This window comes from Mustela erminea, chromosome 2, assembly GCF_009829155.1.
Source record: "Mustela erminea isolate mMusErm1 chromosome 2, mMusErm1.Pri, whole genome shotgun sequence".
In the NCBI taxonomy this organism is placed as follows: domain Eukaryota; kingdom Metazoa; phylum Chordata; class Mammalia; order Carnivora; family Mustelidae; genus Mustela; species Mustela erminea.
In genome coordinates, this window is record NC_045615.1 from 13,464,656 (window position 1) to 13,536,744 (window position 72,089).

At 43.6% G+C, this 72,089-nt stretch overlaps 1 protein-coding gene across 1 annotated transcript; it reads right to left on the reverse strand.

The window, feature by feature from the left end:
• Positions 1-2,495: 2,495 nt before the first annotated feature.
• C2H8orf74 (chromosome 2 C8orf74 homolog) lies at positions 2,496-38,248 on the reverse strand. The gene is made up of 4 exons (XM_032330785.1): positions 38,163-38,248; positions 36,503-36,695; positions 5,279-5,682; positions 2,496-2,868 (listed from the first exon to the last, which is right to left on the reverse strand). Exons 1-4 carry the CDS (start codon positions 38,208-38,210, stop codon positions 2,629-2,631), a joined length of 885 nt encoding a protein of 294 aa, XP_032186676.1. The 5' UTR covers positions 38,211-38,248; the 3' UTR covers positions 2,496-2,628.
• Between the last annotated feature and the right edge of the window lie 33,841 nt (positions 38,249-72,089).

Sequence of the window (72,089 nt, forward strand, 5' to 3'; positions counted from 1 at the left end):
TGCTCTGATCTCAACCCAGTTTTAGGGTAGTTTCTCCGTTTGGGGTTTCCATGTCTATGTGGTGTCAGTGTCCAGGCCTTACGTGAGCATAGGGGCACAGGTGGAGACTTTGCTCTCCCACAGTTGACTTGGGGTCCTCTGAGAGTTGCAGCAAAAGCTTGCTCAGTGCTCCTTCTCAGGGGGGTGGGGAGATCCCCCAAGCAGAGCACCCATTCTCTCATCTTACCTTGATGTAGAAGGCCCAATTTTAACTCTCAGTGTATATGTGGTCTGAGGCTTCCACTCCTGTCCCCATGCAGGCCTTAAATCCACTTGCTGATGTGCCTTCTCACCTTGTTTCTGGTCTTTTGTGACTTCCCTGTCCCAGTCTCCTTCCCAAATGCAACTCAGCTACCCCTGAAATGGATATTTAACAAGCACTGAAACCAGAACTTCTGTATATTTGAGTAGGAGCTGGAGGAGGCAGAATGCTTAGGGTGTCCCTTTCCCTCCCAGACAAACCCCCAGGCCTCCTCTGGTTGTTCTTGAGGAGATGACACCAAATGATTGTGGAAGTCTGATGGGTTTGGGGGTATTTGTTTCCCTTGCTAATTGGGGAGAAACATATTTTCTTTTTGAGAGAGAGAGAACACATGAGGAGGAGGGAGAAGTAGAAGGAGAAGGAGAGAGAGAATATTAAGCAGGGTCTATGCCCAACATGGAGCCCAATGTAGGGTTTGATCTCACAATCTTGAAATCATGACCTGAGCTTAAATCAAGAGTCAGATGCTTAACTGACTGAGCCACCGTGATGCCCCCAGGAGAAATTCTTGAGGGTAGAAACTTCTAGCACAGGGCTGAGCCCAGTGGAGGATTCCATTGGGAAGGCAGGGTAGGAGAGATTCCTTTTACCTTAGCAAGAGGGAGGAGTGTTTTATATCTGAGGAGTTTGGTAAGATTCTTCATATCTGTTTGGACAGAGAAAGGAAGTTCCAGGGTTTTCTTAACATTTTCACTCATTCATTCTTTTTTTCTTCATTCCCCAAATATTTTTAACATCTACACCTAGTGTGGGGATGAAATGCTAGTCTTGACTCCAACCATTCCAGGTTAAGGAGAAGAGCTACTCCTGAATGGGAGGGAGGGCCCTGCAGGCTGACCGTGTGGACACAGGGCTGCAAGAGACACTTTCTTCTCCCTCACAGCCACTACAGGGAGCACCCATACCCTTGCTGGAGGAGTAATAGGAGGATACTGGTCAGGCTATATTTCCATCCATGGGGATGGTGACTGGGGGTCCCTTGGCAGGAGACTTCCTGGGAAAGGTCCAGGTCCAGTGGGGATGATAGCACCAACAGACCACTGTCCATACCTTAGGGTCCAAGTGGCCTGAGACGGAAAGGTTTCAAAGCCTCAGGGGTTCTGTGAGTCTATCTGGGCACCAGACACAGGGACAGGACAAGGCTGGGCTCTGAGTATGGATGAGATGGTTGAGCCACCATCCATGTGGGGAAAGGCAAGGTAAGAAGGAGCTATAAACCCTTTTAAACTTGACTGACAACCACTACTTCCAGTGTCTCCTGGACATGAGAACAGAGCTTTCAGCCCAGTTTCTTGCCAAGAAAGTGAAAGAGACAGTGAGTGGCAATATCTTTTCTGCCCTGATCCTGGAGGCCACAGTCTCTTGTCAGTTACATGGCTGTAATAAGCCAACTACTACAGGATTTGTTTCCCTATCACCATGAGACATGATGCTGTAGGGGGAAAAGTGCAGAAATAAGAGTCCAGACACCTGAACTTTAGTCCTAATTCTTTCACTCCCTCTTGTGTGACCTTGAGGTGGTACTTGATCCCATTGACTCTTGAACCCCTTGAAAAATGGGAATAGCTAACCTTGCTTCATCATCTCCAGGTTAGAGTGGGAGAAAGACCTGACACCAGCTGGCAACACCCCCACCTAACAGAGAGGGAGAGCTGGGCCCTAGAGATAGAAGGGATGTGGGCAAGGTCACACAGCAGACCAGAAGCAGAGCTGGGTTCAAAGGCAGGTCTCTGGCTTCAGGCAGTACCGAGTCCCCTGCCTCAGTCTAAGTGATGTAGGTTCTCACAAAACAAAGAGTTTTGCATATGTTCTAGGCAGCTCTAGGTCTTCTAGCAGAGAGACTGGCATGTGCATAACAGGCTGTGGGCTGTCAGTCCTGTTGTACAAACTGCAGAATGGAAACAGAATCTTAGGTCCTGTTCCCACTCTAGCCAGAGAACCACTGTGTTAGCTGGAATTCCTTCCTGGTGTCTGGTGTCACCCTCACTCTTATCCACTTAAACCTACTGGTGGTGGTTCTATCTTTAGCATCTAAACTCAGCCTTAGTTAACAAGTGATGTTTGCCTGCCCATGCAACACAAATTCTGTGCTCAGCAGAGTAAGACAGCTTTCTTCCACCACGCAGGAAAAATCCATTTGGGTTGGATTTTCATGGGATAGAAGATAGAGGAAGACAGAAGAGGAAATATGAGGACTGTTGTTTTATTTCTTTTAATTGCTAGAATCCTTTGATCTACTGGGTGCTGAGCACATCACATAATACTTCCAAAATTGTCAACGGCTTTTCCTCAGTCAGTGTCTTCAGTCAATGGACACCAATGGCTTTCTACTTCTTCTTTGCCTTTGCTTTCTTTCCTTTGTTTGCTTTGTTGAACTTAAGAGATTCATCTTGCCCTTGCTGGCCAGTGATTGCAAGTGGGGAAGGAATAGGAGCATTGAGGTTCAAAGTCTTCTTCTGAAGTTTCAGATCCAAAATGTCAAAAGTTATTTGTATCTCATACTGCAGCAGCTCCTTCAGGCATTCGATCTGGATGTGAATGGCCTCACTGATGAGATTTTCTAACTCCTGGAAGAAACGGAACATGGCTGGTGATCAGGGCCCTAGGAAAGGCTGAGGCTGTCTGCAGATATAGTCCTTCCACTGGATCCAATGCTGAACACATCAGCTCCTTTTTCTGTATTCTAGAACTTTCCGTTTCCCCCACGAGCTCTCTTGGCCACCATTCTCCACCCTACTCTGTGCTCTGAGAGTCTGACTTACAAAGGCTGTCTCAACTGGCTACCTTACCCCTCTGGCTTTAGGCTGAATTCAGCCAATGGGAGGTGCTGGCAGGAGATCTGAGGCTGGAAAGAGAATGAAGTCTCTCGCCTCCCTCCCAGTCTGCTGTGGGCTGGCCCTGGCTCTGATCCTCTCCTTACACTACACCTCCTGTCCCATAGCCCTCTCCCATAGCTCTCTTTTTGGACTTTCTTTCCTTCTCACTTCAGGACTACTGTAGCAATAACCCTATTTGAGTGGGTCTTTTATTACTAATATTGTTCTGGGTCTATAGGCCAGTCCCATATTCCCATACCTTCTGATCAATGCGTGTTCCATTTGGATGTTATCCCCCTTCCCTGCCCTCCTGCCCTCATCTCATTTTTACATCTTTAAGTTCTAGTAACAGGCTTTATCCGAAGGGACAGGGCAAGTTACTCAGACAGTGGGCCTGTCCCTCAACCAGCCAGTCATGGGAAGAATAGAAACTCAGCCACCATCTGCCATGTTAAACAGAAGACACTATCTGTCATCTCAATCAGGACTATGGCATCATGGAATCCTGGAGACATGGACCATGTAACTGTGTTTCTCCAAATTCCCCGTTTGAACAACCAAACCGTAGAGGAGAATTTGTGCTTATCTGGAGGGGACATTCTTGGAGGATCTGATTGCCTAGAAGATATCTCTTTGTGATCTCATATTTTAACTTAAAAATTCATGCAAAACCTGACATTTTCCCTGTACTATCTCCTGACTGTTTTTATATAAAAATGATATTCTTCCCCTAAGTCCTTGGGAAGGATCATTCTCCAAGAGGATGTATCATGTTTATCTTGTGGTGTTCATCATCTCCAGCTCAGGCACAAGACTAAAGACACACAGTGAAGGGGATTCTAGTCCATGAGCTCTACCAGGCAGGGCCAACAGCAAAGTAATGAGGGCTGGCAAGGGAAGCTGGGAGGGGCAGAGAAGGACAACTGTGTGAACAAGAAGAAGCAAGAGTGGGAGGGAAGGCAGCCCCTCACATTTCTGGCCTTGTCCACACATTCTAGAGTAAGGTCCCCCAGAGCGGGTAGAAACAAGCTGTTGCTTAGATTCTGCGGTGTTCTTGTTTGCTGGATATCTTAATGCTCTAAGATTGCATGGCAGCCTGATGTGTTATTTCTCTGAAGACTTAACTTAACCTTAGAAGAGTATCATCTATTCTGTTGTGCTAATTTCTCTTTAAAGATTTTCCCCATGTTTTATATATATTTAAGGGAATATTTCATAGGGCCAGTCACTCTTTGGCTGATGATTTAGAGACCTTTTGAAATATATAGGCTCTGGGACCCTCTACCTCCATTTCAGCCCCAATCTCCCCAACACATGTACCCAATTGTGTACACACATATGAGGACAATTGTCTCTGTATTTACAGATGATGTGACCTCTTTGATCTCAAAAAAAAAAAACAGATGATGTGACAGTGATGATATAAGTGCCTATGTCTAGATTAAAAAATGAATTTGGACTCTTCCAGGCCCTTAAGAAGTTGGTGGCTCTGGGGCCATCCTAGTTACCATTAGTAAAGAGCCGGTCATTGAGCCTCTGGCTCCTGGAACCTCCCTCAGTGGTCTTAAGAGTGGTCAACGAAGGAGCCCAATTTCTTAGATCCATGCCAGACTCTTCTAGGTTCTCTCTGACCCCCTAGCCCCACACCTTTGCCTATCTCAGCATATCACCCACTTGGGCTATCCCCACTGGCCCTTCCTGTATCATCTTCCCCCACTACAAGGCCTCAAAGGATGAAGGGCACTGAGAGAATCTGTGGTGATTCAGAGCCTAGGGTCTTCTTTAGTGGAATCTGTCACTGATGAATGTTGCAGTGGAAAGAACTTGGACTTTGGGGTCAGCCAAGCCTTAGCCTAAATGTAAACTCTACCCCTTGCTAGCTTGGTGACCCTGGGTGAGTCAATTAAATTCCCTGAGTTCCTCTACTCTCATTACTAAAATGGGTACATGAATGACATCTCACAGAGATGTTTCATGAAACATGCACACAAAACCTGTGGCCCATGTTCAGTTTCTGTCTGTCCCCTTCTGCCCCATCCCATGTGTGCAGACAATGGGGTCCTCTCTGTGAGTCTGACTCCAGCTGCCATGTTTTCTTGGTAGGAATGGGCATTTGTATGTGACAGGTGAACATCTTTCCACCTCACAGGCACAGCCTTACCTCTCTCTTCAGAACCCGACTGGGCTGCTCAGGCACCTCTGAGAATGTTCTCTGTAGCTTGTGCTCTTGCTCCAGGTGCAATGCCTCCTTTAGGAGCAACATATTCGTACGTTTCTGCACCTCAGCCATATTGAGTTCTGCCATCTGCTGCTCAAGCTGCCAGATGTCCCTGTCCATGCCCTCAGCCAGAGGGAGGGGATGGGGTGGCGCACACACTTCCAGGTGTGTGACGGTCAGGTTGACCTCCTGGTCCTGGCCCAGGACATACTGGTAGAGTTTGTAGTGGCGGATAAAAGTGTTGTGGAAGTAGTCACAGAGGGCCAGCAGGTGGGTGGTGTTGAACTGCCCCTGGTAATCTCTGAGCTTGTTCCCCAGAATTGTCACAGCCTCAGTGATGGAGCAACCTGCAAGCACAGAGAGGCCAGGCATTTAGTGTGAACAGAGGTAGAGCTGCACTGATAGCTGATCAATATAGGTTCTGAATCCAGACTCTATGACCGCAGAGCCCACATCCTACCAGCTATTCTATATTACCATTTATTAGCTCTTAAAAACTATGGAGTGTATCACATTTTTCCTTTTGTCTTGACTTCTAGGAAGGTCAGTGCCTATTTTATGTAGTAATTTATATTTATCTCATTTTACATGGTTATCTCACTCTTTACCTATATTTTGACTTGTAACTCTCATTTTAAAGGTTAACTTCAGCTGTGCTTTATAATGTTTCCACTTCAAATCCCTCAGAAAGGAGATGAGAGTGTAAAAAAGAGATTCTGGTAAGAGTGGAGCATGAGATGATGAGAGACAGATGTCCAGGCAATTATTATGCTGTAGATGTGTGTCACAGAGTTAGGCAAATATTGTTTCTACCATGCAAAATTCTGCTCTGGAGTTATGCCATGGCCAATGCTTTTCCTGAGCAAACCTCTTCTCCCATCTCCTCCCATTCACTCCTTTTTCTCACAACCATCAAAACCTTGGTGTAGTGTTGTGGTTAAGGAGGTAGGACTCTTTGCAGCATATGATTGGATCTTAACACAGAGGGTGGTTCAGTAAATGGTCATTGCTAAATGATATGTATGCCCTGGTGAACAGACATCAGGCAGAGAAAGAGGCAAGACAAGGGAGAGAAAAAGAGTATGCCCTGGTGTAAGCATACCTGGGTCCTCACACAGATGCCTTCCCTGAAGTGCACTGTAAACTCAGTCAAGTGTCTCTTGTTCCCTGATTCAGTGTCTATGTAAGACATATGGACATGTCTATGGGAGCTTGGGCCAGCTGACCACCAAGTCACATGCTTTTGGGGATTCCACAGTTTTATCCACTGAAGACAGAGACCAAGCGATGGATGCAGGGAGCCTGGCTTTACTCCTGGAGTGGAGCTCTAACATGTGTAGATCCCTTTCCTTGTCTTTCTTGTGTGAGCTCCCCATGGGGCTCCGGATGAGTCTCTTACCTTTCCAGCCAGAGGTCTCCATGTTCTTTTAGGAGGGGCAGTTTCAGTCTTGCCCATGTGGTTTTTGTAAAGTCCTCCTCACCCCACCCCCACTATATGTTCATTTTGGCTCCTCACTCTTGGCTCTGTAGGAGAATATTTACCTTAAATCTACCCAGAATACTGAGATAGTAAGGCATCACTGTTTTAGAAAAATGGTAGTAGATAAAGCACTACTCCACTTTGAGCCTCGTTAGAATGTATTGGGAAGTGTTACTTGGATGTGGACTTTAGTCTCCTGCAGAAGGGATGAAGAGGGACCTCTCCACTGTGCAGAATTGAAGGTTGTTGGGCTGTGTTTTCCCTGTCTTTCAAGGCAAATAAGCAGGTTCAGAGGCCCAAGAGAGTGCTTCTGTTTCAAAGTGGTGTAGAGGGAAGGTTTGGAGGCCCGAGACATCTCTGTCACTTTCTAGCTATAACACTTGGGCCTTCATTCCCACAGATATAAAATGGGATAATTATATTTAGTTGATAGGATTGTTATGAGAATCAAATGGGATAATATGTCCAAGTGCCTTGCACAAAGCCTGCTACATGGTAGTTATTAATAAATGCTGTAGGAAAAGAAGAGTTTGTTTCTGCCCTCTGGGAAAAGTCTCTTCTAACCGCATCTATTTTTCCTTCCTTCTATCTCTCCATCTATTCAACCACCCACCCATCCATTCATCAATCTGTCCATCCATCCATCCACCCATCCATCCATCTGTCATCCATTCATCCATCCACTTGTCCGTCCATCCATCCATCCGTCATCCATTCATCCATCCACTTGTCCATCCATCCATCCATCCATCCACTCATCCACCCACCCACGTACATATCCATCCAAGATTAATTTGTCAACTGTTACTGAGTGCTTATTAATACTAAGCACTATGCTGGGTCTGGCAGTACTATGACAAGACACATTCCTTGCCTTCAAAGTGCTCACAGGAGAGATACATAAGTAAATGTTACATGTATAAAGAGAAACAGAATCAGGTAAAGAGGAATGTTCAGCTGAGGACAGGGAGTCCCTCCTGAGAAGATAATGCATGAGGTACACCTCAGAGACTTAGTGAGACTGAGCCAGTAAAGATAGTAAAGAGAGAGGCACTTCATGGATACAGCTGAGTGAGAGCATTGGGGCAAGAAGTTGCATGGCATGGGTGGAGAATAAGACTGGGTTTGTTATTGTTGGCACTTAGAGATGGATGGCAAGCATTGAGTGGAGAAGTAGGTGGGAAACAGATGGGAGGGCCTTGGAGGCTACATTCAGATTTCAGAGATTTGCACTGTAGACAGTGCAGGGTCAGCACAGTGTTGTAGGCAGGTTGTACACATGGCTATGGTTACCTTGAATTAGATCGCATTGATGGTTATGTGGTGCTGGTGCATGGTGTGGCCCAGTCCAGATGAGAATTACTGTGGCCTGAGAATGCTAGGTTAGCAGGTATGGGCAGGAGAAGATTTGAGTGGCAGGATTGATGGTCATATGTGGAGTGTGGTAGCAACCTGCACCACTGCCACGTGTTCACTCTGGGACAGTTGGAGGGTGGCAGGGCCACCAATAGAATATGTTGTAGGTGAGACATTTACCTCTGACATGACCTCTGCCCTCAGAGAGCTTCTAGTTTGTAGAAAAGGTGACAATTACACAAATGCTTAGCCCCTAGCACAGGGCTTTGTGCACAATAGGAGTCGATGAGTATCTAGTGAGTAAATGGACAAATTCTGATGCTAAGTGCAGTGACAGAACTGTTCATTTAACCACCCAGCAAGTATTAGGGGCCTTCCATGTGTCAAGAGCTCATCTGGCTTCCAGAGAGACAATGAAGGGCTAAGGAGGAAACACAGAGTATAATCCTGCTCAGAGCTACACAGGCTGGGTGCGCACAGAATAAGAAGAAGTGACTTTGTCAGGGAAGGTGGGGAGCAATTCTCTGAGTAGGTGATGAAAGAGATGAGATGACCAGTGTCAGAGGAGTTATTTGGCAAAGAGAGGTAGGAAAGAGTGAAGCAAGCAGGGGTAACATCGTGTACAAAGGCCCTGTGGTTGAAGAAAGCATGGTCTATTTGAGGAACTAGAAGGCTGGGGATGAGGGGTTGGCAGGCTAAAAGACAGCTGGTAAAAGATGAGGTTGGATTCTAGATGAGGTTGGGAGATGGGCAGTGGCCTGGAGGTTCTGGCCTCCTAAGCCCCTATGGGAGGAATTTGGTCTTCAGTCCTTAATAGTGGTATTGTTAAAACAATGCCCCTTCCACAACATGGTCAGATCATGATCCTCCTCCTTCTCCTTCTCCCTCAGCTCCTGCCTGGCACACTGACTTTTCCCTATTTTTCCACCATACCCTGTATACTCTTGTGCCAGGCCTTGGCCTAGGATGCCCTTTCTGGCTGTGGACGTACTCCTCACTCTCAGGATGCCAGCTTCCCACAGACCCCTCCTGGGCCACTCCACCCCCACCCCATTTTCCCAATAAACTAGTTATTTACTGTATGAAGCAAAAGTGAAAGAGCTGAGATGCCCTTCAACAGACAAATGGATAAAGAAAATGTGGTCCATATATACAGTGGAATATTATGCAGCCCTCAGAAAGGATGAATACCCAGCTTTTGCATCTATTTGGATGGGACTTGGAGGAGATAATACTGAATGAAATAAGTCAAGCAGAGAAAGTAAATTGTCATATGGTTTCACTTACTTGTGAAACATAAGGAATAACATGGAGGACATTAGGAGAAGGAAGGGAAAAATGAAGGGGGGAGATTAGAGGGGAAGATGAACCATGAGAGACTGTAGACTCTGAGAAACAAACTGAGGGTTTTAGAGGGGAGAGAGGTGGGGGGATGTGTTGGCCCGGTGATGTTAAGGAGGGAACGTATTGCATGGAGCACTGGATGTTATGCGTAAACAATGAGTCTTGGAATACTACGTCAAAATCTAATGAAGTGTTGGAGAGGATGTGGAGAAAGGGGAACCCTCTTACACTGTTGGTGTGAATATAAGTTGGTGTAGCCACTTTGGAAAACAGTGTGGAGATTCCTCAAAAAATTAAATATAGAGCTACCCTATGACCCTGCAATTGCACTACTGGGTATTTACCCCAAAGATATAGATGTAGTGAAAAGAAGAGTCCAATGTTCATAAGCAATGGCCACAGTCACCAAACTGTGGAAAGAGCCAAGATGTCCTTCAATAGACAAATGGATAAAAAAGATATGGTCCATATATGCAATGAAATATTATGCCTCCATCAGAAAAGATGAATACCCGATTTTGTATCAACATGGATGGGACTGAAGGAGATAATGCTGAGTGAAATAATTCAAGCAGAAAGAGTCAATTATCATATGGTTTCACTCGTGGAGTATAAGGAATAACTTGAAGGATGTTAGGCGAAGGAAAGGAAAAGTGAAATGGGGGAAGTTGGAGGGGGAGATGAAGCCAGAGACTGTGGACTCTAAGAAACAAACTGAGGATTTTAGAGGAGAGGAGGGTATGTGAACAGGTGAACCTGGTGGTGGATATTAAGGAGGGCACATACTGCATGGAGCACTGGGTGTTGTGCATAAACAATGAATCTTGGAACACTGAAAAAATAAAATTACATAAAAAAAAGAATGATGGGGAGGAGTCAAGATGGCAGAGAAGAAGCAGGCTGAGACTACATCAGGTAGCAGGAGATGAGCTAGATAGCTTATCTAAATATTTCAAACACCTACAAATCCAACGGGAGATCAAAGAGAAGAAGAACAGCAATTCTAGAAATAGAAAATCAACCACTTTCTGAAAGGTAGGACTGGCGGAGAAGTGAATCCAAAGCGATGGGAAGATAGACTGTGGGGGGCGAGGGGCCGGCTCCTGGAAAGCAGGAGCAACGGAGCACAAAATCAGGACTTTTAAAAGTCTGTTCCGCTGAGGGACATCGCTCCAGAGGCTAAACCGGGGTGAAGCCCACGCGGGGTCAGTGTGGCCTCAGGTCCTGCAGGGTCACAGAAGGATCGGGGTGTCTGAGTGTTGCAGAGCTTACAGGTACTAGAACGGGGAAGCCGGCTACAGAGACAGAAGCGAGGAGTGAGCTCTCAGCTCAGGGTTACCTTGAACCGGTCGCAGGCTCGGTGAGCTCGGAGCGCAGCTGGAGCTCAGGCAGACGGGTGTTATTGGGTGCTATTCTCTGAGGGTGCACTGAGGAGTGGGGCCCCGGGCTCTCGGCTCCTCCGGGCTGGCCAGAGACTGGGAGGCCACCATTTTCATTCCCGTCCGAACTCTACGGAAAGCGCTCAGGGAACAAAAGCTCCTGAAAGCAAACCTAAGCTGATTACTCAGCCTGGCCCCTGGTAAGGGTGGTACAATTCCACCTGGGGCAAAGACACTTGAGAATCACTACACCAGGCCCCTCCCCCAGAAGATCAACAAGAAATCCAGCCAAGACCAAGTTCACCTACCAAGGAGGGCAGTTTCAATACCAAGGAGAGCAGCAGAATTCCAGAGGAGGAGCAAGCAAAGCACGGAACTCATGGCTTTCTCCCCATGATTCTTTAGTCTTGCAGTTAATTTTTTTTTTCAATTTTTTTCTTCTTCTGCTAATTTTTTTTTAACTTTTACCCTTTTCTTTTTTAACTAGTTTATCTAATATATATATATGTATATATAGATATGTATATATATCTATATATACATATGTATTTTTTCTTTTTTATATTTTTTCTTTATTTGTTTTCTTTTTTTAATTGTTGTTATTGTTTTTTTTTCTGAACCTCTTTTTATCCCTTTTCTCCCCCCCCCCCACGATTTGGGATCTCTTCTGATTTGGTTAAAGTGTATTTTCCTGGGGTCTTTGCCACCCTTTTACTATTTTACTTGCTCCTTCATATACTCTTATCTGGACAAAATGACAAGGCAGAAAAATTCACCACAAAAAAAAGAACAAGAGGCAGTACTGAAGGCTAGGGACCTAATCAATACAGACATTGGTAATATGTCAGATCTAGAGTTCAGAATGACAATTCTCAAGGTTCTAGCTGGGCTTGAAAAAGGCGTGGAAGATATTAGAGAAATCCTCTTGGGAAATATAAAAGCCCGTTCTGGAGAAATAAAAGAACTAAAATCTAACCAAGTTGAAATTTAAAAAAGCTATTAATGAGGTGCAATAAAAAATGGAGGCTCTTACTGCTAGGATAAATGAGGCAGAAGAAAGAATTAGCGATATAGAAGACCAAATGATAGAGAATAAAGAAGCTGAGCAAAAGAGGGACAAACAGCTACTGGACCACGAGGGGAGAATTCGAGAGATAAGTGACACCATAAGACGAAACAACATTAGAATAATTGGGATTCCAGAAGAAGAAAAAAGAGAGAGGGGAGCAGAAGGTATATTGGAGAGAATTATTGGAAAGAATTTCCCTAATATGGCAAAGGGAACAAACATCAAAATCCAGGAGGTGCAGAGAACCCCCGTCAAAGTCAACAAGAATAGGTCCACACCCCATCACCTAATAATAAAATTTACAAGTCTCAGTGACAAAGAGAAAATCCTGAAAGCAGCCCCAGGAAAAAAAGTCTGTAACATACAATGGTAAAAATATTAGTTTGGCAGCAGACTTATCCACAGAGACCTGGCAGGCCAGAAAGAGCTGGCATGATATATTCAGAGCACTAAATGAGAAAAACATACAGCCAATTATACTATATCCAGCTAGGCTATCACTGAAAATAGAAGGAGAGATAAAAATCTCCCAGGACAAACAAAAACTGAAAGAATTTGTAAACATCAAACCAGATCTACAGGAAATATTGAAAAGAGTCCTCTAAGCAAAGAGAGACCCTAAAAGTAGTAGATCAGAAAGGAACAGAGACAATATACAGTAACAGTCCCCTTACAGGCAATACAGTGGTACTAAATTCATGTCTCTCAATAGTTACCCTAAATGTTAATGGGCTAAATGCTCCAATCAAAAGACACAGGGTATCAGAATAGATTAAAAAAACAAAACCCATCTATATGTTGCCTACAAGAAACTCATTTTAGACCCGAAGACAGCTCCAGATTTAAAGTGAAGGGGTGGAAAACAATGTACCATGCTAATGGACATCAGAAGAAAGCAGGGGTGGCAATTCTTATATCAGATCAATTAGATTTTAAGCCAAAGACTATAATAAGAGGTGAGGAAGGACACTATATCATAGTGTCAAAGGATCTGTCCAACAAGAAGATCTAACAATTTTAAATATCTATGCCCCTAACGTGGGAGCAGCCAACTACATAAACCAATTAATAACAAAATCAAAGAAACACATCAACAATAACACAATAATTGTGGGGACTTTAACACTCCCCTCACTGAAATGGACATATCATCCAAGCAAAAGATCAGCAAGGAAATAAAGGCCTTAAATGATACACTGGACCAGATGGACATCACAGATATATTCAGAACATTTCATCCCAAACCAACAGAATACACATTCTTCTCTAATGCACATGGAACATTCTCCAGAATAGATCACATCCTGGGTCCTAAATCAGGTCTCAACTGGTATCAAAAGATTGGGATCATTCCCTGCATATTTTCAGACCACAATTCTCTGAAGCTAGAACTCAATCACAAGAGGAAATTTGGAAAGAACCCAAATACATGGAGACTAAACAGAATCCTTTTAAAGAATGAATGGGTCAACCAGGAAATTAAAGAAGAATTGAAAAAATTCATGGAAACAAATGATAATGAAAACACAACGGTTCAAAATTTGTGGGACACAGTAAAGGCAGTCTCGAGAGGAAAATAGGTAGCGGTACAAGCCTTTCTCAAGAAACAAGAAAGGTCTCAAGTACACAACCTAACCCTACACCTAAAGGAGCTGGAGAAAGAACAAGAAAAAAACTCTAAACGCAGCAGGAGAAGAGAAATCATAAAGATCAGAGCAGAAATCAATGAAATAGAAACCAAAAAAACAATAGAGAAAATCAACAAAACCAGGAGCTGGTTCTTTGAAATAATTAATAAGACTGATAAACCCCTGGACAGACTTATCAAAAAGAAAAGAGAAAGGACCCAAATAAATAAAATCATGAATGAAAGAGGAGAGATCACAACTTACACCAAAGAAATACAAACAATTATAAGAACATACTATGAGCAACTCTACGCCAACAAATTTGACAATCTGGAAGAAATGGATGCATTCCTAGAGACATATAAACTACCATAAATGAACCAGGAAGAAATAGAAAACCTGAACAGACCCATAACCAGCAAGGAGATTGAAACAGTCATCAAAATCTCCAAACAAACAAAAGCCCAGGGCCAGACGGCTTCCCAGGGGAATTCTACCAAACATTTAAAGAAGAACTAATTCCTATTCTCCTGAAACTGTTCCAAAAAATAGAAATGGAAGGAAAACTTCCAAACTCATTTTATGAGGCCAACATCTCCTTGATCCCAAAACCAGACAAGGATCCCATCAAAAAAGAGAACTGCAGACCAATATCCTTGATGAACACAGATGCGAAAATACTCAACAAAATACTAGCCAATAGGATTTCACAGTACATTAAAAGGATTATTCACCACGACCAAGTGGGATTTATTCCAGGGCTGCAAGGTTGGTTCAACATCTGCAAATCAATCAATGTGATACAACATGTTAATAAAAGAAAGAACAAGAAACATATGATACTCTCAATAGATGCTGAAAAAGCATTTGACAAAGTACAGCATCTCTTCCTGATCAAAACTCTTCAAAGTGCAGGGATAGAGGGCACATACCTCAATATTATCAAAGCCATCTATGAAAAACCCACTGCAAATATCATTCTCAATGGAGAAAAACTGAAAGCTTTTTTGCTAAGGTCAGGAACAAGGCAGGGATGTCCATTATCACCACTGCTATTCAACATAGTATTAGAAGTCCTAGCCTCAGCAATCAGACAACAAAAGGAAATTAAAGGCATCCAAATTGGCAAAGAAGAAGTCAAACTCTATCACTCTTCGCAGATGATATGATACTATATGTGGAAAACCCAAAGACTCCACTCCAAAACTGCTAGAACTTGTACAGGAATTCAGTAAAGTGTCAGGATATAAAATCAGTGCACAGAAATCAATTGCATTTCTCTATTCCAACAAGACAGAAGAAAGAGAAATTAAGGAGTCAATCCCATTTACAATTGCACCCAAAACTATAAGATACCTAGGAATAAACCTAACCAAAAAGGCAAAGAATCTATACTCAGAAAACTATAAAGTACTCATGAAAGAAATTGAGGAAGACACAAAGAAATGGAAAAATGTTCCATGCTCCTGGATTGGAAGAACAAATATTGTGAAAATGTCTATGCTACCTAAAGCAATATACACATTTAATGCAATTCCTATCAAAATACCATCCATTTTTTTCAAAGAAATGGAACATATAATCCTAAAATTTATATGGAACCAGAAAAGACCTCGAATAGCCAAAGGAATTTGCGAAAGGAAGCCAAAATTGGTGGCATCACAATTCCGGACTTCAAGCTCTATTACAAAGCTGTCATCATCAAGTCAGCATGGTATTGGCACAAAAACAGACACATAGATGAATGGAACAGAATAGAGAGCCCAGAAATAGACCCTCAACTCTATGGTCAACTAATCTTCAACAAAGCAGGAAAGAATATCCAATGGAAAAAAGAAAGCCTCTTCAATAAATGGTGTTGGGAAAATTGGACAGCCACATGCAAAAAATGAAATTGGACCATTTCCTTACACCACACACGAAAATAGACTCAAAGTGGATGAAGGACCTCAATGTGAGAAAGGAATCCATCAAAATTCTTGAAGAGAACACAGGCAGCAACCTCTTCAACCTCAGCTGCAGCAACGTCTTCCTAGGAACATCGCCAAAGGCAAGGGAAGCAAGATCAAAAGCTTTTGCACAGCAAAGGAAACAGTTAACAAAACCAAAAGACAACTGACAGAATGGGAGAAGATATTTGCAAACGACATATCAGATAGAGGGCTAGTGTCCAAAATCTATAAAGAACTTAGCAAACTCAACACCCAAAGAACAAATAATCCAATCAAGAAATGGGCAGAAGACATGAACAGACATTTCTGCAAAGAAGACATTCAGATGGCCAACAGACACATGAAAAAGTGCTCCACATCACTCGGCATTAGGGAAATACAAATCAAAACCACAATGAGATATCACCTCACACCAGTCAGAATGGCTAAAATTAACAAGTCAGAAAATGACAGATGCTGGCGAGGATGTGGAGAAAGGGGAACCCTCCTGTACTATTGGTGGGAATGCAAGCTGGTGCAACCACTCTGGAAAACAGCATGGAGGTTCCTCAAAATGTTGAAAATAGAACTACCCTATGACCCAGCAATTGCACTACTGGGTATTTACCCTAAAGATACAAACGTAGTGATCCAAAGGGGCACCCGAATGTTTATAGCAGCAATGTCTACTATAGCCAAACTATGGAAAGAACCTAGATGTCCATCAACAGTTGAATGGATAAAGAAGATGTGGTGTATATACACAATGGAATACTATGCAGCCATCAAAAGAAATGAAATCTTGCCATTTGTGACTACGTGGATGGATCTAGAGGGTATCATGCTTAGCTAAATAAGTCAATCAGAGAAAGACAACTATCATATGATCTCCCTGATATGAGGAAGTGGAGTGCAACATGGGGCGTTAAGGGGGTAGGAGAAGAATAAATGAAACAAGATGGGATTGGGAGGGAGACAAACCATAAGTGACTCTTAATCTCACAAAACAAACTGAGGGTTGCTGGGAGGTTGGGAAAGGGGAGTGGGGTTATGGACATTGGGGAGGGTATGTGCTGTGGTGAGTCCTGTGAAGTGTGTAAACCTGGTGATTCACAGACCTGTACCCCTGGGGATAAAAACGTATTATATGTTTATAAGATATATAAAAAAAAAGAATGATGTACTGTATGGTGACTAACAGAACATAATAAAAAATAAAAAATAAAATACCCCCCAAAGTTTTAAGTTTATTGAAAATAACTAAAACAATTAATTTTGTAAATTTTTTGTCAAAGAAATGACACTTTTGCATGACATTTTAAGATTTGAAGCATTGTTATTATGCATATACATAAATTGCTTCTTTGAACATGTAATTTGATAATCACAATTTACATAAATAAATAAATTACATTAAGATTACTTAGAAGGTACAGTTGTAATGTTAGTTTAGATTTTGACAGCTTTTTATTTTTTATTTAAAAATTTTTTATTGTTATGTTAGTCACCATAAAATACTTCATTAGTTTTTGATTCAGTGTTTCAAGTTCTATTGGTTATAAATTTTTTAAAAGATCTATTTATTTATTTATTATTAGAGAGAGAGAGCATGAGTGGGGAGATAGGGAGGGGCAGATGGCAAGGGAAAGAGAAAATCCCCAAGCAGACTCTGCTGAATATGGAGCCAGAAATGGGGCTCAAACCCAACCATGAGATCATGACCTGAGTCAAAATCAAGAGTCAGACACTTAACCAACTGACCCATCTAGGTGCTCCCACCTATTGATACCTTTTAAATTTTGAATTTAGGACGCCTGGGTGGCTCAGTGGGTTAAAGCCTCTGCCTTCAGCTCAGTTCATGATCCCAGTGTCCTGGGATCGAGCCCCGCATCGGCCTCTCTGCTCAGCGGGGAGCCTGCTTCCTCCTCTCTCTCTGCCTGCCTCTCCACCTACTTGTGATCTCTGTCTGTCAAATAAATAAATAAAATATTAAAAAATAAATTTTGAATTTAATTTAAAAATTTTAGTCACCTTTAAAAAATTTTTTTTTTAATTTTTAAATTAAAATTCAATTAGCCAAGATTTAGTACACCCCATTAGTTTTTGATATATATAATGTTCAGTGACTCATTAGTTTAACTCTAAATTAAATAGAAAAAATATGGTTTATATATATATAAAGCAGATGTACCTACAATATGTAATCAGAATATTTATGATGTTAAAATTTCAAAGGGGTGGATCATTAAGGAAAAATGTCTAAAATGCCTCCTCGGTATGATCCAGCGACTCCACTTTAGAATATATATCCAAGGAAATGAAATCAGGGACTTGAAGAGCTATTTGTACTCCCTTGTTCATGGCAGCATTATTCACATTAGCCAAGACACTAAGTGTCTGTCGATGGGTGAATGGTTAAAGACATTGTGAGATAGATATAGACTATAGAGAGAGAATTCTATGTCTATCATACATATATCTCTATGTAGAATATATATAAAGAATATCTATTTATATACATAGAATATTACTCAATTGTAAAAAAGAAGGAAATCCTGCCATTCCCAGCAACACTGAGGGACCTGGAGGACCTTATGCTAATTGAAATAAGCAAGATGCAGAAAGACAAATGATGCCTCATCCCACTTACATGTGAAATCTAAAAAAGTGAAACTCAGAGAAGCAGAGAGTAGAATGATGGTTTCCAAGGACTGAGGGGAGGGGAAAATGGGGGAGATGTTGGTCATAAAGTTCTAGTTATGCAGGATGAATAAGTTCTGGAGATCTTCTGTATGGGATAGTGCCAAGAGCTAGCAATATTGTTTGCATATTTGAAATTAGCCAAGAGAGTAGATCTTAAATATTCTCACTGCAAATAAAGTGGTAACTGTGTGAAATAACTAATTAGCCTGATTGTGGTAATCATTTAAATATTTGTAAATATTTTTGTCAATTATACCTCAATAAGGCTTGGGTTATTTCCCACGGAAAATATTCAGAAAATAAATAAAATAGCTTCTAGGGAAATGGATAATGCTTTAGTGTGCTGCAGTGTGCAAGGCCCTTTTTCTCCATTTTCTGTTTTGATTCTCAGAGCCTCTCCCCTGTGTCACAGAGCCCCAGCAGGCCCTGGAACAATGGCCCATGTGTTCCTTGGCCCATCTCTTGTGCTGAGAACTATCTGTCCAGGCAGATGACCCTGGGGACCCCTTCATTCCTGAACTTGTGTCCCAGGTCCACAGTGGGGAGGGGGACGCGGGACCAGTTGGAGCCCTGTGTTCCATAATCACTTGGAGCTTTCCAAAAATACAGACACCGCCTCCCCCGCCAAACCCCAGACACACACACACACACACACACACACACACACACACACACACACATCTCAAAAAAGGAAGTGCTGACTCAAGAGGGCTAGCTTGGGAATGGCTGTTCCTCAGTTATGAGCTAGATTGGGCCCAAAAAACTCAGACATTGACATGCAGGGAGTCATGAAATTCTCACCTGGTAAAGGATAAAGCCAAAGCCCCCAGATGCCCCATTCTGCTAAGCGACCTTTACACACAGCACCTGTCTTCAGAACCTCAGTCCCCTCACCTATCACATGGCCACTAGGTCCCTTCCTGCATAGATATAAGCTTTGTGCTGCTCGGATCCGGTGGGCCTGTCATTCTATTCTTTTTTTTTTTTTTTTTTTTGGTTTTGGAGAGGGCATGGAATATCATACAGAATATACAAGACTCCATTTTTAAAAAAACTTTTATTTATTTGACAGAGATCACAAGTAGGCAGGGAGGCAAACAGAGAGAGAGAGAGAGAGAGGAGGAAGTAGGCTCCCTGCTGAGCAGAGAGAACCTGATGTGGGGCTCCATCTCAGGACGCTGAGACCATGACCTGAGCCGAAGGCAGAGGCTTTAACCCACTGAGCCACCCCGGTGTCCCATCCATTTTTTTAAATAGTACTCATGTACATTACATAATGACATGACAAGAGTTGAAGACTCCTCTAAAAGAAACATGCAAAGTAAGTACCCCGGTGGAGGTAAAACCAGGACCTGCAGTATGGCAAGGAGGAAGGGGAAACATGAGGAGATGGAGTGGGCGCTTGCATGAAGAAGGCATCCTGATGCAGGATCCTGAGGGCCAGGAGTCATGGAGGGCTTCCAACAAAAAGGATACTGGGAGCCCAGAGTGGAAGAATGGGGAGGTTGGCAGGAGATGGTGGGGAAGAGCACTCCTGGAGAAGGGACCACAGGGATAAAGGCTGGATGCAAGTAGGGTACAGCGTGGGCATGTGCATGATCCACATGGCTCAGAGTTTCTGGGAGGAAAAGCTGGAGTCTGGGGGACTTGCCTGAGGGAACAGAAGGGCTTTGTGTCTTCAGTTTGCAAAGGCCAAGCTTGTGTATGTCACATGAAAAAGCTGGACTTCAAAACAGAAGCTGGGCTCCTCAACCAGAATTTGTGGACCCCAAGGATGGGCCACGAGGCTAACTAGCACTTCTAAAATTGCATCCAGAATTTCACATGCATTTTTCCCCCCTGGGGAGTGTGTGCAAAGAAAGAACCATCACATTTCGGAAAGGAAATGAACTGTGGCTGAGAGCTGCAGAGCCACTCAGAGGTCTGAAGAGGGGAAGGGAGAGGTCAGCTGGGCATTTCAAAAGCATGGTGGTGATGTGCAGAGGATGGCAGGCATGATCAGTAAAGGAATCTCAGAGGCTGGGGGACCAGGGTGAGGTCATTGGTTTCTGGTTATCAAAGCCGGACTCCAGATTTGTGTAGCAGCGACTGAAATTCACGAGGTGAGTCATTGCATCTTCTCTGAGCTCCACAGAGCCAAAGGAACATCCTGGCAAGTGCCCTTTCTATCCTGCAGCCTGGTCTGGAGTACGTGGGGCTGGGATCACTTGCATCTTCCATACATGTGGTTGGCCATAACTGCCTAGTTTGTCAGGGCTGGTCCCTGGTCTTCTTTATTCAGCTCCCGGCACAGAGCCCAGGTTTGAATCAAGAAGTCTGAGGGCCAGGGTACCTGGGTGGCTCAGTAGGTTAAGACTCTCCCTTCAGCTCAGGTTATGATCCCAGGGTCCTCGGATCAAGCCCTGCCTCTGTCGGGCTCCCTGCCTAGGGGGGAGCCTGCTTCTCCCTCTCCCTCTGCAGCTCCCTTTGCTTGTGCTGGCTCATGCTCTCTCCCTCCCTCCCTCTCTCTCAAATAAATAAATAAATTCTTTTTAAAAAAAACCCAAGAGGTCTGAAGGTCCAGTCATGTTGAGTGACCTCAGCGAATGCTGGCAAGTGCTCCCAGCTACCTGTCATCCTGGCGGGTGCCCTCTTATGGTCATAAAACCCAATGGACCTCCTCCATGATCACAGGAGAAGGAGTCCCTGGGCTGGATTTTAACTTCCAGCCCCAAGACTCCTTTGACCAGCTCTGGTTTTCAGCAAAGATCATCCCAAGCTGGCTCAGGAGACACACTTTCTTGGCCTTCAGACCATTCTCCATTTGCTGCAGGTTGAGGAGGTTCTGATGACTCAGAAAGCCAAGGATTAAGTCTCAGAGAGAAGCCTCTAGCTGCCGGGGGACAGATCTGTACGTGCAAGTTGCTCTTCAATAACAGGGAGGGGCCTTCATTTGCATTGGCTGCTGGGAACTTCCTGAAGACGGTCCCCAAACCCCTGGAGGCCAGCACCTGCATGGGGATGCAGGCACAGGAGTGGAGGAGAGCAATAAGCTGGGAAAGAGCGGGGGTGGGGTGAAAACACCAGATGCTCCAGAATCAGGGCAAAAAGCCACTGGGCTTGGACCAGTCACTGTGGGTGTCCTCCTCCCAGTGCCCCTCATATGTGGAGTTTGAGGCTGGGTGAAAGCAAGGGAGATGTGCCACGTCCCAAAAGGGTTGGGAACAGTGAGGTGGGAGTGAGGGGGAGGATCCAGGTGCCACCAGTGCCCCCTGACAAACCAGTTTGTTTGCCCCTGCCTTGGCTCAAAGGGGAGGAGCCAAGTCAGGCTGCAGCCTGGATGGCTTACCTTTTTGAGCACCTACAGGGCTGGTATGGGACAGTGGGAAGCAGACAAAAGCACAGGACCCACATCTCCACCCCCATCCTGCATCTTTGAATGCTGTCCCCTGCCCACCTCTCTGCTCCTGGTAAGGTTCTGCCAAACTCATTTAATACCAAGGTGCCAACGACAGTGACAGCTCAGAAGACAGGGTATGCTTTCCTTGAGGGAGCAGAGGACTCTTGTTTGGGGAGTTCCCACTGGGCCCCATGTGCCCTGGGTCATCTCAGGCTCCACCCAATCCCTCCCAGCTCTGTGAGGCAAGTGTAGGCACTTTACCCATGAGAGAAACTGAGGTTCAAGGAGTAAAGAAATTTGCCTAAGGTCACATAGCTGGTGGGGTGGGGAAGTCAGAATTCAAAGCCCAGCCTGACCCAACCACCCACTTTCAACCAGCCATGGACTCTCTCTGTAGACCCTTGAAGGTGGACACTGGAAGGAGCCCCCAGTCCTCTCTGTCATGGTTTTCCAAAGCATGTTCTGCAATCTGTATTACATAGAAATGAACTCTGCAGCCAGAGACCTTGAAGATATGTTGGACCAAAAGAAATTAAATGGAGCCCTTAATTCGCTGGTGGGCTCAGCGAATGGCCAAAAATCGTAGAGTGTAGGCAATATTGCTCAAATTTATTTGAGGCAAATGGTCTCTCAGACCAAGGAGCACATTTTGACAGCTATTGAACTAGTCTAGTCCTCTCATGCTAGAGATGGGAAACCAAGACTCCTTTCTGCCTCCATGAATCTGACTACTCAAGATACCTCACGCAAATACAATCCTACAGGACATGGTCTTTTGTAGCTGGCTTATGTCACTTAGCATAATGTCCTCAAAAGTATAACTTTTGAGGACATTATGGGTGGCTCAGTGGGTTAAAGCCTCTGCCTTCGGCTCAGGTCATGATCCCAGGGTCCTGGGATCGAGCCCCACATGGAGCCCTGCATCGGGCTCTCTGCTCAGCAGGGAGCCTGCTTCCTCCTCTCTCTGTGCCTGCCTCTCAGCCTACTTGTGATCTCTGTCTGTCAAATAAATAAATAAAATCTTAAAATAAAAGTTATCTAGATTTCCTCCCTCTGTCAGGCCAAGTGACATTTCATTTTATGTATGCATTCCATTTTGTTTATCCATTCACATGCTGACGGACATGTAAATCCCTATGGATGGGCTGCTTCTGCCTTTTGGCCCTTGTGAACAAAGCTGCCATGAACATGGGAGGACACATATCTGTTCAAGTCCCTTTTTTCAGTTCGTTGAGTGGTGGGCGGGGTTAGACCCAGGAAGGGCATTGCTAGGTCACATGGCAATACTATGTTTAATTGTTTGAGGAACCTCCCTACTATTCTCCTGCCTAATAGGTGCTTTGTTTTTTGTTTTTAAGATAAACCAATAGTCACATTACAGAAAAAAACGTACCCCAACAGCGGGATTAGAAAGACTTTGTTGACCCTGTAACTATTTTCTCATGGTTCACTCTCCTGGGATCAAAGGGCAAATACAGAGCCATGCATTTTAGATTGTCATGGACTTTTGCCAAAACTCTTCTTTTTGCCACAGGTGGTCCCCCAACCTCATCTTTTTAGCACAGGCACCCCCTCACTGTTGCTCATTCCCATTCCTCAAGAAGTTGACTTTTTTTCATTAAAAAAGAAGTTTTTTATTTTTTAAGTTTTTATTTAAATTCTAGTTAGTTAACATTCATTGTTATATTAGTTTCAGGTGTGCAATATATTGAATCAACACTTCTATATATCACCCAGTGCTCGGTGCTCATCACAAGTGCCCTCCTTAATCCCTGTCACCTATTTTACCCAAACCCCGCCTACCTCCCTACAGATAACCACGAGTTTGTTTTTTATAGTTAGGAGTCTGTATAAGAAGTTTGTAAGCTTAATGCTAAAGAACTTTGGTAGGAAGAACAGACTCTGGGGCCAGAAGATCTCAAGGTTAGTGATGGTTCTGCCCTTTACTGTGTGATAATTTGTAAGTTACCTAATCTCTCTGAACTTCAGCTGCCTCATTTTGAAATGGGTACAGAGTACCCACCCATCTACAGTTGCTGTGAACATTAAAGGGATGATCTATGAGGAGACCTTAGCACATAAGGAAGGCTCTATCCCCTCACACAGTGCCCTGGCAACGTTTGCTGGAGAATGGCTGAGTGAGGGGTGGATTGGACTGATTCAAGGAAGAGGCTTTGGAGGACAAACAGAAGTCTTCAGGCAGAAGGCTCAAAGCAACCCATTTCAATTCAGCAGCAGGAGGAACATTCTAGAAGCAAGAGCTTTATTAAAGGAGCAGTCTAGACTTGAGGAGTGAGGAGGTTTTTGGCTGGTGAGAGGATTCTTGAATAATGTGTGTGTGGTGGTGTTGGTGCGGCTTAATTCAGGTGATCTCTTAGGTTCCTTTTTGATTGAACTGACAGTCTTCCGCAGCCACATCTAAGGGTGCTGTGGGCCAAGCCCTGCAGCTGTCTCAAGTTTAGTGAAGGGAATCCTGACTTCGAAACTTCATCATCATCCTTGTTGTCATCATCCCTGAGTTGAAATTGACTAAGTAATCCCATGGTCTCAGGGACATGGAACTGTACCTAGACTAAAAACAGGCTATTCCATCCCCAGGCCTTGTCCCCGCTGATGTCCAGATGGCTAGGGAAGGACATGGGAAGTTAGAGGTAGAGCATGAGGTCACTCCAAAGGGCCAGAGGTCAGGTTTGAGGGCACCAGTACGACCCGCCCACACACAGGTGGCACACATGGGCCAGAACACATTAGCCAAAGGACACAGCTCCTCTTCTCAGATGGGCCTGCACCACCCACCACTTTGGAGCCATCCTACTGAGGGGCAGGATCCCAGTCACATGCTGTAACTCCAGGTGACCCAGTTAGGAGCCCCACCCCCAGGTGTTCCACACCTTGTTCTTCCAGGTGCTCAGCTCTTCCTGCATGCCAGCAGTCTCATTCCACTCTTACCATGGGGTGCTCTCCCAGGTTTCATGCTTCTTAGACTCTCATGTAGCCCATGTACAGATCCCTTCGGTCAAGATGGAAGGTCACATGGCAGGACATGTGCTCTGCTGTCAGACGGACCTGGCTTCAAATCCCAACTCCATCTACTGGAGGTGTGATCTGGGCCAAGTTATTTCAACTCTTCGGGCCTCAATTCCTCATCATTAAAATGATGTCTGTGATGCAAGATCACAGTGAGGCTTATAGATGTTACATGGGAAAATGCCAGGATCATAGAGTCCTCACTGTTCTTCCCTCTGCAGGGCGTAGGTCCCTCAGGGAAGGCTGGGGGAGGTTTCTACGGCACAGTCTTGATTTCTGGCCTAACAGTCTCACCTAGAGAGCTGTGACCTTAGTGTATGGGCTGAATTAACAGCGTGTCCCCCGTAATTCATATGTTAAATCCTAACCCCTGTGCCTCTAGACGGGATTATACTTGGAAATAGAATCTTTGAAAGAGATAATTCAGGTTAAATGAGATCATGTGGATAGCCCTAATTCAATATGACTGGTATCCTTGTGAAAATAGGACATTAGGACACACACACACACACACACACACACACACACACACACACACACACGAAAGGTCATGTGATATGCACAGGGAGAAGGTGGCCATCTAAAAGCCAAGGAGAGAGGCCTCAGAGAGGCCTCAGAAGAAACCAACCCTGCTGATACCTTGATCTTGACTTCCTGCCTCCAGAATTGGGAGGCAATAAATGTCTGTTGTTGAAACTGCCCAGTCTGTGGTGCTTTGTTATGACAGCCCCAGCAGACTGACAGACTCACGGAGGTAGCTCTGGAAGGGCAATTGCCCATTTGTCCCAAGAAATGCTCTCTCAAGATTTCAATCAATGGCCTTTGTGGAAGCTTCCACTCTCTAGCAACAAATAAGTTGTCACCAAAGGCTCCTCCTCCAGGTCTAATGGGAGAGACATGGGATTCAGGCCACCGTGGAGAAGGCTGTTGGACAAGCTACTTTCCAAGAAGAGTGAAAGTGCATTTTTTCTCAGCTTGTGCTAGTCCTGAATCACTGGAGGATCCCTGACATGGGGTGGGGTACTCAGGGGGCTGCTGGTGTAGAGCCGGGGCAAGGCCATGAGTGTTCTGGTAGGAAGTACTTGCATAGATTACCTTGGGGAAGTAATGCCTCCTGCTAGCCCCAGTTTTCTGGAGACAGATGGTATGGCTGCCTTCAATCCTATGTATGCCAAGATGACATTTCCTGGAGAATCAGGAGTGGCCATGGATGGAACTACCAATAGGGGGCTATGACTGACTGAGCACTCCCCTGCCTATCTCATGCCTCCACCAACTGATCATCAAGGCTCACTTCCTCAAAGCCCCAGGAAATGGGGCCAAACCAGAAGGAAAGAGGTTCTTCTAGCCCAGATGTGTAGGGAAAGCATCAGAGGGTGAAGTCTGAGGCAAGACAGGCTGTTCCCCTCACCCCTCACCTGCTGCAATGTGTCAGTCAAAGATAGGATGTATGGGCCTTCTGGGTACCCCAAATCTCTGCCACTCCCAGATGCAAAGTTGGACACCTCAAGGGTTCCCATATGCCCCAACACCTGTCTCTTCTCCTTTCCCAGAGACTCAACAGGGTGTGCAAAATATGCCCACTTCCTGCGATTTCTTCCCATTAAGACAGAGCAGCAGCTTGTTGTTTCTCTGTGCTGGGCCTGGTGACTTCCCTCCAGGCCCATGGAGACAGCAGGCTGGGATCTGCCCAGGGCTTCCTGTAGGCTGGCAGTGGAGGTGAGGTCGACAGGACTCTCTCTTTTGGCCTGGGGTTGAGACTGGATCATCCTGGTGAGACATTTGCCAGGACAGAATCAGCTTGTGCTTTTGAATAAAGGGCAGCTCTTTCCCTCCTGGTAGCAAGGCCCGAATGGGCCAGGAGTTAAGCCAGGCTGGCAGCTGTCCTGTCAAAGCTTTGAATCACTGTTGTACAAACATGAGCTTCCTTAAATACTACCAGCCAGATTTGTTATCTAGTATGCAAACAGGATTCAACCATCCTTAGCCTCAGATTAACAACAACAACAACAACAACAATAACAACAACAAGAAATCCCTGGAGATGTTCCCTTCTGAGAAGAGTGACAGTCTCCTGTGGACATTAGTCGAAACAGAAGCTTGCATGTGAGCTGGCCAGCCAGGTCTGAATCCTGCATCTCTCCACCTGTGATGGGTGGGATGTGGATCCCTGAGGGGCAGGGTGGGATGTGAGATGGGAAGCACTACAACTCTTTGGGGACCTGACCTGCTGTCTTGACAGCTCTTCCTGCCCCTTGCTGCCTGGATCCCCTAACAAGGGTAGTGAACAGATGCCTTGCCCCTTATGCTTTTGGGCAGTGGCACTTCTTCACACACGTGCCCAAGGGCAGGTCATGGGTATGGGGTGGCTCCATTAGGCACTGGGCTTGAGGTTGTCTGGACCACCATTCTGCTGGCCTGTGATTGGAATACATCTGCAGTCCTGCTTGCAAGGTGAGGGGAAGACAAGAAATTTCGCAGACAGTAAGCCCTCTGAGGGATGTCAAGCAGCAGCTTCTCATCCTGGACAGCCAGCACCTTCTGTTCATCCCATCTCCTGTCTGTGTGTCATGGGCACATGGGAGTTAACATTTGTTGAGCATTTACTATGTGCCTGTCACTGTGCTATACATTTAGCAGACCCTGTCTCATTTAATCCTCCCAACTACACTAGGAGTTCGAACTGTTATGACCCTCATTTTAGAGCCGAGGAAATGAAGGTAACCTTTCCAATAATTATTTCCAGTAATAAGTGGTGGAGGTGGAATTTCAACCCAAATCTTCTGACTGCAGAGTTTAGAGCTAATCCCCCTGACATCACCTGGACACGCAACACTCAAGGCAGTCACCCTGGACAAGTCAAGCACCCTAACCTCCTCTCTGCCTACAGGAAATATCATCTCCAGGGGTACCAATTTAAAAATTAATTAATTAATTAAAAATTAATATTACTTTTTTTCATGTAGCACCTACTGTGTGCCACATGCTGCATTTGGCATGGGGGCACAGATAGAGGGAGAAAAGTGAAGTGGGCATAGACCCCTCTCCAGGAGATCCAGCCTCCTCAGGGTCTAGCCTTTCTTGCTGTCTAACCATGGCTCTTTAAGGGAAGAGTTTAGATCTGAATAGATAAGGAAGGAGGATACCTCCATGGACACAGGGTTTGAGAAGAATGAGGCAGCCACTGCTGGTGGCAGTGGCGGGGATGACTGTATGCATGTGCGTGCCCAGAGAGGATACAAATGCAGAAATCCAGTTATGAAGTGTTGAGGACCTTGGGAAGGTGTGGCCATGGCCATGGAGAGAGGGGGCCAAACTTGGGCCTGATGTGGGAGGGTCCGAGACTGGCTCTGGGTGGCAAAGTCTGGGGACCTGCAGGGTGAGGGGATGGAATAGGGTATGGGAGTTTGAGAGGCCCTGGGCTCTAAGATCAGCACAAGGGGCATCTCAGAGGTGGTGCACAGGGCCTCGGCAGGGGCAGGTTGAACAGAGAGAACATTTAGAAACACCCTCCAGCAGATGGGGCTGATGTATGCCCCTTTGTCCACCTGGACACTGGCTCAGTTGGCCCCCACTGGCATTGTATCCTGGATTAGGAGGGGAATCTACCCAGAGCTGGTAAGCACAGGAAGGAGCAAAGGGTACATGGACCAACTCCTTAGAGAATGTGGTCTAGACCTGGGTAGCTTGGCTCAAACAACACCAGGCGGTAGAGAAAGAACAGATTAAAGTCAGGTCGGGAATTGGGTTGAGTGGGAACAGAGCTAAGTAAGCAAAGACAGGGATTTGGGGAACAAAGCCAAGAGGAGCAAACCAGGTATGTTCAATGAACAGTGCTATAGGTTTGCTTCCTGCTGCAGTGATAAGACCTACACTTCTGGATGGACAACAGACCCCATGGGAGTGCCTGAAATCCCCGAGGAATGGGTATTATAATAACAATGGCTAACCAACTGCACATTCACAGGGCTTCTTAGTACCAGTCACTCTTCCAAGTGCTTTACATAAATGAACTCATCTAATCCTTGCAATGATCCCATGAAGTTGGTGAGATTCCTATCCTCCTCTTGTCCTTACAGTCATCTGAAGCAGAGAGAGGTTAAGGGATCCTCACAGGGTCACACAGCAAGGAAATGGCAGAACCAGGACTTGAGCCAGGGCACCAGGAATGTTGAGGACCAGTCCAGCTTGAGACTGGTGTTGACTATAAAGTGAGGAGGACACTCCCATGGAAGAAGGAAGCTTCAGCTGAAATTCCATCCCCTATCTCGAGAGAACCAATGAACTTGTTCATGCTCTTGCAAGTGTCCCTGTACTGGATTTCTGAGAAGCAGTGTGGGTATGGCATGGAGATCATCTGGGCCAGCCTGACCATCCTCAGGAGCAACAGGCATCATCCTGAATGGCACCATGGGGGACCCAAGGTGAGCAGGACCTAGCTCAGGACGCCTGGTTCTAGAGTGGCTCCATATCCATGGGTGCTCCCAGCACAACCCACTGTCACTCCCTGCAAATCACAGCCAGCATGTGGTATTACTCTCAAGAGTCAGCTCAAACAATGAGTCTGTTACCTGGGAGCGGACCTGGGAACCCAGGTAACAGACTCATTGTTTGAGCTTGCCTGCCTCTTTCTCACTTCCCCACTTACCAAACAAGTCTGCTAGTTTCCTTTACCTCCTTGGACTGCCTCTGGCTGAAGTGCCAGCCCCTTTGCTCTCAGCCCATTGTCCTGCCCTACTCCCTGTGATGCAGGGTCAGCTGCGTTTGTGCTGGCATCTGAGGAGAAAGGGCTTCAGATGATCTCTGCTGCCCTCGGGAGGAAGCTGATGCTGCTTCTGAACCTGTGGAGGCTGATCTGTCCTGGCTGCTGCATCCAAGTGCATGCAGCCACTTCTGATCATGCCATCTCTGAATCACATCATTCTCTCAAGTCTTCTGCCTTTGTCCCTATGGTCCCCTCCTAAGAATAATGGCTAGTTCTCACTGAGTCCTTACTAGGCACCAAATTCACATTATGAGCTTTATGTATATAACCTCATTTAATCCTTAAAACAATCCCAGGAAGTGGGTATTCTTGCTTTTCCCATTTTCTAGATGTGTAACCAGAGGCTTGGAGGTGATGTGACTTGCCAAGGACCATATATCCAGTAAGGGACTGACATAAGATTGGAATGTTCCCTTTAGGTGCTGAGCCTTTGGATGGATTCTGTTTTCAGTGAGTTAAATTTCAGGCATGAGGGGCCCACCCAAGAGCTTGTTCCTATTCTGTGTTTGTACCAACAATGCTTCTCAAATTTGGGGATGATTTAAAGGTAAGAGGAAGAACTCATAAGCTGGAGAGCCCAGGATCAAGATTTAGAAGATGTCAGGAGGAAGGAAAGATGGCCAACACTGACAAGATGGAATCAGCGGGAATAATTGTGAAGTCTTGCATGAATAATCAAAATTGCCATTGCACAAGAGCAGGATGGGAAAAATAGTTCCCATGTGGGACTGCCTGCCCAATATAAATCAATGTGACTTTGATGTTGATTAAGTAAACTTACCCATAGGCTATATAAAAAGGAGCATCATCACCAGGACAGAGGAGGTGATAAAATCCCTAATCACTTCAGTGATCAAATTGCAGGCTGTTTTGTGTTTGGATTTGGATGATATATTTTAAGAACAATATTGGCAATCACAATTATGCCCCGAGAAGGGCAGGAAAGAAGATGGCAGTGGTGGGGGGTTAGGGGGAAAGGGTCTATGGAAATGATTTCATATTAAGAAAGGCAAAAGTGCCTGGGGATTTCTAGTCTAAATGTAAAGACATAATAGTCACATTTTATGAAGCAAATGAAATATCTGCAGGTCCTGCATTCTGGTTCTAAAGGACAGACTTTGATCATTTGAGTAAAAGGTGCAGAAGACAGGTGTAGCTAGATATAAACAGGAACTTCCAAATAAGAGGAGTGGTTGTACAACGGAATAAATTGTTTCAAAAGGAGGGAGCACCCTATAGCTTGGAGGGTGTCGGAAGAGGCTTGAAGAACCTTGTTGGCTGGTTGAAGGGGCTCCCTGCAGTAGAGGGAATGAAGTTCCCGGATCACCAAATGTCCTTCCAACTGCACGGTTTTAGAAATCCACAAGGCATAGCTAGGCTGTGCTGTCAAGTTATGCGATAACCAGAAATGCTGAAAGCACCAGTATGAGCTAATCTCCCAAGTCTGAAGTTTGGTTTGCATCATCATTGACTGCCTTTCACAGACTCAGCTTGTGGAAGTCTCTGATGGAAACTTGAAAGAGCCCGAGTTCCCACCTGCTTGGGGCTGACATTCTTCTTCCCGCTCGTCAGTGTTTGTTCTGGCCACGAGCCACTACAGAGCTCAGCCGACAGGCTTGAACTCTGGTACCTGTGCATTGCTGTGAGCAGCAGGGAACAGGACCAAGAGGGATGCCAGGAAGGCTGCAGCGATGAGGGCTGAGTGGGGGGTTGGATGGGATACAGTTATCTCTTAAGTCAGCCCAGAAGCAGTGCCATGTCTGGCTTAAGCCTTCAGACCGGGATCACTGGTTTGGAGGAGAGAAGGGAAGGAAGGGTACACGAGCAGTTTAAGAAATAAAAAGAGTCTAATCCACGTGCATATAAGATGTGTGATTCAGTGGCAGCCCCTAAATAGCTTGAAACAGAGGAGTGGTGGGATTTTATTTGTGTCTGAACAAAATCACCATGCTGTTTAGTGAAAAGATGCAGTACAAGATTTGAAAGCTGTGGGTTGGTCAAGAGATGGAGGTGGGTTAGAAACAGTGGTGGACAAGGAGCCGGTGAAAAGTGGTAAGATTAAGGAGGGACATTGAGTCACTGATGCTGGGACTGGTGGGTGAACTCTGGGAACATAAGGGGTGGGGATATCATGTATGAGGGACAGGGCGTCGTGTGTCCTATTTGCTTGGCAGTGGTTGGAGGCCTTGGACAGAAGTCCAGCAGAGGACCTCAAATATGCCACATGTTAAAAAAATATTATACTGAGGGGCACCTGGGTGGCTCAGTGAGTTAAAGCCTCTACCTTCGGCTCAGGTCATGATCTCAGGGTCCTGGGATCGAGCCCCGCATCGGGCTCTCTGCTTGGCAGAGAGCCTGCTCCCCCCTCTCTCTCTGCCTGCCTCTTTGCCTACTTGTGATCTCTCTCTCTCTGTCAAATAAATATATAAATAAATAAAATCTTTTAAAAAGTATTAGACTGAAAAAAATTCAAAATAAAGAAATACAGAAAAGTTTCAAAAAGAGTATATAATCAAGGCAGTATGGTATCGGCAAAAGAATAGACAAATAGACAAACAGGGCAGACACAAGAGAGAGCCCAGAAACAGACCCACACAAATATATGTGACTGATATTTAACAGAGGAGCAAAGGCAATACGATGGAGCCAAGATAATCTTTTCAACAAATAGTGCTGGAACAAATGGGCATCCACATGTATAAAAATGGAATCTAGATACAGATCTCATGCCTTTCCCAATAATTAACTCAAAATGGATCATAGGTCTAAATCTAAAATATAGTACTATTAAACCTCTAGAAGATAACATATATAAAAAACATAGATGATCTTGGGTTTGGTGATGACTTTTATAGATACAACACAAAGATGTAGTCTATGAAAGAAGAGCTGGTAATTTGGACTTCTTTAAAATTTAAATTTTCTGCAAAAGACATTGTCAAGAACAATAAGACAAGCCACAGGCTGGGAGAAAATATTTGCAAAAGACATACCTGATAAAGGACTGTTATCTAACACAGACCAAGAACTTTAGAAATTTAACAAAAAGAAAACACCCTGCTTGAAAAATGGGTAAAAAACTTAATAGACACTTTGTCAAAGAAGTTATATCTATATATCTCTATATAGAGAGAGATATGCATATAGATGTATAGATATATAGATCTGTCTATCTATCTATATGGCAAACGAGCATATAAAAAGGTGATCATTATTATATGTCTTCAGGAAAATGCAAGATACCACTACACAGTTATTAAAATGGCCGAAGTTGAGAAAATGGACACTACCAAATACTGGTGAGGATGTGGGGCAGTAGGAACTTTCATTCATTGCTGGTGGGAATGCAAAATGGCACAGCTACTCTGGAAGACAGTTTGGCAACACTAACAACAGCAACACTAACACATTCCTACCTTACAATCAAGCAGTCTCATTTCTTGTTATTTACCCAAAGTTGAAAACTTATGTCCACATAAAAACCTACACACAGGTATTTATTGCAGCTCTAAATTGTCAAAATCCGTGAGCAACCAAGAAGTCCTTCAGTAGATTGAATGGATGCATAAACCTGGTGCATCCAGACAATGGAATATTATTCAATCCTAAGAAGAAATGAGCTATCAAACCATGTAAAGACATGAAGGATACTTACATGTATATTACTAAGTGAAAGAAGGCAATATGAAAAGACTATGACTTTTAACTATATGACATTCTGGAAAAGGCAAAAGTATGGAAATGGTAAAAAAAAAAACTGTGGTTGCCAGGGATTGGCAGAGAAGGAGGAATTAATAGATAGACTGCAGAAGATTTCTAGGGCAGTGAAATTATTTTATGTGATACTTTCATGGTGAATACATGTCATTATACATTAACTGAAATCCATAGAATGCACAAAACCAAGAATGAACCCTAATATAAACTACGAACTTTGGGTGATAATGATGTGTCAAGGTAGATTTATCAGTTGTAATAAATGTTCCACTCTGATGGAGTACATTGATAGTGAGGGAGGCTGTGCATATACGGGACAGGGTTTCTGTGGGAAATCTCTATACTTTCTGCTCTATTTTGCTGTGAGCCCAAAGCTGTGCTAAGAAATAGTCTACTAAAAAATAGCATAACTGAAGCCATAGAGCTCCTGCAAGTAAACAGGAGAAACCTCCTTGACATGGGTCATGACCATGATTTTTTAATTTTTTTGGATATAACACCTAAAGTATAAGCAACAAAAGCAAAAATAAACAAGTGGGTCTACATCAGAGTAGAAAGCTTCTGCACAGCGAAAGCAATTATCAAGAAAATGAAAAGGCATCTTATGAAATAGGAGAAAGTATTTGCAGAACACATATCTGATAGGTGTTAATACAATGAACTCCTACAACTCAATAGCAAAACCCCATATAATCTAATCAAAATGGACAATGGACCTAAATAGGCATTTTCCCAGAGAAGATATTCAAATGCCCAATAGGTCCATGAAAACAACCTCTATATCACTCATCACCAGAGAAATGCAAATCAAAACCACAATGAGATACCTCCTCACACATGTTAGAATGCCAGTATCAAAAAGACAAGAAATAAAGTTGGTGAGGATGTGGAGAAAAGGGAACCCTCATGCACTATTGGTGGGAATGAAAACTGGTGCAGCTACTGTGGAAAACAGTGTGGAGGTTCTTCAAAAAATTAAAAGTAGAACTGCCATATGAACCAGCAATTCCACTTCTGGGCATATATGCAAAGGAAGTGATATTGCTATCTTGGGGGCGGACACCTGAGTGGCTCAGTCGTTAAGTGTCTGCCTTTGTTTGGATCCTGTCATGATGCCAAGGTCCTGGGACTGAGCCCCACACTGGGCTCTCTGCTCAGCGGGAAGCCTGCTTCTCCTTCTCCCACTCCCCCTGCTTGTGTTTCTGCTCTCACTGTCTCTCTTTGTCAAATAAAAAAAAAAAAAGTCCTTAAAAAAATCACTATCTTGAATTGATATCAGTACCTGCATGTTTCCGCCGGCATTATTCACAACAGCCAAAACATGTAAACAACCTACAGTCCATCAATGGATGAATGGATAAAGAAAACATGATATTTTAACAGCAGCTCTTCCTGCCCACGGGTCCTGTCCCTATGCTTTAATAAACCAACATTTTGCACCAAAAAAAAGAAAATATGATATTTTTCAGCCATAAAAATATTACTCAGCTATAAAAAAGAAAGAAACTCTACCTTGTGCAACAGTGTGGATAAACCGAAAGTGTATCAAGACAAATACTGTATGATCTCACAAGCGGAAACAAACAGACTGATGGTTGCCAGAGGTGGGTGGGCAAAAAGGATGAAGGTGTTCAAATAGTACACACTTCCAATTATAAAATAATTAAGCCTTGGGAATTAATGTACAGCCTGGTGACTGTAGTTAACACAATTCTGTTGTATATTTGAAAGGTGTTAAGAGAGTAGATCTTGAACATTTTCACAAGAAAAAAATTGTCACTATGTGAGGTGATGGATGTTAACTCACCTTACTTTGGTAATCATTTTGCAATATGTTCATATGTCATATCATTATGCCACACACCTTAAACTTATACGATGGTATATGTCAATTATATCTCAATAAAATTGGAAAAACGTAGTACAAAGAAATTTTTCCCAAACTACTTAAAGAATAAGCAGCCCACAAAATGCCCCATCATCAGATTGCTTTCACGTATGTTACCTAACACAGGGCATTCATAACCACACTCATCAGAATCAGGAGATCTCCCTTGACACACCGCTATTGCTTAATCTCCAGACCTCATTTGCATTTTCCCTGTTGTTCCCTTTTTACATCCTTTTTACTCTGATGTACAAAGACCCAAACTGAGGCCACGTGTCAAGTTTAGTGGCCACATCTCGGTGTCTTTCAGTTTAAAACAGCTCCTCTATCTTACCTTGGCTCTCAGGACCTTAATATTTTTGAAGCTCACAGGAGAGGGACTTTGTTCAGTGCCACTAATTCAACGTTTTCTTGTGATTAGATCATGTTTTGAGTCCTTCCTAGAACCATCACTGAAGGATGCTGGGTTCTCCTTTTGCATTCTACCAGGTGGAACATGAGTCACAATGTGTACTTTTACTGATGATGTTGACTGGATCATTTGATGAAGGAGATGTCTGCCAGGCTCCCTCACATAGAAGTATTCTTTTCCCCCTTTATAATCAGCAAGAATATTGTGGGGAGGAAATATGTAAATATCCCATTTCTCATCAAGCATTCAGCCACTGGTTTTAGCACTTGTTAGTGACTCTTGGCTGAGGGTTAAAATGATGGTGACCCAAGAGAGGCTGTTCCAGATATTTGCTTAACGAATGAATCTGCTGCTCACAGCCCAAGAGATAGATCGGTGTGATCACATCCCTTGTGCACTAGAGTCCCAGGAGGAGATGGCTCTTCTCATGAAGGCATGGCAGGGGTGGGAGAGATGCTCCCTCTTTAAACTCACTTGACTGCTTTTACCCCATCCCTGCCAGCAAGCTGATGGATTTCTCCAAGACATTCAGCAGACCAAAACCTGATATGTGGAACAATTTGCTCTCTTTCAGGAATGCAATGGGGAATCAGTGTAGGGGTTTAAACAGAGGAGTCACATGTTTATGTAAGTAAAACCAAAATGAAACCAAACAAAAGGTATGAATCATGGCCCCTACTCCCTTCCCCCAAATAAAACCTGACTCTACTCTGAGCCTACTCTCAGCCAGCGGCCCCAGTGGTATTGATCTGATGATGAGAGTCACACCAAAGTGTAAATGACTGACCAAGAGACAAACACCCTGACTGTTATGTGAACAACTTGGAATAGTGCAAAATTTTCAGCCAGAGAGATGGAGTGAAAAGACCCAGGAAGGACATTCAGTTTGCTTCGCTTTCCAGAAACCTAGACAGGAATATTATCTATGAGCATGTGAGGATACTAAATGTCGGAGGAAGAAAGGAAGGGGCTTCCAGTTCCTCAGAGAGTTCCTGAGACTATGGACCTTGGTGGTGGTGGTGGGGGGGGGGGGGTTTGACCCCTATTCCCCAGAAAGCCTCGCTGACTCCTGCTCCAGATGTCCCATACCTTTGGTTTCCTTGAGCAGCTCTTCTGTGAACTTGACCACCTTGGTCACTTCCACCCAAGGGAATCCTTTGCCTACGGCAAAGATGATGCTTTCGTAGAGTGTATCCAGCAGAATGCTTTGGCGGGAGTCTCTCACTTCGTCAAACTCCTCCCAGTTCAGCAGTCTCCGTAGGTGTTCCCTACCTTTTGGTTTCTGCAGGGCATGATATGAGGGATGGTGGGTGAGACTGAGGAATCAAGATGCCAACCTCATTGAGCAAAACACTACCGGGTCTTCAGGGCTCCCCATCATCCTGAAGAGTAACCAGGACTGTGGGTATGCCTGGGCAGAATTGTGCTTTCATTTCTGGACAGCTTTCCCTCTCCTTTCTGGGAATGTGTTCTTTTTTCTAACACCTCTCCTTCCTCTGAGAGTTCTCGTGCTAGACACTATAGTTTCCAAGCTTGTATGCCTCCAGCAGGCTTCAAGTCCTGATTTATGGTCCCTCCTTCCTCTTCCTGAAGACAAAATTTGACTTCTGTGTCTATTCTCAACTAGCTGTCCCGGAGGTATTGATCTGATAATGAAATTTATGCTAAACTGTAAATGACTGCAAAGAGGCTTGGTGAGGTTATGCTGTAGGAGAAGGAATGTGTCTAACTTGGTGAAAATTCAGGCATTTTAGTAGACTAGTGTGTGGGCAGTGGGGAGCTTGATCAGAGTCCTAACTGTAAGAACCCAATTCACTTGAGTGTTTGTTTTGCTTTTCCAGAAAGTTTCCTGTAGAACGTCAACAGATGTAGGAGAAGCAAGTGCCTTTTTAAGACAAGGTAAGTCAAGGTGCAGCATGAAGTAGAGACCCACCAAAAATGGGAGTGTTGCAGCTCTGGCTGCAGGAATCAGAGCTGCCTGGGAGATCTCCAGCTGCTGGTGAAAGCACATGCGAGGATGAGGAGGGAGACTCCACCAAGAAAGCCTTTACCTGGTGCCTGCCCATCAACTCATGGCTGCAGGTCAGAAGCTAATCTGTGCTTGGGGTCCTCTTGCCTGATCTCTACAGCAGTGCCCTGAGACACCTCTGTGGACAGCCCTTTTCTGCAAGGAGCTTGCAGAGAACTCCAAGTCCTGCACTTGGTCTTCATTACTCCACAAGGCCATCCCCATTTGCTCATGTCTTTTGGCCTCAGAATTGACTCTGAGAAATCAACAAAATCTGCCCTCTCCCAGCATTAAAGCAAGAGCCCCCTCCACCCCTCATCCCACAACCACACACACACGACCACACACATTGGCATACAAGCCCAAAAGGCTCACAGGGCCCTGAGTTTATCTGGTGAGAGGTGGCATCCCATGGTAACAAGCCCCAGGGGTCTCTCTGGCCCTCCTCAGAGTAGAGGAAGGTACAGAGTCTTTGTGCTTGTCTCCTCCTTTGCTCCAGCCAGGCTCTGTTCCTGTAGGCTGGGAAAAGAACCTCCAAGCTCCAAAGGCTGCTAAGACTTTGGCTTGGCATTCCAGCTGACGCAAACTGATTGGAGGGCTCACAGGTGGTGTGCTAAGAAAGGAGTTATGTCCAAGGTAGACACCTTGAGGAAGAACCATTGAGGGGCCACTTCTCACACACACAGCACACCATTTTACCAATCTGAGAAAACTCTTTTAAAAGCTGTCTTTTCTCTTCACCTGAAATTGGAAGACTTTTTTTACTCCTTGTGGTGTTAAGAGTGCCATGGTCCCTGCATCCAGTTGCTAGGAGACCTAGCCAGGACTGACGCAGAGTTTCTGGAACCCTGGAGGTGAGTGTGCCAGCTTTGTGAGGTCACGAAGACCTGCTTTGAGGTGGCTTTTTCCAGGCTTCTCTCCTCATGGCCCCTCCTCTCCAGCTGGGTTCTGGGTTTCATTCCCCCACACCTGTTTCAGGGGTCTTGATCCATTTCCTACAATGTCCAACCTCTTCTCACGGGTGGTGAGCTTTCTCATGCTTTCCTGTGAACACTCACAAATGTCCCCCATCCTACATCTCCTTTAACCCAATCCCCACTTCTCTCCTTCCTTTCACAGTCAAGGATTTGTCTCCATGTTTTCATGGAGTTGTTGTCTTCATGTCTTCATTGACTTTCCTCCAATCAAGACCTGGTCTTAGATCTGTTCTTCTTGGCTGGCCAATAGTATCTGTGACTTCCAGTTTCCTGCATCCTGACTTCTCTTCAGGGTGCAGAAAACAGGTTTGTAGGGGTGTCCTCTAGTTCAGTGCCCAAGAAGCCACAGCCAAGATGAGTAGGGATTGAGTCTTTTCTCTTGGGGTTGGTAGCTGAGCCATCTGATCATGGGGCTGCCTCCATTGGTACCTTCCCAGACATTGTTGTCTCTTTTGGTTTGGGCCTGGCAAGGGAGTTTCTGGCCTGAAGTGAGAGCTCACAGATCATAGCTTTACCCTGTGCCAGGGAAGAAGTAAGAGCTCCCAAGTTTCCAGCATCCACCACTTTAACCATTAAAAGTCATTATTCCTATCAGACCCATGGCTTCATCATGCTGGGTGGGTTTCATGACCCACTTTTGCTACCCTCATGGACTTCAGGGCCCTTACTACCTTTTCTTCCATGAGGAAGAACTTGCTTAGGGCCACTTAGTTACACTCCTGCAAATTACTAGGGACAAAGGGATGGGGAAGTGGCGCCCTTCCTTCCCATGAGGCCTCGGGCTCCTCATGCCAACTTACCCATTCTCTTTTCAGCAACCCTTGCATTCTTGTTTATCTCATGGAGGGTGTCCCTTTTCAACGTGTGGTTCCTTCATAATGGATCCCTTTTCATCTTCATCATCCTTGGCTGATGCTTCTTGACTTCATTTCATTTCATTTCATTTCATTTCATTTCATTTCATTTCATTTCATTTCTTTTCTTTTCTTTTCTTTCCTTTTCTTTTTTGGTTTTATTTAAATTCAAGTTAGTTAATAAATAGTGTATTATTAATTTCAGGATAGAATTTAGGGATTCATCAGTTGCATATAATACCCAGTGCTCAATTATATCAAGTGCCCTCTTTAATGCCCATCAAACAATTACCCCATTCTTCCACCCTCCATGAACTGTTTTCTCCCAAAGGATCTCTCTATCCTTCTCCTCACCGCCTTCTCTGAAGACTTCTCTTCCTCTATTTTTTCCTTACATGTTGGTGTTGTCCATTGCTCTATCTTACCCTGTTATCCTTCTAAGCCACATATTCTTTTTAAAAACTCTAGTATGGTAGTACTTAACACAAGATCTACCCTCAATACATTGTTAAGTGCATAAGACAGTCTTGTTAACTACAGGCAGTATGTTGTATGGTAGGTCTCTAGAACTTATCCACTTTGTGTGACTGAAACAACATATCCATTGATGAGCAATCCTCCACACTCCTCTCCTAGACCCTAGCAACCACCATTCTACATGCTGACTCTATGAGGGTAACTACTTTGGATACCTCATATAAGCAGAATCACATGTACTTGCCTTTTTGTGATAGGCTTCTTTCACTCAGCATAATGTTCACAGCTCATGTATTCTTAAGGGATTTTTTTTTTTCCAGTTGCATGACTTTCATGTCCATCCATAGAAAATGACTTCCAAATTCATGAAATGAATGTGTCTCCTCTGTTCCCAGCTTGGAGTGTGCTTTTGTGCTGTCTCTTCCCTGAGAAAGGATGACAAGTAGCTCTGCTACTTGTTAGATTTGAGGGGGATCACAGGGTCTCAGGGTTTCTGTGGGGTAGAATCCTGATGCAGGTGTTTGAAGGAATCAGTCCCCAAGTCTAGTGTTACTCGGTGGGTGCTGTCCCTGTCTATAGTCCTGGGGTAAGTGATGCAGGCCAGCCTCTGTGCCTGGACACTCTGATGCTCTTCCTTGACTTCTCTCCCAAGTAGTGTTGGGCTGGGTCTCGATATCCCAGACCCAGAGCCCCTTCTCATCTCCTTTCCCATCCCTCTCAATTTTCTCTTTATGGTCACAACTCTCTTTGTTACATCAGGAACTCAAACAGACTTAGAAATGAGATTTTATTGTTGCACATCACTAAAATGTCTTGGGGTATGTTTAAGGAGAAGCTAGATCCAGGTGTCCCATCTCTATTCATTCTTAGGATCTTCCCTGAGATTTTCCTTTATCATTTCTTTCCTAAAATGTAATTTTCACTTCCTTCACCTGGCTAACGCTCATGGATTTTGCAAAACGCAGCCTGCACATCAGCTCTTCTGGAAAGACTTTCAGATCCTTCATCCCCAGGCTTGTTAAGCATCTCTCCAACTGTTCAAGCCAGCAATCTGTGGGATGTTCCTTACTGCTCCTCCCCCTGTTCCTTTGCAGATACCAACTTTACCTCCCAGATTTTTATTGAGCTCCTTCTCTTCTCTTCATCCCATTGCTACTTACCCAAGTAGAGTCCCATCAATTCTTGCCCCCAATCCCTTTACCCATTCTCCATGTTGTTGCCAGAGTAAACAAACAAACAAATTTGATTATGGGCTGGAAACTGGCAAAGGGGAATTTGCTAGGATGTTTATAATGTTCTGCATCTTGTTTTGGGGGTTGGTTACTCAGACTTATATCTTCACTTATGATCTCTGAATTCTATTTTATATAAATTTCATTTTCCCCTTTGTTTACACATGCAAATACATTTACACATAAAATTGGATTATGTCAGTTTCTTGCTTCAAAACTTTAAATTGTTGCTTATAGAGTAAGTTCTAAAGCCTTCATGGGGCTTAAAAGTCCTTATAATGATCTGGATGCTTCTTCCTTGTCCAGCCCATCCTGGCCACTCTGCCACTGGCCACTTTTCCAGTCCTCCTCTGTCCTCCCTCCAGAACTTTTTACACACTATCTTCTCTCCTGGACCACTCTCTTCTCCCTCACTCTGCATCCAACATTCTAATATCTCACATCTCAACTTTATCATCTCTTTCCTGGGGAAACTTTCCTGAATCCCTGTGACATGGTCTTTTAGTACTAAATGCATCACTGGCAGCACTTTGCTCATCGTAATTTTTCACTTTGATTAACCATTTTGATGATTTGGTTTTTTTAATTTAATTTAATTTTTTCAGTGTTCCAAGATTCATTGTTTATGCACCACACCATGCCTGTTTCCATCTAGATCATAAGGCAAGATGGCATTTTACTTTCTTAAAAGATTTTATTTATTTATTTGACAGAGTGTACGAGGACACAAGCAGAGGCATCAGAGGGTGAGGGAGAAGCAGGCTCTTTGCTGAGCAGGGAGCTGGATGCGATGCGAAGCTCAGTCCCAGGACCCTGGGATCATGACCTGAGCCGAAGGCAGATGCTTAACCAACTGAGCCACCCAAGCACCCCAGCATTTCATTTTATTGATGACGATTTTATTTCCTGCTCTACAAACCGTAGTAGGCAGAACTGCTTGTTGACTGGATGTGACTATCATAACAACAGGATATCTCACCTGTTTATTGAGAACTTCTCCCTCAGCCTGCTTTCCCCATGACAACGTGAACAATGTTTTCCTCTCTGGGGCCCTGCTACCTTACATAGGGCCTGCAAGGTAGCTGGCACTCAGTAAGTGTTTTCTAGTTGAATAACTGGAAGCATCACAATGTGATATTGACAGGAGGAAAGCAAGTTATACCTGCCTTTGCACTCGACTCATTTGGCCACAGCCAATATTCTTTAGTAATTCATGGACTTTCTCAGATCTCCTCTGCAATCCATACAAAACCACAGAGTCCAGCACTCTTAAACTTAATGGTATTTGAGATACCTTTTCCTATTTACTGTATGTGTATATTAACTCACCTATGTTAAAGATCTGTTTGTTCATAAGAATAATTTCATATACTTACTAAGCAATGATTAAGAGTGTTTTTAGTTAGTAAGTAGTGAGCACTATGTTTCAGGAACTTTAACTATCTCTTTGAATCCTTGCAATAATTCCATAGGATAGATATATTAATGATCATTCCTTTTTGGCATATGAGGAAACTGAAGCTTAGAGAGATTAAGTATCTTGTACAAGATCTCACAAAACTAGTATTGGAACCCTGACCTTAACACTTGGCCATGCTAACCTCTATTGCAGGATTCAAGAGTTTTCTAGATAAGATCTGGACATTTGGGTTCATGGACTCCAGTTAGTGCTCAAGTAGAGTTTACGTAACTTCTCACTTTGGGCTACAGTATACCTTTGAATGATTCAGGGGAGATCTGACCAATATTTTTCTTTTTATCCTTTATCATCATCAACAACTTTTTTGTAGCAGTCATCATGTTACCCATTCATCTTATAACTTATTCATCTTGTAACTGGAAGTTTGTTCCCTTTTACCAACTCTCCTTATTTCTATTTCCCATCCCCAACCAATGACAACCAATAACTTTTGAACTCTCTGTTTCAATGAGTTTGACTTTTTTTTTTTTTTTAAAGATTCCACACATAAGTGAGATCGTTTTTGTGATGGGCTTATAATGTCATCATAGTTCATCCGTGTTGTAGCCCGTGCCAAAATTTCCTTTTTAAGACAGAATAATATTCCATCATATGGGTAGACCACATTTTGTTTATCCATTCATCCACTGGTGGACACTTGGGTTGTTTCTACCTGTTGGCTTTTTTTTTTTTTAATATTTTATTTATTTATTTGACAGACAGAGATCACAACTAGGCAGAGAGGCAGGCAGAGAGAGAGAGGAGGAAGCAGGCTCCCTGCCAAGCAGAGAGCCCGATGTGGGGTTCAATCCCAGGACCCTGGGATCATGACCCGAGCCGAAGGCAGAGGCTTTAACCCACTGAGCCACCCAGGTGCCCCATACCTGTTGGCTTTTGAGAATACTACTGCTATGACCATGGGTGTTCAAAGAGATCATTGTAATTTGGAATCTTACAGGATCAAAAATAAAACTGCTTTTATATTTCAAACTGAACAATTTATAAATAGTGGCTTAAAAATGACAGCCACAGTAAGTAAAGACTGCTATCTCACTAGGCAAAGACAATGATCTCCTAGTAAAGATAAGATTAAACCTTCCAAACAGAACATTGTTGGAAATTACCTCAAGTCAGTAGTCCTATTTTATGGGCTAAAGTATTATGCTGTGGCCAATAGAAAAAGGTCAGCAGCCCTAAAAATTAAGTCTAGATAGGCTCTTTGGTTCCGTGTGGTTGGTTGCACATGGAATCAGTAGGAATCAATGAGAACCAAAGTCACCTAAGTTTTGAGAGAATAATGTTACCATCGAAACCCAATCTGACTTGCAACATCCCATGACTCTTAAAACAAAACTACTCCGATACCTCCAACCCCAAACAAATGAGAGGTGAGCTTTAAGGGTTGTGAATTTCTAAGAAAAGTCTCCTAAACACCATTCTGAGATGGAGCTTGGAAAATAATGGATGAGGAAAAACTTCCCAGAGGGGAGAACTATGAGGAAAATGCTTAAAGGAAATTCTCTCAGAGGTTGAAGCAACTGTCCAGGAATATGATCCATGGCCAAGACCAAGAGCCTACACTGGTTCTATTCCAGAGTATTCCAGGATTGCCATGAATCAATGAATGCTGTGGGTTTCCCATTTTTCTCTCTCTCTTTCTCTCTCTCTCTTTAAATTATCTCTCTTTTATGGGAGTTTTAAAGACAGTTATCTTTCCTTTCTGTCATTGCATATGAGGGCTGCTGGGGCAGATTCTTTGACTTAATGGTTTTCAGACCTTGGGCTACAGGGACCATATTCACTTATTTTTTTTAAATTTAATTTTATTTTTTCAGTGTTCCAAGATTCAGTGTTTATGCACCACACCCAGTGCTCCATGAAATACGTGCCCTCCTTAATACCCACCACCAGGCTCATCCATCTCCCCATCCCCCATCCTCTCCAAGACCCTCAGTTTGTTTCTCAGAGTCCACGGTCTCTCATGATCCATCTACCCCTCTGATTTACCCCAATTCACTTTTCCTTTTCTTCTCCTAATGTTCTCCTTATTATTCCTTATGCTCCACAAGTAAGTGAAACCATATGATAATTGACTTTCTCTGCTTGACTTACTTCACTCAGCATAATCTCCTCCAGTCTCGTCCATGCTGATACAAAAGTTGGGTATTCATCCTTTCTGAAGGCTGAGTAATAGTCCATTGTTTATATGGACCACATCTTCTTTATGCATTCGCCTATTGAAGGGCATCTTTGTTCTTTCACACTTTGGCAACTGTGGACATTGTTGCTATGGGCACATATGGCCCTTCTTTTCACTCCATCTGTATCTTTGGGATAAATACCCAAGAGTGCAATTGCAGAGTCATAGGGTAGCTCCATTTTTAATTTTTTGAGGAATCTCCACACTGTGTTCCAAAGTGGCTGCACTAATTTGCATTCCTATCAACAGTGTAAGAGGCTTCCCCTTTCTCCACATCCTCTCCAACATTTGTTGTATCCTGTCTTGTTAATCTTTGCCATTCTAACTGGTGTAAGGTGGCATCTCAATGTAGTTTTGATTTGAATTTCTATAGGGACCATATTTAGATATGATAGAAAAGAGAGCATCACTCTTAGTAGGCATGAATATGAATATGAAGAAGGGTTTTTATGGATGATGGGTAGTTCAAGGGGTTGGATCTCTTTGTGGTTTGTCCAGTATTTATTCTCCCCTAGTCATACCAGTAGGACTCCAATCCTCTTAAGATTGCAATGTATGCAACTGAAAAATATTTACCTTTCTCCCTTGCATATTGGAGAGATTATGTGACATTTACCCTGGACAGATTTTCTGGGCTTTGGAAATCCTACTTGCCCTTTATCCCTTTCTTTCTTCCAATTTGGAATGTAGAGATGATCACAGGAGCAATAGCAGTCATGTTGCAAACACATGAGTGAGAATTCCATCCTGGAGTCTCTGATGATAGCTGAGGCTACTGCACCAGCCGCTGACTACAGAAATCTGAACTTTTGTGGTATGAGAGAAAAAAAAACCACCCACTTCTTAAGCCACTGTTATTTGGGTTTAGAGTTATGTGTATCTACACTCAGTCTCTCAGTATTGCAGGAACTAATTGCTGAGGCCCAAGTTGGGTCAAACCAGGTCATAAGATGGATCCGGCAATGGGGGTTTCTTGTTCACAGAAATAAAGTGATTTGCCAGAACCAGGAAGTGGGGGCGTTTAGGTTTCAGGATATCTCCCCTGGTCACCAATGTGCATTGCACGTCCTACTTCCTGTCAGGGCCCTGAGAAAGAGACAGTCATCAGTCATCTTGGAAGACTTTTCCATGGCTGGGGGTGGGGTGGGCAGGAAATCTGCTCATTAACATAAAAGGAGTCCCACTAAGGACAAATTATTATGAGAAGCCAAAGGTCTACTGTGTTTTGGACACTACTCAGAAGGTAAATTTAGGCTTTTGAGCATGCAACCTGTTAGACCTTCGTTTCCCTGGGCAAGGACCCCTGGAATTGAGATGGGGGAGGTACACAACAAAGAAAGGCCAGTTTTAGGACCCAGTAAACCTCAGCATGTTTCTAAGCATTCATTCATTCATTCATTCATTCATTCACTTAAAAATGTTTATGAAGCATGTAAGAGAAACCATTTTGCCACAAACGTGAGATACAGAGATAACCTGTAAATTCCTCTATGATGTGGCCCCTCCCCCAGCCCTGCCTTGGGGCATGCTCAGTCTTGAGGATTTTGAGCCTTTTCTTGCCTCTATCCAGAAGGCTCTTCTCTCAGGTTTGGCTTGGGAGAGAAACAGGGAAGAGCCTGTTTGACCAGCTCTTTCCACTCAGGACTTGACCAATGTCACATTCTCAGAGATGCATTCCTCTCACTCTCTGTACCATCATCCTGCTTTATTTTCCTTCACAGCACTAATTACCACCTGCCATATATTTATTTGCTATATGTTTGTCTTTTCCTCACTAGAATGTAATGTCTATGAGAGCAGAGTCTTCTCTTTGCTCACTGCAGGAACCATGTGCCCACAACAGTGTCTGACACTGAGCACACACTTCATATTAATTAAATGAATGAATGAACAGAGGCCTTGTCCCCAAGATGCCTCATATTAATTGAATGAATGAACAGAGGCCTTGTCCCCAAGATGCCTCCAGTTTGGGAGAGGAGCAGATCAAGTCACCAATAGTGCTGTGTAAATGTAAGAACAACACTCAGGAGGCTGTGAGGGAAGAGAGGAAGGCACCCGGACCAGACAGGAATGGATGTTTGGAGACTATGACTCTGCAGAGACAGAGCAGAACTAATAGGGGACTCAGGGTCAGAGCAGAGAAAGAGGATGGAGTCTGGGTGATTAGCCATGTGAGACAAGTTGGGGAACATTTCTTCCTCTAAGAAGAAATGGGGGGATGATAAAAGAAAGACAAATACTATATAATTTCACTCATATGTGGAATTTAAGAAGCAAAGCGGATGAACATAGGGGAAGGGAAGGAAACGTAAAATAAGAAGGGAGGCAAACCATTAGAGGCTCTTAACTCTAGAAAACAAACAGGGCTGTTGGAAGGGAGATGGGTGAGGGGATGACATAACTGGGTGATGAGCATTAAGGAGGGCATGTGATGTGATGAGCACTGGGTTTTATACACAGCTGATCAATCACTAAACTCTGTACTGAAAGTAATAATACAGTGTGTTAACTAAATTGAATTTAAATTGGAAATAAAAAATAATGGTAAGGTGGGGGTGTGGGGTCATAATGGAAAGTTGAGAAAGGCCACTGTAAGACATGATCCTAACTTCTATGTAGGAAAGAGACATGTGGAAGTTATCTTTAGGGTCAGGGGAGACATCATTCTAGGGAGAGATTTTTTTTAGACTAGTTTAATAGGCTTCTTTTGTTGTGCCAAGATGGCTTTTGGGGAATACTGGAGCAGAGGGCAGAAGGCTACATAAATGGCTCTGCATAAAAAGTGGATAGAACATTCAGTATTTGACCTCAAAATGGGGGTTCTTACTGGCAGTGAAGAAAGTAGGCATGGCAGTTAGGTAGGCAATCAACCTCACCTACCCCAACAACAAAGCCTTTCTGCCTAGGAATAATAAAGCATTTTCTTGGGATAAAAGAAGGGGCAGGGCCTTGCGTGTAGAAGAGGTGAAGAAACAGAGGACTACGAAGAGGATCTTGAAGAATAGGATACAATGAAGGAAGCTGGGACCCAAGAAGAGGGGCCACCATGAGAAGTCCTCACTGGTGGGGAAGGTATGATGACCGAGGACTTTGGCACACAGGGATGTGTCAGAGTCACTTTAAAGTGTCCTCCTTCACTGGGCTATGACATAACCCCAACTGCCCTTCTTTACCCCTGAAATCACAGACATCTATTATGTACAGTGGTCTGGTTATGAAGAAATTAAGACCAATGTGGGGCAAAGAATGGTAACAGCTCAAAAGCTACCAGGTGAGAGAGTGGGAATTTAGCAGTATGAAAGTTCTACTCCCACCAAATCCCTCCAGAGACATGGGGAAGGGGGGGCGTTTCCATCAACATTGGATGCTGCTGGATTCTGTTTACCTTCTTCTTTAAGAAGAGAGTGACCCCAATCTGATTTTTACTTTACAATAGTAGGGCATAGATAATGCTGTTGCTAAGGGTGAGGGGGGCATGAATGGGGTTTGGTCAGGTGGGGAAAGCAGAGATTTGGAAGAGCAACTGTAGAGGATAGCCTTATATCCCCCAAACTGTAGAAAACACAATTTAAAGATTTTATTTATTTATTTGACAGAGAGAAATTACAAGTAGATGGAGAGGCAGGCAGAGAGAGAGAGAGAGGGAAGCAGGCTCCCCGCTGAGCAGAGAGCCCGATGCAGGACCCGATCCCAGGACCCTGAGATCATGACCTGAGCCAAAGGCAGCGGCCCAAACCACTTTAAATAAAAGGACTTAACCACACTTGGTGAATACATATTAGTCCAGGTCTAAGTTTCCTTGAGAGCCTCTCTTGGAGAGGAGGGGGTCGTAGAGAGATCAAAATCCAGGGAAAGGTAAGTAGAGAGGAAAAATTTTAATCCTATGATCAGAGAGCCCAACTCCTATTATCCTGGTCAGAGGTCTGTTGAGACAGTGACCTGGATAAATTGGTGATGATTTGGAATAGCTAGAGTAAGGACTGACCTGACCAGAGAATGGCAGAAGCACTGAGGAGTATCACTGGATGCTCAGATAATGTTGATACGATGAGTTGGCAGAAACCTCAACCCACAGGAATGAGTGAATTCCTCCAGAAGCTTCCCACCCCTGAGTGTGGAAAAGAAAAAGGATGTGGCAGGATGGATCAGAAAGACAGTGACTGAAGTAACATCCCTTGAGCACTGGGTTGGAGGCAAAGTGATCAGGTGCCAGGAAGGGGGCAAAGGAATCTGAGGAGGGTGACTAAGTTCTGGTGAGCATGAAGAACAGATATAGTGGGGGCCAGAAGAGAGAAAGAGAGCCAGAGATAGAAGACCATGGCCTGACAATGATCTCATAGAATTAAAATTTCCAGAACTAAGAATGTCCTGGGTGACCAGACCGAGGAACGGACATGGGTTTTCACAGTGCTACAACCTTCCCATTTCTTGACTCCTCTCCTCATTCCCTCTTTGAAACTTCGTGCTCTTTTTTTATTCTTTTAATAAAATCATTCCTTTTCTTGGCCTATGCTGTTCTCCCCATAAAAAGCATAGTAGAGTGGGAGGCTGATACCAAGCAGCCTGAATCTAAATTCTGGCTCCATTGCATACCAGCCAAATGACTTTTGGAAAGTTAACCTTTCCAGAACTCAGTTTCTCTATTCAAAAAGTGTGATAATAATATCTACCCCATAGACTAGATGAATCAGCATGTCTTGAATATCAATGAATGCTGTACACTTTTCAGGTATTCAGTGAGCCAATACACACCATCTGAAATTTCTTCGTGTTGCTTATGGTCCAGAGTTGGCATGAAGAATCTGGATTTCATTCAATGACTATTGCATTGGACAATGCCTGTTCTGACTTACTACAATTATCTGAGGAAGCCTGGAGTGACGATTAATTTTAGGTATCAACTTTGCTGGGCCAAGGGATGCCCAGATAGCTGGTAAAATATTATTTCTGGTTGTGTCTGTGAAGGTGTTCCTGAAAGATACTCACATTCAAATCGGTAGACTCAATAAAGCAGATTGCCCTCCCCAATGTGGGTGGGTGCTATCCGATCTGTTGAGGGCCCCCCAAAGATCAAGAAGCCAGAGAAAAGGTGAATTTGTTCTCTTTGTTTGAGCTGAGACATCCATCTTCAACTGCCACATCAGTGCTCCTCAGTCTTGGGCCTTTGGACTTATACCATCAGCTCCTCTGGTTCTCAGGCCTTCTGGCTGGGGCTGGAACTACACCACCAGCTATCCTCACTCTCCAACTTGCAGATGTGGGGCTTCTCAGCCTCCGTAACTGCATGGGACAATTCCTTATAACCTCTTTCTATATATCTAAATCTCACTATACTCTACTCATTCTGTTTTACTTGAGAACTTTGACTAATACACCTAGCTTTCAAATACAGAGTGATCTCCACTCTGCAGCCCACGTGTATGCACATCTGATTGGATTGAATCCCACACCTGTCAACCAGAGGCAAGCCTTGAGTGATTTTGTAGAACTGATCAGTCATGTTGATATTGAACGTACATTGCTTAAGTTGTCACCTCGTGAGGGCAATGCATTCTCAGTCCCCATCGTTTCTGCAGCTGGGTCTTTCACCTCATTAAATTCCAGTGAGGAAACCACCAAGTGTTAGGTCATGTAGTTCATTCCTGCCTCTAAGAAACTCTTCACCTAAATGTGAATATTCTTAGAAAGGATAGTTTTCTGCTCTCAGAGAGAGTGGATTTGATAATTCCAGGCTTCAGTAGTTCCCCAGAAGTGTTGCCAACATAAAGCCAAAACGATCAAGTCAGTCTAAAGTCAGTAAGTGGGGCCCTCCAAGACTTGGTAGAGAGAATAGAAGGTGGATGGTTTTACCCATCAGCTGGTTCTTTTAGGCTTTTATACACCTAATTCCTATCTCATACAATGACACTCTATTTTCTTTTCTGATTCGTTCAGGGAGATGGGAACCAGCCAGCCACCTCTCCCCTAGTGTCCCTGACTCAGGAATTGTGCTTCCATGGAGCAACCCCTGCCATCACAGGCTGCTTGTGGCCCACCCAGGTGGCTGGAATCAGGCGGGAGCCCTGGTGCTGGGAGGGTGCCCCTGAAAGCCCATGGGGGCTGTGTTTAACAGTCTTGAAGAGTGCACCCTTGGGCAGAGGGCCAGGAACAATCTGTGTAAACCACTAAGCTAATTATTCTTTCTGCAGATGGTGTCCCCCACTAATCCTCTCTTGGTTTGTCATAATCCAGTTCTTTTCTGAGGCGAGCTTCTGGGTGCCCGGCTTTTGTGCAAAAGGGCTATCTGCTAAAGCAGAGGAGATAGGGTGACTGCTTTGTGGGACTGGGGTTCTGGGCTCTTGAGCCAAGGAGAGTGGCTGCAAGTACTGTCCAGAAGGCCACAAGCCCTGTGGCCCTAGGAGGCTGAACCAGCTTCAGAGAGTGGGGCAAGCATCCACACTGGCCTGACTTTCCACTGCTGGCTGTCTCCTTGGGGCTCAGATTGCTCAGAGGAGGTGGCCATGACCTTTTGCTCTGCAGAGGACGGTGAGTCTGTAGGTCTGTATCCCTTGGGGTCAGCCGCCCCAGGGGTAGAGTATCTTAGCTCTGAGAAGTCACAGCCAACAGGGCGGCCATTTCAGCCTGAGACTCTGGGAGGGACATCTTGAGTGGGATGCTTGTGGTGATGCAAGATTGGGTCTCTTACCCAGTCTGCTGGGCTGTTTTGAGTAGGTCATGTTTAAACACGGTGCTGCTGAGATTCAGGTTCCTGCTCGTTGATTTACAGGATATTAATATTATAGCCTGTCTGGTTCTCCCACCCATCCCGGGAGAGTGAACAATGCAGTCACTGGAGCCAGAGAGGAAGAAATCCCTCCTGAGGACCCTCCTCAGACTCTTAGAGTGGAGGGGGCACTGCCCTTCAACTTCTGCAAGGTGAAGATGGCCCATGGTGGGATGGTTCAGGGGTCACACTTGGTTCTCAGAGGATCAAGACTTCAAGGGAAGGCTATAAAGAGCCAGGGTGAATATAAAGATTGGCAGGGAAAAGGGTTGGGAGTCCCTAGGAATTACATAATTGATTTTTCTCTACTGGTTTAGAGTTAGCACCCATTCCTACAGAAGAAAGCGGGACATGGAGAGATTAAATTATAGAAGGGCCACAAAGCCAAACCCAGTTTCTGCCTCAAACCTCTTTCCTCCTTGTTGCTCTTTCTATGGTCATTCCTGGATAAAGACAAATGCCATCCTCCTATCCCAGGTTTACTGACAAAGAGACTGAGGCTTGGGGTAGCTGGGTGATTTGCAGAGGGCACACAGTCAGCGAGGGCAGACTGGTTAGCCAAATCCAGTGTGACTGCCACTAATTGTCTCTGTGCCTCAGTTCTGTACCTTCCTGCAGGGCTGCACCTTACTGCCGACTCATCCCCTACTTGGAGGAGGAAGTCCACTCCATAGTGTGGGGAAGGGGGCACAAGCCACTGCCTGCCTGTTGTGTAACCATGGAGGAGGAGGCCTGGGAAGTGATCTGGTCCCTTCTCACAGTCAAGAAGTGCACCTCAAAGAGTGAGAATATCCTCTGCTAGGCTCAATTTCTAGAGAAGTACAACCTACATCAGTCTCTGTTTACCCTCTTAGATATACGGATGTCATCCAGAAATCCTCTTATTGCAGTGATGTAAGACAGGCCTGCTTTCCTTATTCAAGCTTGGGGGAAAGAGGAGAGCTGGTTGCCATTTTCAATACCTTCATGCTTCAATGTCTGTTTGGCTATGTGCATGTAGGGGTGCATGTCTATATGTATGTGTCTGTGTGTGTACATGTCTGCATGTGTAAATGTACATGCCTATAAGTTGTATATAGGCGAATGGGTATTTCTTTGTGCATGTGTATGCACCTGGGTGTGTGTGTGTGCGCATGCTGGTGCAGGAGAGCTGGAGGTGCTGAGACACCACTGGACTAGCAGTCAGAATGTCTAGACCTGCTCTGGCTGGCTGCCTGGTACTCCTGCTCTCTAGGTCTTGGTTTTCCATGTGGAAGGAGAGCTGGATGGACTAAAGGAGCCATCTCTTCTTTACAGGGCAACAGCCTATGCCTGCAGTGTTCACCCGCTTTCTCAGCTCCAAGCCAAATAACCCCAGTCCCTATAACCTTTCCCTGTAAAGCACATTTTCCAATCCTTTAATCATCTTAGTTATTTTCCTCTGAACTCCCTCCAAGATACCTATGTCATTGGATAAGTATGTCGTATAAATTAGTCAGTGAATCAATCTGTCAACAGTATCTCTTGAGCAACCACCCTGTGGCTTGCAGGAGGTGCAGGGCTGATACAATCCAACCACACAGGAACAGAAAGAGTTTTCACTCTTTCTTTTTCCTTCAGACCAAGGGTTTGTTTGTCCAACAGTGGTCTGGGGCACTGTGGACATGCTGGGAAGATATTGTTCCTTTTAATACCACCATCTCTTGAAGGTCAGGGTTGTGCCTCAACATCAATATCTGAAAATGTTTAAGTAAACATTTAAGCACACCTGCTTTGTTCAGAGCCATATGATAGGCATGTTAAGAGTTAGGAAAATGAGCATGATGTAGTCCCTGACCACTAGGAGGAGAGGCAGGTGCAAGAGGTAGAGAGTAAAGGGTAGGTATGGAAGCAAAGAGGGATAAGTGTGTCCTAAGACAGAATTTGCCAATTTCAATGCTGCAGATAGGACATTGATATTCAATGTGGGCTGCTTTGAAAGCTTTTCTCTCAGATGCAGCATGGTCAATAATAAAGTGAAGTAGACAAAAGAATTCAGAATTTGGAGTACACCAAACCTTTATTTGAATAAAGATTTCACCCTTCATTCGCTGGGTGAACCTCAGGCAAGTTGATTAAGGTTTCTGAATTTCAGGTTCCCTACATGGAAGAATAATACCTACTAGGAAGGATTATTTGAACTTAGTGACATCATATTTGTAAAGTGTCTGGTGCATAGTAGGTGACTGGTATTATAATCTCCCTTCCCCTGTCAATTCATTAAGGATCATTTGCTGAAAAGTCTTCAGCTCTTCTGGATGGATAAATGTTGGTCATACCACCAGTTGGGGTTCTAAGTTCTGTGAGTTGATTATATGAGTTGACCTTTCTGAGCCTGCTTCTTTATTTATAAACTTCTACCTCACAGGTCAGATTTAAAGGTAATAATTAGAAAAATTATGATGAGCAAAGCAGTTCATAAACTATAAAACACAATAAAACTACTAATGGCTTAATATTACCCATCAGCTTTAGCTTACTCACCCATAAAATGAGTATAATAATAGTAATTTCTATGAAGATGAAGTGAGATGACCGATATAAAAATAATTTGTGAAATTATAAAGAACTGTGGAGTCTTGTTCTTATAACTTCCCTAAGCTTCAAATTCCTCATCCATAATATGACAGGATGGCCAATAGGTTCATCTTATGTGCCAACCTTGGTCATGTAATAGCTCATTATTTTACATGTGAATAGTGCAAATTTCTAGTTAATCCCTGCTGCTGTTGCCTTGGGTCCCATTGTCCCCTTTGGTCAAAGCTACACATTGGGCCACTGCTATATCAGGATGCTTCTGGCTACAAGAAACAGAATTCCCAGCTAAAAGTGGTTTTAAGGTAAGGGATTTGGTGTCTCATCTAACAAGAAGTCCAGAGGCAGGGTGATTTCAGGGTTGATTAGTTCAGTGGTTTGACCGAGTTAAGACTCTAGAATTCTCTTGGCTTTCTCTTCATGGTCACATGGTGGCTATAGCAGTGCCAACAATCACATCTACATAATGACAACAATATGAAACAGGAAGAGATGAATCCCTTTTAATGTACAAAACAAATTCTTGGAAGCCTCTTATTTTCTAGGGTTGTATCACATGCCCTTTGATAGGGGGAATGGATTGCATGATTGAATGTGACTAGTCAATATTCAACCTGTGTGGCTGGACTCTTCCATGAAACACGTGGTCACCCAATCAGGCCTCTGTTAGCAAGGGAGAAAGTCCGCAAGTGCAAAGAAGGAGGTGACCAGCAACGTCTCTTTCCAATTAGAACTGGGTCCATAGGGCTTTACTTGCACACCTCTCCACAATGTTGTGAGGTTTTCCTGTAGCTGGGGTCACAGCTAGAAAGGCCCCCACCACAATCCTGAAAAGCAGTTTAAACAGATATTCGCCACCCTTCATGAGAGAATTTGAGCTTTCTGGGAACCAGTGGGAACAATCCAGCTTCCTATCTTGGCAGGAAGATTACTGATCGAGAGGGTCAGGGCAAGATCATAGCCCTGTGGACTCGGCGGCCCCAGATTCTTTCCCAGGCAAAGTGCTTGACCCTGAGAATTGCAAATCAGCATCACAACATTACTACTGTGTGTGGTATTTCCTTCTGAATCTAGCATAGTGCTAGTACCTACAGCATGTGCCTGAAAAACACCTAAGGTGCTTAAGAAAGGCACTCTAATTGCCACAATTTAAGCAGTTCAATCAGCGAGTGGGGTTTTCTTTTTTTTTTTTTTTTAAGATTTTATTTATTTATTTGAGAGGGAGAAAGGGAGAACATGAGCAGGGTGAGGGACAGAGGGAGAAGCAGGCTCTCCACTGAGCATGGAACCCAAAGCAGGGCTCTATCCGAACTTCAGGATCATGACCTGAGCCTAAGGCAGACACTTCAGCAACTGAGCCACCCAGGCACCCCAAGAATGAAGTCTTTTATAGTGGAATAGGTTTTGATGGCATTTTAAGAAAATAATTTCTGTGGATTTAAAAAATCTCCTTCTCTTCCTCTATAAGAGCTTTGTGAATCCATTGGAATGGTGGATACAGGGGCTTTCTGAGGGAAGAGGAAACCCCCACCAGGTATCTATTCTAAGGAACAGGCTCAGGTCTAGACCCAGGGATGGCCACCCAGCTCTGAAAGGAAGCAAATCTGGGGGGGAATGGGATGGCCACAGCCCTCACTGCCCTGGATCCTCATGCTCATGAGGTGGATGCCCTTGCTCTTGAAGCTCCCTATTTAACTCCTATTAAGCGTTGTGGGAAAGTTATGAGGTTGAGATCCCCAAGGGTATCTCTAGGGGAGATATGTGTAAGATGGAGGAGGATAAACACTGAGAAGATAGAAGATTGTGTCTAATTCCCCTGTATGTATGGTATCTGTCCATGCTCAGCAAAAGTGATTTCTGTAAATGAGTTCTTACTTGGAACTCTAGCACAAGAGCTGAATAATGGTAACACCAAATGGACCTTATTTCTCTTTCATTTTGAAGGTCTCATTTTACTGGCAAAGACAAGGAAGTCACTTCAAATAAGACAAAGAACCGAGGGCTTTGGGTGTCAGGGTCCATGCCTATCCCACCATTCTTTGTGACTTGTCTTAAAAGCTTGGGAGATTTATATTAGATCTGTGCAGGATCAGGATGCTATGTGTACTAGATTCCAGAGCGGTGGTTCTCAAATCTATTTGTGGTGAAACTGCCTGAAGCCCCTCTAGGACAAGGCCTGGAAACTTACATTGAAAAACAACTAGCAGTCATTAGGCTGGCTACTTGTGCACTGTTGGTGGAAATGCAAAATGGTGTAGTTCTATGGAAAACAGCACAACAGTTCCTCAAAAAATTAAACATGCAATTACCATATGATCCAGCCATTTCACATCTGGGTATACACCCAAAATCATTGAAAGCAGGGTCTTGAGCAGCTTTTTGTGCTCCTGTGTTTATAGCAGTATCATCCATTATACCCAAAGGATGGAAGTAACTCAAGTATCTACCAACAGATGAAAGCATAAGGAAAATGTGGTATACATATACAGACAAGGAAGTTCTGACACAGGCTACAACATGGATGAACCTGGAGGGTGTCATGCTAAGTGAAATAACCCAGCCACAAAAGGACAAATGCTGAATTATTTCACTTATATTAGATTCCTAGAGGAGTCAAATTCATAGAGACAGAAATGGTGGTTCTATCAGAAATGGTAGAACGGTGGATGCTTGGGGCTGGGTAAAGTGAGAATGGAGAGTTAGTCTTTAACACAGACAGTATTTCACTTTTGCCAAGATGAAGAGTGTTGTGGGTAGATGAGGGTGATGATTGCACAACAACGTGAGTGTTAATTTCATAGCACTGTACACTTATAAATTGTTAAGATGGTACACTTTATGTTATGTGTACTTTACAAAAACTGAAAATAACAGTAGCAGCAATGACAATGAAAAGATGCTTTCAGCTGTCACAGGTTAGGTTCCTTGGGAAGCAGAATCTGAGAGGCAGGTTAGAGTGTTGAAGTTTATTAGGAGGTGTCCTTGGAACAATCCCCATAGAGGAGGGGGAAGAAACAGGATTGACAGAGGGAAAAGTGGGCTGCCATGGAGTTTCAGTGGAAACTCAGACAATTTTGCAGGGAGTTCTGAAAGTAGACAGCTCTTTACTGCTGTCCCAACTTGGAGCGAGATGACCAGGTATTTATAGCTGGGCATGATCTGTCATTGGATGTGTGGCCTGGGCAAGGCTATCTTCTGCTGAAGCAATTCCGAAGGGGGCTCAACCCTGATGTCTGTCATTTGGGAAGAGCAGATGCAAAGTGCCTATTAGTATAAGTACATACTTGGCTTCAACACCCATCCCTGAATCTTCTCAGCAATCTTCGTAGTACTTTCTGAGGAAAGCCTTATCTCCTTGTTCTGTATGTAGGACATAGAGCAGTTAAGTCACTTGCCCAGCCATGTGGCTAGTAAGTAGCTGAGCTGGTTTAGAACTCCAACCTCTTGTCTGAGTCCAGGGCTTGGTCCACACCTGCCACCTGTAGATGCAGACAACAGTGGCTCTGCCTTGGATCCTGAACATTAGAGGGTCTGGCCCTGGCCCACCTCCATCGATATCCCTTCCTAGGCGATGAAGATCCCAGAGAGACCAGCATATTTGTCCCACCTGGAGAACTCATTTTTCCCTCCCTTCTTGAGCAGATACTGGGGAGTCATGATTCTCTGGAAGTTACTAGGGCCTACATCACCTCTTCCCTGAGTCCATGCTCCCAAGGCTCCTAGTAAGGTATGCAAAATCCTTCAGTGGCTTGTAAGTGAAAGACAAGGTCTTCACATAGCACCAAGACACGTAGCCATTCAGAAAACCAGTGCTAGTGTCCATGTTTTGGGGTTCAAACCCTAGCTTCCCTTTGCAGTTGCTGCCTGTATCTAAGTATTTAAATCTCTAATTTCTTCATTTTCTCTACTACAAAATGCAGATGATAGTGGTGGGTCTTACAAGGTGTGTGGGGATCAGGTTGGTAGGGCAAATGACTCATAAATGGGTGCTGGCATTAAGAGGTCCTCATCACATCTCAATGACATTGCTGAATCTGATTTACTCTTTGCTTCTCTTGACCCAGCCTGGTCCTCCTCACCTGTCTCTAGACAAGACTCTAAGTTCCAAGGTGCAGGGATGGCTTCTGTTGTGCTCTCCTTGGTGACCCCAGTGCCCAGCATGGGGAAGAGTTTTTATCTGTTGAGTGATAGAATGAAGATGGGGCAGGATGGACTGCAGGGTGTTGAAGGAATCAAGACTTTCTGAGTGAGATAGAGTGCAAGCAGGAAGGAGAAGAAAGTCTACATCAGCAGGTACCTCCAGATTCCACAGTGTGGAATCTATGTTCACTGTAACCAAGATAAGAATGTGTTTTCCGCCCAGCCTGGTCGTGACATGGGAGATCTACTCCCTTGTGCAATGAGAAACAGCTTGTGAGTTATGTCTCTGAGCATCTCCAGAGCCCATCATTTACTGATGTCCCATTTCACAGCTGGGACCATGAAGGCCCAGTAAGCAAGCAGAGGCCGAAGGCTCAAGGGCACATGACTGCTTCCCTTCCCAGAGGCCTTTTTTCCTGGCAAGATGTGCCCATCCCAGAATGTGTTAGCAATGATTCTCTAAGCTGGCTGTGCTTCAGAATCACCCGGAATGATGGCTCATACCAATTCCCCACCCTCGATGGTTTGGATTCAGCTCTAGGAAGCCGTGTTTGGAAAATCTGGGACTTAACCAAAACCTCTGGTGGTTTGGATAATTTGGTGTTGAAGACTGATGTTTGGGAACCACTGGTTTGGAGAAGACCTTTACAGAGATTAATTTAAGATTTTATTTCTTTTATTTGTTTGTTTCTTCATTCCCACAATAACATAAGCATTATAGAAAGCCAAGAGATCTGTTGTTAAAATAAAAGATCGTTACTACAAAAGTCAGTCAATTGGGTTGTTAGTGTTGTATAAGCTAAATAACTGTTGGCTGAATTATTCGCCTTTATTAGCAATAACATGTATTTAATGCAGAGTCCGAGAGAAGTGGTTCTCATTCCTGGCTATGCATTAGAATTCCAAAGGGAACACTAGAAAAGAGCTGGTTCAATAGGGATTTTTGAGGTGGGGCTCTAGGTAGAGTCCAACATTCAGCAAGGTTTGAGAACTCCTGCTATGGCATTGCCAGAGCTCCCCCTAGTCACCAGCTTCATGGCATCCTCAGAACAAGCCTGTGAAATAGGCAGGGATTTTGTTTTTATTTTATTGATGAAAAAGAATGAAAAGGCTGAGGCCCAGAGAGGTGAATAAACCAGCAAGAAGCTAGAGAGGGAAAGAGCGGTTCTGCGTCTTTGTTTATAGATGGCTGTAACCTCACCTTGACTCAGTCAACTCTTAGTAGTCATACTTCGCTGTGTAGTTGGGAGCACGCATGAATCCAACTGCATAGTCTTATGCGCATCTTCAAAGAGTAGGGCCAGCACAAGGATAGGCTGCTGTGGGCTGCCTTTCTCTGAAAGCTAAAATTTGGGAGAGCCTTTGGTTTCTTCTAGAATCATAGACTTTTAGGAGGAACGGCTTCTTTATGGGCCACCTTGTCCAGCCTCCTCATTTTTTTGGAGAAGAAATCAGAAGTCCAGAGATATGATATGAAATCCCCGAGTCCCCATTGCCCCAATGAGATAGCATCTCAGTCACCAGGTCCTAGTCCTAAGCACTCCCTGTAATTCCAATTGCCCAGACCTTGAATGGAGCTTGGGTCCTCCTGGAGGAGGCCAGGGAGCAGAGCATAAGCTTTCACAGAGGGCAGAATTGGGCTGGGTGCTCTCAGGACCACACATGATCTTCTCATGTCCCAAACTTGTCCCTGACAATATGGCCCCTTGTTGACAGATGCTGGAAGGTTCTTCTACCCTTCTTGACCACTTCCCAATCTCCTCCCACCCACCCTTTGCCACATTTGACAGAATGACACAGACTGTACCCAGTTTTATTGCCTGGTGTTGTGAATCAGTTCCTTGTAACATACCAGTTGCTTCCATTCTCTGAATTTCCATGGATCCATCAACACGTTCTTGGAGCTGGGTGGTTTGCCACTCACCACCACCTGCCCAGGTGAGAGGTAGTCGGCAAGCCCCAGGCGAGAAAGGAGTGTTTTTCCAGCACCCACATTAGGTTCTTGGCTGAATCAGGATCCTTTCTATCCTGGTGCAGGGATTGGCTTTTCTCTTCTGGGCAGGAAAGACCACATTCCAGCTTTTTCCAGGCTCTTTGTTACCTTGTTACCTGGCCGCAGAGACAGATGGAAAGACATTGTTTTTTCCTCCTTAGAAAATTAATCTCAGTGCTTTCCCTTCCTTTCTGAGAAGTCATGAATGTGTCCATAATTCCTGAATTTTTCAGAGAATGCATAGCAGACCGGCCATCACCCTATGGCAGAAGCTGGCTTGGGAACCATCAAAAGAGTAGAAGAGCTACCACCAGCACCTGCAGGGATCCAGGCATTCTCACACACATGATCTCATGTAGCATTTGGGGGTAGTTTTTAGTTTCTTTTTCAGATGAGAAAACTGGGTCTTGGGCTACTAGTTAATTTATCCCAAATTACATAACTAGTAAGTGGGGAAAAAAATTTTGACTACAGCTGTGTAACCATAAGCTTCCTTGTGTCTTGCTTGAAGCTCTGCATTAGAGAGAGAGAGAGAGAGAGAAATAGGAATGTTTGGGTGGCTCAGCCAGTTGGGCTTCCAACTCTTGATCTTGGCCCATTTTGTGACCTCATGGGTCATAGGATTGAGATCTGCCTCAGAATCTACACTGGGCAGAGAGTCTGCTGGAGGATTCTCTCCCTCTGTTCCTCCCCCCAGCTTATGCACAACCATGAACTCTCTCTAAAATAAGTAAGTCTTCAAAAAAAAAAAAAAAGGAGAGAAATAGAACCTCTGTAACATTCTTCATCAAAAATATTTTTGTACTGGGGCGCCTGGGTGGCTCAGTGGGTTAAAGCCTCTGCTTTTGGCTCCGGTCATGATCCCAGGGTCCTGGGATCGAGCCCCACATGGGGCTCTCTGCTCAGCAGGGAGCCTGCTTCCTCCTCTCTCTCTGCCTGCCTCTCTGCCTACTTGTGATCTTTGTCTGTCAAATAAATAAATAAAATCTTTAAAAAATATATTTTTGTACTTTTTAAAAGTTGATCATGGTTTTGTTTGAGCCAATGTTCTTCTGCTTGTGACTCCTAAAAAGACCTTGCTTTCTTCTTATCTTTCCGCTAAGTTACTGAGCATCTAACTCAGGGAACCCTGGGTATATAGACAATTATTGTGTAACTGAAATGCACCAGGGCTCTCTGTTGGCACTTCACAGCATCTAGGCAGAATCGGAGAGTCTCATTCTGAAATTAAAAAAAATTTTTTTTTCTCAAAAATCTAAATATTTACTAACCACCCCCCCAAGAGGCTGGAAGGCTCATTTCAAAGCAAAATATACAACAGCTCTTCTTCAGCTATCTTCCATCCACTACCCAGATTTTTCTAGTTTTTCCAAAAAATTTTCTCTCAGGATTTTAGCCAGTACTACTCTCCTTTTATCTCTCACTTTCAACTTCCCAATTATTTTTGTTTTTCCTAAGTTTCTTGAGAGTTTTATTTTCTTTCTTTAAAAAAAAAAAACCCCATTTATTTATTTGAGAGAGAGGGAGAGAACACAAGTGTGCGCATGGAGGGGAGGAGCCGAGGGAATGGGAGAGAGAGAATCTCCAGTAGATTCCCTGCTCAGCAAGGAGCTGGATGCAGAACTTGATCCCAAGACCCTGAGATCAAGACCTGAGCTGAAATCAAAAGACAGATGTTCAACTGACTGAAGCCTTCAGGCCCGTCAAGAGAGTTTTCTAATGTAAATGAATCAAAAGCTTTTTCTTCTTTCTCAATTCAACAGACTTATTCTTTCCTCTTAAGCACAAACACCTAACTCCAGACCAACAAAACACGTTTCCACTGTGGGGACATGCATATGGTTGGGCCTGGGCAAGGGGAGATGAGGCACTGAGATATGTGGTGACTTGTATGGTGAGCCAATTAGGTTAGATTTGACTGCAGGCAATAAAAAGTCAAGTTTTAGTGGCTTAATTGAAAAAATGTAGAGGCAGTCCAGTGCTGGTATTTCCATGGTCATTGGCATCTAGGCTCCATCTTTATTACTGGATTCCATTCTGGTGGCAAAATGGTGCCTGTAGCTCCAGTCATTGCATATAAATTCCAGGCACCTTGAAAGACGTTTCCTAGAAGCTCCTCCAAATGACTTTTGCTTAGAAGTCATCTTTTAATCACCTTCATCTGAAAAGGAATTTGGGGAAATGTAATTTTATTAATTAGACATATTTCAGCCCCCAGTATATAGGATTTGGGGAGCAAGAAGAAAGGGAGAGTGGGTATTAACAATCTCTGCCACACATGGTAAACATTTTGATCACTCCCTCTTGGGACTTTTAAAAAACTCTTTTAAAAGAAGTAAGCTTTTATATTGAGAAATTTGTAGATTTGTAAATTTATATGCAGGTAAGAAATAATACAGAGAGATCTGTACCCTTTACCCCATTTACCTCAATAGTAACATCTAATAGTACAATATCACAACCAAGATGTTGATATTCATACAGTCAAGATATAGACATCTCTTGGGGCACCTGGGTTAAAGCCTCTGCCTTTGGCTCAGGTCATGATCTCAGGATCCTGGGATCAAGCCCCGCATCGGGCTCTCTGCTCCGCAGACAAGGAGCCTGCTTCTCCATCTCTCTCTGCCTGCCTCTCTGCCTACCGATCTCTCTCCATCAAATAAATAAATAAAATCTTAAAAAAAAAAGATATCATGAGAGACTATGGACTCTGAAAAACAATCTGAGGGGTTTGAAGTGGCAGGGGGTGGTGGGAGGTTGGGGTACCAGGTGGTGGGTATTATAGAGGGCACGGATTGCATGGAGTACTGGGTGTGGTGAAAAAATAATGAATACTGTTTTTCTGAAAATAAATAAATTAATTTTAAAAAATATATAGACATCTCCTATTACAAGGAGATGTATTACAAGGATCCCCCATTTTGTCTTTTTATAGCCACACCAACTTTCCTCCTTAGCTCTGGCAGTTATTCCTCTGTTCTCTATGTCCATAATTTTGTCATTTCAGGAAAGGTAGGTGAATGGAAAAGAATATGCAACATTTTGGGCTATGAGACGCATGAAAATATGTTCATCATCACTAGCCATCAGGGAGATTCAAATTAAAACCACATTGAGATATCACCTTACACCAGTTAGAATGACCAAAATTAACAAGACAGGAAACAACATGTGTTGGAGGGGATGTGGAGAAAGGGGAACCCTCTTCCACTGTTGGTGGGAATGCAAGTTGGTGCAGCCTCTTTGGAGAACAGTGTGGAGATTCCTCAAGAAATTAAAAATAGAACTTCCCTATGACCCTGCAATTGCACTACTGGGTATTTACCCGAAAGATACAGATGTAGTGAAAAGAAGGGCCATCTGTACCCCAATGTTTATAGCAGTAATGGCCACGGTCGCCAAACTGTGGAAAGAACCAAGATGCCCTTCAACAGACAAATGGATAAGGAAGATGTGGTCCATATACACTATGGAGTATTATGCCTCCATCAGAAAGGATGAATACCCAACTTTTGTAGCAACATGGACGGGACTGGAAGAGATTATGCTGAGTGAAATAAGTCAAGCAGAGAGAGTCAATTATCATATGGTTTCACTTATTTGTGGAGCATAACAAATAGCATGGAGGACATGGGGAGATAAAGAGGAGAAGGGAGTTGGGGGAAATTGGAAGGAGAGGTGAACCATGAGAGACTATGGACTCTGAAAAACAATCTGAGGGTTTTGAAGGGGCAGGGGGTGGGAGGTCGGGGTACCAGGTGGTGGGTATTGGAGAGGGCACAGATTGCATGGAGCACTGGGTGTGGTGCAAAAATAATGAATACTGTTATGCTGAAAAGAAATTAAAAATAAATTAAAAAAAAAGAATATGCAACATTTTGCATCACAACTTATGGTATGCATCAATAGCTTGTTCCTTTTTCATTGTTGAATGGTATTTGATGAAATGGATATACCACCTAAGTATTCATTCATTGAAGGACATCTGAGCTGCTATGAGTATTTATGTACAGTCTTTGTGTAGAGCTATGTTTTCATTTCTTTGGGATAAATGCCCAAGAGTGCAATTCCTGGGTCTTATGGTAGTTGCTCTTTAGTTTTGTAAGAAGCTGCCAAACTTTTTTCCATGGTGGCTGCAATAAATTACATCCCCACTGGCAATGTGGAAATGTAAAATTATAGCCATTCTGATAGGTAAGTAGATTTCTTATGGTGATGTTAACTTGCATTTCTCAATGGCTAATGACGTTGGACATCTTTTCATTTGTTTATTTCCTATCCATATTTTCCCTTTGGTGAAGTGTCTGCTCATACCTTTTACCCATTTGCTAACTGGGTTCTTTCTGTGTTCCCTGTTGAGTGTTGAGATTTCTTTATATATTCTAGATACCAATTCCTTGTTAGACATGTGGTTTGCAAACATTTCCTCCCATTCTGTAGTTTGTCTACTTAATGGTATCTTTTGCAGAACAAAAGACTTAGTTTTTAATAAGGTTGAATTTAATCGAATTTTCTTTTTCTGGATCATGTGTTTGAGTTAAGTACTTTTACCAAGATACTGATTATTTTCTATTTTTTCCTGAGAGTTTTATTATTTTATGTTTTACATTTAAGTCTATAATTTTGAGTTAATTTTTGCATAAGATATGAGATTTAGATTTATACTAATTTTCTTTCTTTCTTCCTTTTTTACTCTGGATGTTCAATTGCCCTCGCATCATTTACTGAAAAAATTATCCTTTCTCATTTTGTATTTCTGTCAAAAATCAGTTGGACATTTTTGTGTGAGTTTATTTTAGGGGGTTACTCTCTATTCTGTTCTGTCCATATATGTGTCTATCCCTCCACCAATAACTTTTGGGGTTTTTAAAAGAGTTTTTTTCCCACTAAAAGTAGTATATTACAAGATAGAATATTGAAAATATACAAAAATTTTTAACTTTTTGAAGAACCTCCACACTGTTTTCCAAAGTGGCTGCACCAACTTGCATTCCCACCAACAGTGTAAGAGGGTTTCCCTTCCTCCACAACCTCTCCAACATTTGTTGTTTCTTGCCTTGTCAATTTTTGCCATTCTAACGGGTATAAGGTGATATCCCAAGGTGGTTTTGATTTGAATTTTCCTAATGGCTAATGATGATGAAAATTTTTTCCTGTGTCTGTTAGCCAAATATTTGTATGTCTTCTTTGGAGAAGTGTCTGTTCATGTTTTTTTTTTTTTTAATTTCTTTTCAGCATAACAGTATTCATTATTTTTGCACCACACCCAGTGCTCCATGCAATCTGTGCCCTCTCCAATACCCACCACCTGGTACCCCGACCTCCCACCCCCTGCCCCTTCAAAACCCTCAGATTGTTTTTCAGAGTCCATAGTCTCTCATGGTTCACCTCTCCTTCCAATTTCCCCCAACTCCCTTCTCCTCTTTATCTCCCCATGTCCTCCATGCTATTTGTTATGCTCCACAAATAAGTGAAACCATATGATAATTGACTCTCTCTGCTTGACTTATTTCACTCAGCATAATCTCTTCCAGTCCCGTCCATGTTGCTACAAAAGTTGGGTATTCATCCTTTCTGATGGAGGCATAATACTCCATAGTGTATATGGACCACATCTTCCTTATCCATTTGTCTGTTGAAGGGCATCTTGGTTCTTTCCACAGTTTGGCGACCGTGGCCATTACTGCTATAAACATTGGGGTACAGATGGCCCTTCTTTTCACTACATCTGTATCTTTCGGGTAAATACCCAGTACTGTTCATGTCTTCATTTTTTTTTTTTACCTGATTATTTGGCTTTTGGGTGTTGAGTTTGAGGTCTTTATAGATTTTAGACATCTATCCTTTAGCTGTAGTGTCATTTGCAAATATCTTCTCCAATTCTGTGGGTTGCCTCTTTATTTTGTTGACTGTTTTCTTTGCTGTGCAAAAGCTTTTGATCTTGATGAAGTCCCAAAAGTTTATTTTCACTTTTGTTTCCCTTGCCTTTGGAGATGTGTCTTGAAAGAAGTTGCTGTGGCTGATGTTGAGGAGGTTACTGCCTATGTTGAGGTCTTTCATCCATTTAGAGTTTATGTTTGTGTACGGTGTAAGAGAACGGTCGAGTTTCATTCTTCTATATATAGCTGTCCAATTTCCCCAGCACCATTTATTGAAGAGACTGTCTTTTTTCATTTGAATATGTTTTCCTACTTTGTCGAGGATTAGTTGACCATAGAGTTGAGGGTCCATGTCTGGGCTGTCTACTCTCTTCCATTGGTCTATGTGTCTGTTTTTGTGCCAGTGCCGTGTTGTCTTGGTGATCACAACTTTGTAATAGAGCTTGAAATCAGGCAATGTGATGCCCCCAGCTTTGTTTTTCTTCAACATTTCCTTGGTGATTTGGGGTCTTTTCTGGTTCTATACAAATTTTAGGATTGTTTGTTTCAGAACCTGGAAAAATGCCATTAGTATTTTGATCAGGATGCCATTGAAAGTATAGATTGCTCTGGGCAGCATAGACATATTAACAATGTTTATTCTTCTGATCCATGAGCATAGAATTTTTTCACATCTTTTTGTGTCTTCTTCAATTTCTTTCATAAGAGTTCTGGAGTTTCTAGATTACAGATACTTCACCTCTTTGATTAGGTTTATTCCAAGGTATCTTATGGTTCTTGGTGCTATTGTAAATAGAATCAATTCCCTGATTTCTCTTCTACAGTTACATTGTGAGTGTATAGAAAAACAACTGATTTTGGTGCATTGATTTTGTATCCTGCCACATTACTGAAGTGCTGTATGAGTTCTGATACTTTAGGAGTGGAGTCTTTTGGGTTCTCCACATAAAGTATCATGTCGTCTGCAAAGAGAGAGAGTTTGACATTTTTTTTTTTTTTGGTCAATTTGAATACTTTTTATTTCTTTTTGTTATCTCATTGCTGTTGCTAGGACTTCTAATACTATGTTGAACAATAGTGGCAAGAGTGGAGGTTTCTCAAAAAGTTAAAAATAGAGCTACCTTATGACCCAGAAATTGCACTACAGGGCAATTTAACCCAAAGATACAGATGTAGTGAAAAGAAGGGCTACATGTACCCCAATGTTCATAGCAGCAATGTCCACAACAGCCAAACTGTGGAAGGAGCTGAGAGGCCCTTCAACAGATGAATAGATAAAGAAGATGTGATCCATATACAATGCAACATCACTCAGCCATCAGAAAGGACAAATACCCACCATTTGCATCAACAGGGATAGAACTGGAGGGGATTATACTAAGTGAAATAAGTCAAGCAGAGAAAGACAATTACCACATCATTTCACTTATTTGTGGAACAGAAGAAATAGCATGGAGGATATTAGGAGAAGGAAGGGAAAAATGAAGCGGGGAGAAGTCAGAGGTAGAGACAAACCATGAGAGGCTATGGACTCTGGAAAACAAACTGAGGGTTTCAGAGGGGAAGGTGTTGGTGGGTTGGGGGAACTTGGTGATGGGTTTTAAAGAGGGCACGTATTGCCTGGAACACTGGGTGTTATACACAAACAATGAATCATGGAACACTACATCAAAAACTGATGATGTACTACATAGTGACTAAAATAACATAATAAAATTTTTTTTTAAAAAAGGCAAAAAAAATTGAGTGATTTACAGCATAGAAAAAAACCTTGGTATTATGAGAAGAAAACCTGCTGTTATTTGGAAAGTTGAAATATGCAAAATGGCTCATTTTCCAACTATGTGAAGTATATGAGACCTCACAGTCAAAACAATATTATTGTTGAAGTCAAATCAAATTCAAATCATTCAGCTTTCCTGGGCCAGCTGAAGGCTCCTCAGATCTTACAGTTTTTGTAGTTTCTTTCCTATGACTGGTATCATTCCGATGGAGCTTTATTTTTCATTTTATTTTTTAGTAGATTAAAGTACAACCAAAAGATAAATGAACAACAACAGCAACAAACCCTAACCATTCAGAACTCTGTGATAAATACATCCCATGCAACATTATGCCAACATCATCTCTGAAAAAGAGGCAAATGCTACAGGAATTCTTTTGCCCAGGCTGTTCCTTCTACTTGAAATGGTTTTCATCCATCTTCATCAAGTAAAATGTCATTCATCTTTTAGATATGTCATGTGGTGCATATCTTGATGCATTGGTAGGTCTGAGTAGAGTTTGGCCAAGCTTTCTCTGTGGTCATGAAACAAAAAGGTTCACAATTAGATGCTCAAATTGCATGGTTTCTTTTTATTTATTTATTAATATTATTTACCCCAGGGGTACAGATCTGTGCATCATCAGGCTTACACATTTCACAGCACTTACCATAGCACATACCCTCCCCAAAGTCCATAACCCAACCACCCTCTCCCTACCCCTCCACCCACTCAGCAACCCTCAGTTTGTTTCATGAGATTAAGAGTCTCTTATGGTTTGTCTCCCTCCCAATCCCATCTTGTTTTATTTATTCCTTCCCTACCCCCAGAACCCCTGCCCTGCCTCTCAAAATTAGTTTCTTAAGTAAATTGAAAACATCATCAAGAAGCAAAGAGAAAGAGGTAGGTCAGATTAACACACTTAGAATTGTATTACCTGCATCCTTGATAACATAATTTCCGTATGTCCTATTTCTCTTTCTCTCTCCGCTGCACTGTCTCTTCTGCTGATGATGGGGTTACAAGGACCAGAACTGAGAATGAGCAAAGGGGCTCAGCAAAATAATGTGTGCTTGAGCTGTCAGAAAGCAGAGGCAAGAACACCTGGCTCCAGTTACCTCTCTATAGTTCTTCCATTAATCTGTTGAGCAGCTAATGGTTTTAATAGTTTCTTCTGTCTGGTGATCCCCTTTATTTGTCTCAGCTCTAGTCTGAATAATTCCAATTCTCAAACAATTTGAATAGAAATTTTTATTAATATTTTGAGAAAAAATCAAAGGAATGAATTATTTAAATTCTTCCTTTAATTTTTTATTTCCATGTGACGCTGTCTTAAATTTCTGCTTAAGTTCCAGCATCCATGGAAAGTTCCTATTTCAGTGCTTCCATTTGTACTTTGATCATTAAGACTAACCAAACTATATACAAATGGCTAACAGACACATGAAAAATGTTCATTATCATTAGCCAGCAGGGAAATTCAAATCAAAACTACATTGAGATACCACCATACACTAGTTGGAATGGCCAAAATTAACAGGACAGGAAAGGACATGTATTGGAGAGGATGTGGAGAAAGGGGAACTCTCTTACACTATTGGTGGAAATGTAAGTTAGTGCAGCCACTTTGGAAAATAGTGTGGAGATTCCTCAAAAAATTAAATATAGAGCTACCCTATGACCCTTCAATTGGACTACTGGGTATTTAACCCAAAGATACAGATGTAGCAAAAAGAAGGGCCATCTGTACCCCAGTGCTCATAGCAGCAATGTCCACAATCATCAAACCGTGGAAAGAACCAAGATGCCCTTCAATAGAAGAATGGATAAAGAAGATATAGTCCATATATACGATGGAGTATTATGCCTCCATCAGAAAGGATGAATACCCAACTTTTGTATCAGCATGGATGGGACGGAGGAGATTGTGCTGAGTGAAATCAATTAAGCAGAGAAAGACAATTATCATATAGTTTCACTTACTTGTGGAGCATAAGGACTAACATGGAGGACATTAGGAGGAGGAAAAGAAAAGTAAAGTGGGGTAAATCGGTGGGGGGGACAAAGCATGAGAGACTGTGGACTCTGAGAAACAAAATGAGGGTTTTGGAGGGGTAGGGGGATGGATGAGCCTGGTGGTGGGTATTGAGGAGGGCACATATTGCATGGAGCACTGGGTGTGGTGCATAAACAATGAATCTTGGAACACTGAAAAAAGAAAGTGACTTGGTTTCAAAATTAAAAAAAATAAAAATAAAAGACTAACCAAACTGTTTTAGTATTTGGTTAGACTTCAGTGAGAATCACTAATGTCTATAAATAAGTGAAAATGTGTTTGAATGTGTTTAATTTGCATAGGCAAGCTTAGCCCATATTTTTGTTGTCCCATGTGTAACTGCCATAAGCCATACCTGAAACTAACAGAATATTGTCCAATCTTTCTTTCCTGCCACAGGCTTAGAGGATTTTCTCCAGGTCTGTGTCTGCTCTGGCATCTCTGGTCACCAGCTCCAGGAATGGGTGCCATTGCCTGCTCTTGCTGGAGAGTGGACTGGGCCCCGGGGCTGTAGACAGGACGGTGGAGCTATCCTAAGATTTTGTTCCTTATCAGGAGGATACAGAGTCCTGAAAAATTCCTCCACCCCCAGAGTTCGTATTTCCTTTTGGATCCCTGAGCATCTTTTGATCTTGAAATGAACCCATTTTTCCTCTCTCTCTTCCTATTTCCCCCCCGTCTCTCTCCCCTCCTATTTCAACCAACTTAGGGAAATAAAGCCTATATGGGAGATAAGTTACCACAAATAACATCTACATTAACTCTTTCTTTGCAGAAAAGCTCAACTGAGCACATTAACAAGAGCATCTGATATATTATCAAGTGGGTCAACTGACCAAGGGGGAGTTCCTTGGACTATACTTTTTACTTCTATATTCACTCCTCCATTTAATACCAAAAGACCTAGAGGAGTCTTTCAGTTGCTCTATAACATCATACAAAGTAAATTTATCACCTAATTAAATTTACCACCTGCCTGGCTTGATTTCAGTACAGCAGATGAGTACTGAAGGAGATAATGTCCTCTCCCCAGGAGGTAGAAGAAGGCACAGTCACTCATCTTCTGTGATAAGCGAGGATGGTTGGGGAATGTGAAGCTGATATCCTGTGTGAGCCTTGATTTTGGGTCCAGTCTCAAACTTCTTTCTCCTTACCTGTTCCTTGGGCCCTGAGCGGACCCTTCTCCTCTCTGGGCCTCAATCTCTTGCTCTGAATGCTCTCCAAGGATAGCTGAGAGCAGGTGAAATTTCTTTGTGTTCCACAAAAACTCTCCTCTAACAGGGACCTTTTATCATGATTTGTGGTCCTAAAGCTGGTGGCCTAGGAGCTGTCTCAGGGAACCCTGTGGACAGGCTGACGTTTGCCCTGGTCACTCCCGCTCCTTCTGGGTAGCAGATAGCTTCCCAAGGGGCACTGTGCCCAGGCAGCCTGAGTGACAACAAGGATAGGTTGGTTCCGACCTGTTGCGGGCATAAGGCCCAGCTCTGAATTACCTAATCCCAACTAAAAGCATTCTGATTGCTTGACCGCTGACCTCCTGCAGCTGGATTATCAGATGTGGCTTTGGGGAATAGGCTTGTTTATAATGCCAGAGACAAAGGGAGGAAACGCAGAGCAGTTAAAACAACAGTCCTTCCTGTTGCCCCAGCGCCTGTCATCCAAGGAGGTCATTATGAAGCAGGCTCCTTGGAGCTGGTGGGGCCCTGCGATGCATTTCAAAGGGGAAGTGGAAGAAGAGAGGCATTGACTCTGCAGGGCAGGTGTTGATATCCCTATTTTACACAGGAACAATGACCAGGCTCAGATAGGTTGATTCATTAGTCCAAGTCAAGACTTTTAGCTGTTAGAAGGTAGTGCTAGGACTTTGTGGGGGATCTGGCTGACTGCAAAACTACCTCTCTTTCCTTTGCCTCATTGTTGCCATCATCACGCCAGACAAAGCAAGCCTTAACCTAACCCAAATGCCCTCAGTGCCCCGCTTCAAGGCCTAGATGTGAAGCATCCTAGAGTCCTCGTTACAGACTCAAGAAGGGTGAGCACTGAAAGGACCCATATGCATCACTGAATCCAAATAACCCATTTTACAGATGAGAAAACTGAGACACAGAGAGATGAAGCAAATCCTCCATACCACATGGCATTAAACAATGCCTGGCAGAAGGCAGGTTGTCCACAGAGAGTTGTTGACTAAACGATGGAATTGGTGGTAGGACTGGACATAAACTCAAGTCCCATTCCCATGTAGTTCTTGTTCTATGCCAGCCTCTTCAAATGGACCATTGTCCATAGGTCCACAGAGCTTGATCTGGGGGATCTTCTCCT

Coding starts and splice junctions, on each gene's coding strand:
- C2H8orf74 (XM_032330785.1), bottom strand. CDS start 38,210: ATGGCACTCTTAACACCACAAGGAGTAAAAAAAGTCTTCCAATTTCAG. Junction 36,696..38,162: donor AAAAAGTCTTCCAATTTCAG/GTGAAGAGAAAA, acceptor CATGCCCTGCAG/AAACCAAAAGGTAGGGAACA. Junction 2,869..5,278: donor GTCGGGTTCTGAAGAGAGAG/GTAAGGCTGTGC, acceptor CGTTTCTTCCAG/GAGTTAGAAAATCTCATCAG.